At 35.0% G+C, this 64,580-nt stretch overlaps 4 protein-coding genes and 2 long non-coding RNA genes across 31 annotated transcripts; 4 read left to right on the forward strand and 2 right to left on the reverse strand.

Moving 5' to 3' along the window:
* Positions 1 to 1,334: 1,334 nt before the first annotated feature.
* LOC103939046 (major strawberry allergen Fra a 1-3-like) lies at positions 1,335 to 2,123 on the reverse strand. The gene has a single exon (XM_009349100.3). The coding sequence runs from the start codon at positions 2,027 to 2,029 to the stop codon at positions 1,550 to 1,552; it is 480 nt and encodes a 159-aa protein (XP_009347375.1). The 5' UTR covers positions 2,030 to 2,123; the 3' UTR covers positions 1,335 to 1,549.
* A 4,340-nt stretch (positions 2,124 to 6,463) lies between these two features.
* Positions 6,464 to 15,662, forward strand: LOC103939045. 26 transcript variants are annotated; one of them, XR_007253602.1, is made up of 13 exons: positions 6,464 to 7,129; positions 7,890 to 7,970; positions 8,240 to 8,295; positions 8,398 to 8,443; positions 9,027 to 9,122; positions 10,068 to 10,196; positions 11,314 to 11,426; positions 11,507 to 11,612; positions 12,138 to 12,249; positions 12,526 to 13,197; positions 13,929 to 14,010; positions 14,495 to 14,535; positions 14,672 to 14,885. It is a non-coding gene; the product is annotated as an uncharacterized LOC103939045 (long non-coding RNA). The 26 variants fall into 26 exon arrangements; XR_007253607.1 differs by having other exon boundaries at positions 7,920 to 7,970; XR_007253613.1 differs by having other exon boundaries at positions 6,464 to 6,831.
* Positions 15,663 to 17,066: 1,404 nt separating this feature from the next.
* On the forward strand, positions 17,067 to 17,860 carry LOC103959356 (major strawberry allergen Fra a 1-3-like). The gene has a single exon (XM_048571573.1). The coding sequence runs from the start codon at positions 17,169 to 17,171 to the stop codon at positions 17,646 to 17,648; it is 480 nt and encodes a 159-aa protein (XP_048427530.1). The 5' UTR covers positions 17,067 to 17,168; the 3' UTR covers positions 17,649 to 17,860.
* A 2,396-nt stretch (positions 17,861 to 20,256) lies between these two features.
* LOC103939048 (major strawberry allergen Fra a 1-3-like) lies at positions 20,257 to 21,098 on the reverse strand. The gene is made up of 2 exons (XM_009349102.3): positions 20,852 to 21,098; positions 20,257 to 20,750 (listed from the first exon to the last, which is right to left on the reverse strand). The coding sequence occupies exons 1-2, from the start codon at positions 21,033 to 21,035 to the stop codon at positions 20,455 to 20,457; spliced, it is 480 nt and encodes a 159-aa protein (XP_009347377.2). The 5' UTR covers positions 21,036 to 21,098; the 3' UTR covers positions 20,257 to 20,454.
* A 3,282-nt stretch (positions 21,099 to 24,380) lies between these two features.
* On the forward strand, positions 24,381 to 25,677 carry LOC125471278. The gene is made up of 2 exons (XR_007253554.1): positions 24,381 to 24,707; positions 25,455 to 25,677. It is a non-coding gene; the product is annotated as an uncharacterized LOC125471278 (long non-coding RNA).
* Positions 25,678 to 39,747: 14,070 nt separating this feature from the next.
* Positions 39,748 to 40,711, forward strand: LOC103959359 (major allergen Mal d 1). Its single transcript, XM_009371709.3, has 2 exons — positions 39,748 to 39,996; positions 40,161 to 40,711. Exons 1-2 carry the CDS (start codon positions 39,813 to 39,815, stop codon positions 40,454 to 40,456), a joined length of 480 nt encoding a protein of 159 aa, XP_009369984.2. The 5' UTR covers positions 39,748 to 39,812; the 3' UTR covers positions 40,457 to 40,711.
* Positions 40,712 to 64,580: the final 23,869 nt, after the last annotated feature.

Raw genomic sequence — 64,580 nt, forward strand, 5'->3', positions numbered from 1 at the left:
AAAGCCCATATTTTACATATTGTAAATAGTAGTAAAATCATCTCATTTAATCCTTATCTCTAAAAGACCCTATTTTACATATTGTATATTGCATATACTATTCAATATATATAGCATGTGCATGCACACACAATTTATATGTCCAAATTTCGAATATGCAAGTTATGTTATAATATGCTACATTGTTATGTTGAATTGTGTGAGTCAAAGGAAAAAAAAAAAATAGAAACACAAACTAGGGTTTTATAAACCTAAATAAAAAAAAATAAAGAAGAGAAAATCACAGTTGTGCCGCCGCCTGAAGCTACATCGTGCCAATGTGCCGAGCCGAGCCTGCGCTGTGGCCTATGCCGCAAAATGGCACCCTGCAGCTCCATGTGCTTGCTACGCACACTGAGCTCAAGTCCAGTTTTTTGGGCTCCTTCTCCTTGCCAGGCCTGATGGTTGACACCTCGCTCGGGTCAACCCAGCTTTGCTGGGCTCCTGCTGCTGTTAGGCTGCCTTCTTCTCAGCTCAAGCTCCAAACTGATAACATTCGAGATTATACAAAATTATACACAAAGGATCATTTTGTGGCTCTCTTTAGCCCTATGTCTCTTATAGTATAAGTGAGTTACCAAACTCATCTCATGTTACATGTTGTGGGGTTAGCTCCACACCCCATGTTGTTGTAGATAACATCTGCTTTTCAAAATCTTATTGAAAGACTGGATTTGCTATCTCATGTTTGCTTTTTGTAAAAAAAAAAAAAACCTTCAAACAACAAGGAGCTGGGTCAACTATTCAATCAAATGAAATTGACCATGTTTCCCATCTCTTCTCGAGAAAAAAAGTGGGCTATGAAAAATTATGCTCAATTTCATATGCGGCAATTCCGCCAAGATCTCTTCTTTAGTTGGGGGAAGAATCTGCATGAATCAGATTTTTTGAGGAACACATGAAGAGAGAATTGGTTAGATAATATGATCATATCTTCTTAGGGTTATTCTGAATGTATAATACAATTTCATTAGTAATATTCCATTTTAACTGGAAATGCAGTCAGACATTCGGGGTAGAATCAGCGATCAAGGAGTGGTAACTTAGGAGCCCCTTTTTTCACTGCAAAGCCGACAGCATGGGTGCTCCATTTCTCGGGCCAAGCCAAATTTTCGGCATGTTCTGCTTCCAGCCCGGAACCAATTGTTGGGGTGCCCACTGCTAAGCCCATTTTTGGGCTCCATTTCTCACTTGTTTAGCCCGCAACCATTCAAACCCAATATAACCCGAACATCTATGAATTATGATATTCAATCATAAATTACCTAAAAAGAATTAGATCATTGTTCTCTGTATAAAAGTAATCGAATGTTGTTTCATTTATTGACATTAAAATCAAATACAATATTACACTTGAATCATAACTCCAAATTGCAAACAAAAACTGCTTCCGTATGAGCAAAGAAAAAATGGAAAGCCACACCGCTGAATAAACAGAAAAAAAAGGAGAGGATACAAAATTTGTTTCCCCTACTCCATAGCGTGCAGAATCATATTTAGATCGATGGTTTTAGTTATATGCATCAGGGTTGGCGACAAGGTAGTTCTCAATAAGCTTGAACAAACCATGGGCTCTTTCTTTCCCGGCCTTAACATGCTCTTCCTTAATCTCAACATCTCCCTTTGTGTGGTAATGGCTGGTGCTTTTGATGACAGAACCGCTACCGGAAGCCACCAATTTAGTCTCATAAGAGATCTTCTCAATCTTGTCAGAAATGACATCTCCTTCAATCAAACTGTAATTGTAGACAAAGTTATCTTTGTCAATTCCATCAACCTTGTGCTTCACATAGCTGTATTCACTTCCTTCACCAAAGCTAATCTTCTTGATGGTTCCAACACCTCCATCTCCCTCAAGAATTTCAGCAGTTTTAACTGCTTGTGGAGCAATCTTTGGGATGAGGTTGTCAGCATCAAGAACAAGAGCATTGTACAACCTAGCAGGAGCGCAGACTGAGGCAAATTCAGTTTCATATGTGAAGACACCCATGGTAATGATTGAGAGCTTAGAAAATGATCGAAGTAAGAATGAAATGTGAAGGAAGATCAAAAGAGAAATTGATAATGAAGGTATTTGATGGTGGAAGATATCGAGGTGGTATTTATAGGTTATTGCTGAGGGGCTGTCATGTAATGTGGACCCCCACTGATAGAGAAATTTGGACGGTTTTTAATTTCCCATTGGCTGTTTCCAATTTGAATAGTCAAAGAAAGGCACCTCTAGAAGTTGATTTTGTAAATTCCAACTTAGGGTAAAGTACAAAAAACTACCTCAACTATTGGGGTCATGACAGTTTCATACCTCATCTTTTAAAATTGACAATGTCATACCGCATCTTACGAATTTGTGACAATGTCATATCTCCGTCAATTTTTCTGTTAGTTTTTCTGTTAAATGCTGACGTGGCAATAGACGAGGACCACTTTCTATTAAAAAATTAATAAAATATTATTAAAAACTAAAAAAAATATTTAATATTTTTTAAATATTAAAATAATAAATAAAAGTAAAATTAAAAAAAAAAGTTTAAAGTACAAAAAACTACCTCAACTATTGGGATCACGAAAGTTTCATACCTCATCTTTTAAAATTGACAATTTCATACCGCATCTTATTAATTTTTGACAATGTTATACTTCTGTCAATTTTTCTGTTAGTTTTTCTGTTAAGTGCTAACATGGCTTGATTCGTGACCTACTTTCTATTAATAAATTATTAAAAACTAAAAAATAATTATTTAATATTTTTTAAATATTTAAATAATAATAAAAGGCCAAAACAAAAAAACCCTCATTTCGTCCCTCCCCTCCTCCCTTCTCCCTCCTCCCTCCTCCCTCCTCTCCCTTTCTTCATCTTCTTCCCTCACCCACACCCACACTCAATTTCCCCACACCCACACCCACACCCACACTCTTCTCCTTCCTGCAACCCAGAAAAAAAAAAAAAAAAAAAAAAAAACCCAGATCTCGTCGGTGGGAAGATAGGTGCACAAAGAAGGTGGAGGATGGGTGCGGAAGAGGATGTGGAGAATGAATGAAAGTGGTGGATTTGGGGTTTGATGGGTTTTCAAAAAAAATAATTTTTTTTTCCTTCTTCTTCTTCTTCCTTCTTCTTCCGCAGGGGGTTTGATGGTTTTTTATTTTTTAAAAAAAAAAGTTTAAAAAAAAAAAAAATTTCCTTTCTCCTTTTTTTCCTCTTCTTCTTCTTCCACCTCCTTCTCCTTCTCCTTCTCTTTCTTCTTCTTCTTCCGCAGGGGGGTGTTGATGGGTTTTCAAATTTGTTTTTTATTTTTTCTTCCTCTTCTTCTTCTTCCTCCTTCTCCTTCTCCCTTCTTCTTCTTCTTCCGCGCTGATAGGGGGAATTTTTTTTTTCCTTTCTCCTTTTTTTTCCTCTTCTTCTTCTTCTTCCTCCTCCTCCTCCTCCTCCTCCTCCTTCTTGTTCTTCTGTAGGCGGTTGTTGGGTTTTCAAAAAAAATTTTTTTTTAATTTTTTTGGGTTTGCAGGTGGGGGGAAGAAAATGAAGATAGGGAGAAGAGAGAGGAGGGGGGAGGGGGAGGGGAGGGACAAACAGATGGTTTTTTTTTCTCTGCTTTTATTATTATTTTAATATTTAAAAAATATTAAATAATTGTTTTTTAGTTTTTAATAATTTTTTAATAGAAAATATGTCCCGAATCAAGCCACGTCAAAACTTAACAGAAAAACTAGCAGAAAAATTGACAGAGGTATGACATTGTCACAAATTTGTAAGATGCGGTATAACATTGTCAATTTTAAAAGATAAGGTATGAAACTGTCCTGACCCCAATAGTTGAGGTAGTTTTTTGTACTTTACCTTTTTTTTTTTTAATTTTACTTTTATTTATTATTTTAATATTTAAAAAATATTAAATATTTTTTTTAGTTTTTAATAATATTTTATTAATTTTTTAATAGAAAGTGGTCCCCGTCTATTGCCACGTCAGCATTTAACAGAAAAACTAACAGAAAAATTGACGGAGGTATGACATTGTCACAAATTTGTAAGATGCGGTATGACATTGTCAATTTTAAAAGATGAGGTATGAAACTGTCATGACCGCAATAGTTGAGGTAGTTTTTTGTACTTTACCCTCCAACTTAATACAACTAGCTGGTGTGCTAATTAATAATGTGGAATTTTTTTAATAGAAAATGTTCTAAGACTTGATGATCGAAATATTACAGCAGAGCTGGTGTGCTAAGTTGACTACTGACTCAATAATATCTTTATGGTCTAGAATAAACCTAAGTGCCCTTTTTGATTCATTACACATTTACATATCTGAACTCTTTGACCAACATAAGGACTGCCATGAGACTACAATGTTACTTGTTCCCAAGTGTTTTATTCAAATGGGATCGCATGATCGGTTTAGAATATCGTCATATTAGTGTTTCTGAAAATTTAACATAATATGTCACATCCTGGTCCGGATCCCCATTACATTCCGGACTCGATTCCATCGTAGTACGATATTGTCTGCTTTGGGCCCCAACCATGCCCTCACGGTTTTGTTTCTGGGAACTCAGACGAAAACTTCTTAGTGGGTCACCCCTCATGGGAGTGCTCTCGCGCGCTACTCGCTTAACTTCGGAGTTCCCATGGAATCCGAAGCCAGTGAGCTCCCAAAAGGTCTCGTGCTAGGTAGAGATAAGAATATGCATATAAGGCTTACAGGATCTACTCCCCTGAACGATATGGGATGTTACATAATATTTATAGTAGGTTTGTGTTGAATGAGCCTGAATATCGATAAACAACCAGTCGAGTTAGTATTTGTACGTTATATAATCGACTCTATGCCACGAGTTTAGTTCTGTTATACTTATGCATGCTTGTTTGTTCTCATTTATCACACCAAATGATGCACTAATGTAGTTCAAATATGTCATCTTTCTAGTATTTTCCATCTACCGAGGGTAATGGTTTCACTTGACTCCAAGGTTATATCATGACTTCATATTGCAATAAAAAATAACGGTACTTTTTCAATGCATTAGAAATGATTTAGCTATATTTACAGCCAAATATAACTTTTGGCTATGAATTTTCTTATTGCTTAAATCTAAAGAAGAAGGAAAAAAAGGACATTAAATGTCTTAACCTGCACGAGCCTTTTCATAAATAGTGAAAGAACTTGAAGTTCTGATTTTTGGTAGAACTTCAAAGTCTTTCACTATTTATACTTTCAAAAGATTTACAAGTAGTTTGCTCAAAAGAATTGATGCAAATTTAAATTTGGACCAACTGTTAATTGATTATTCCTTTCGAGACATAAAAAGATAATTAAAAAAAAAAACTTGACTTTTGACTAAAATGAGTATTTGACGCCACATTAAAATTGCTCATTGAAGAACTTTCTGACCAAAATTATACATCTTTGAGCAGCTTTAGTCGGAGGTGTATAGGAAGATGTATTTTGAACGGTTTGTGCTCATCGTAATTTTAATGTGACGTCAACTAGTTCAAAGTAATTTTGAAAGGTTTGTGCAAGGTTAATTTTCATGTGACATCAAATACTTATTTTAGTCAAAGTAATTTTGAAAGGTTTGTGCTGATCGTAATTTATGCCAACATTTGCAAGTTACAGGTTAGAACCAAGACTTTCATTAATATTTCTTGAAGAGTATTACAAAAATATTAATATTTTTTAATTTTATTCCAACTAGAATGTCTTATTACTATTTTCCTATAAATCAAAACGAAGCCAAAACAAAGCACTTGAACACATACCACAAATATGAACAGGTTTTAATTTAGTTGTAACTTGTAGGCATGAGGGGTTAAGGCCATCTCCAACTGAAGGGTCCAGATGGCCAGAGGGTCGAAAATCGTCTCCAACCGAGGGCTAGGCCAGAGGGCTTTGGAATCTGAGAGGGCCTCACGGAATCCCAAAGGGCCAAAGGGCTAGAGGGCTAGCCACTTCCCGACAGGCCATTTATTTTTTTTGCTTATGTTGGATTTCCTGGCGTTTATAACCTATAGGAATACATTGTATTACTAGTATAAATGTATTACTGCCAGTTATATAATCGAAAGGAATTGTTTTAATATTTTTTTAACAGTTTTATTATTATTTTTTATTTAAAATTTTTTTCCTATAACTTCTATTTTTCATATATTTTTTTTTAAATTCTATTTTTTTTTCCTATAACTTTTATTTTACAAATTTGTTTCATATATTTTTTTTAAATTTCATTTTTTCCTATAACTTCTATTTCACAAAATTTGTTTCATTTTATTTTAAATTCTATTTTTTTTCCTATAACTTCTATTTCACAAAATTTGTTTCATTTTATTTTAAATTCTATTTTTTTTCCTATTACTTTAGTCTAAAGAAGCTGGCAAAATTGCACTGTAGAAATGAACAGTGTTTTGGACCACATTTCAGTTTATTTACAAACTTGCCACTAGATGAAGGCGGCTGGGTTAGTTCGTTTTGGGCTGTGTTTGCTGGGCTTACCTCAATTGTTGATGAGGCCGGCCCTTTGGGTGTTCAAATGATGGGAATGCCCATCTAGGGTTAAGATCGGACGGTCCGGATTAAAAGTTTGGAGGATACTTTTGTCATCTTAATTGTCGAAAATCGTTCCCTCTTTTTCTCTCCCGACTCTCTCTGTAACCATCCATCCGCTATGACGTTTGAGCGCATCTTAGGTTGGGGAGGAGGGCGAAGACGAATCCGCTCCGAGTGAACTCGGCATCCGCCGCAACCCACTCATCGTCTTCGTTTCGCTTCAAAAATCCGAGCTTATCTACATGTCGGTAAAGTACAAATTTCTTCCATAACTCTCGATTCAATCGTCGGTTGATGCATTAATTTCAATCGTCCTTTTTTTCCCCTTATTTCTTCTTCCTTTGCTTCGTTTGTGCTGCTGCTGCTGCTACTTCTTCTTCTTCTTCTTCTTCCCCCTTATGGTTCCCGCCCTCTCTTGCTTTATTTCTTTTGGTATTTTCTCTCTTTATTTCTTCAGATATTTTCTCTCTCTTCAAAATCCCACAACAGTCTTGATTTGGAGGCTTTGGCTCTGTTGGGTTTTTTTTCCAATAGCTCAAAAGGGCCGAAAGGTATTCCCTTTCATAATCTTCTCTCCCAATTTCTTTGGGGTTAATTTTGATTTTCTTATGCTATTTGCAGTGGTGCTTTTTAGGGTTTAACTATTTGATTTCACAGATTCATTATAGACACAGTAAATAGTTACATTTTAAATTCGTATTTCATAACTTGGTTGCTTGATTCTAATGTCGATTCGTTACAACAGAAGTGAATTTTTTCTACTTAAAGCATGGAATTTTTGCTTTTGTTTTTATTGTTGTTGCCTTGATTGTGGTTATCTGACTGATTAATACTCCATGATATATTGAGCAATATCGTGCGGCTCAAAGAATTTCGTTTGTGTTTACGGGTATTTTTGTGCTTTGAATAATTCTAATCAAATTCCATTAAGGTCAGAATTTGTAGCATATAAGGGAAGGTTAGCAGATACTTGCCAATTATCCAAAGCTGGATATTAAGGTCTTTAAGCTTAATATCTTTTTGTATGTGTGGCATCTACTTGGAAAAGGTTTCAACTTTAATGTCTGTATGTGTTATTACTCCTCACTGATTGACAAGAACTAGGGTTAAAGAAAAGCATCCTATCAAGTTTAAACTGGAAGGGGGCAGGGTATAAATTACTGGTGAAATGAAACTAGAAATATTGTCTTATGATTTGTGTCTAAAAACATAATAAAGGATATTACCTTCATCGATGATAATAATAAGATTGTTATTTATGTGGTTATGAGTTTCAAGTCTCTTTGATTAAACATTTTCTTTCTCACTCAGGGGTTCACCATGAACCACCTCTTTTTGCAGCTATTATACTTTGATTAGGAAGAGATTGGTGGATTTAGCCTTTGCCTACAGGTACCAAGACTTTTCATCTTTAATTTTGTTTGATTATGAATCATTAGCGTAGTTACGCACTACGATAAGCTCATTCCTATTACTGAACTATAGAATATAGATATAGAGCTGGGTGGCAGATAGGATGAATTGAAGAGTGGAGTTGGGGGCGGCTAGGAAAATGGTATAGTGGGATTTTGAGAATAGCTCTGCGACTTGGGGGATGAGGCAACTATGGTGGTTTTGGTGCCTAGGGGAATGAATATTATAGGTCTATATTTTTTGGATAGGCGCAAGAGGCTGCGGTATGGGAGATTGCTTTTCATATGAAGGTCACCAATGATTGGTGGGTTCGATTTTTTGCTAATTTCTTTACTGTTATCCCAGTTTTTTTGATAATTTAAGGGCTCTGAATTGCTAATAGATTTACCCTTTTTTTTTCCTTCAGAATTTTGGGTCGTTGGTGGAACAACTTGGTTGCTTGACATTATAAGGTATATGATTTGCTATACTTTTGTTTTAGTTTCTTCAGTTAGATGTAATGTCACCCATTTGAATCAAAATTTTCTCTTTTGTAGCGGGTTTCATTGTTGAAACTGATTCCACAATGTTTGAATAGGAGCTAAAGGTTTTTGGTTGAGATGTTAATAAGCTTTTCTAATATCTGGTTTTAGGTTTTGAATTCTGCTCGAACAAAACTGAAGTTTATTTCATCTGCTTGATTCAGTACAGTTATGCTTTAAACTACTCACGGGTGTATATTTTATGTTAGAAAATAATCTGACGATTATGCCTTCATGAAAGAAGAGGTGGTAAAAAAGAATTAGAGATAATGAAGACACTGAAACAAGCGAATCATATAGGCAGTTTGTAAACTCTTAAGACCATACCTCCAAACCGAACACAGCACCAAAATTCTTCTGTTCCTCAACTAGCTCTTCTTTTCTTCTTCTTCTCTCCCTCATCGACATCCTCAAATGAATGCTTCTTCATTTATTAGAGTTGCAATAATCTTCCCATACATGTTGTAATACCCCCATGAGCTTGCCAAAGGTACTGACTGGGTACTGATTTCAGGTTCACATACAAATGTGACTAGCAGTTAAAGTTCCATAAGGAGGTGGAAGCAGAAGAAGAATTGGCGTCACCCTTCAGTTTTTCAACCAAAAGGAGGTAACCTTTATAAATGATTCATACAAGCTTCTCTGTTTTGTATCTCTGAAATTTGAGTTCTTTGACTAAAACTGTGAATAGTGATTGGTAAGTATTTCGCATTTTTTTTCTATGGGCCATTTGTGTTCTATTTGGGTTGTATTTTGAGTCATGTAATTTAAATTGCAAAAGGTAAATCCAGTATGCAAGCTCTCACGGGAAAGTTGAAGTTGAAACTACACTATGGAATGTTAAATATTTAGTCGAAATCCGAAGACCGAAAAATAAAATAACTAAGAAGCTAAACTGAGTAGAGTTCAAATTTTTAGCCTCAAATATCCTTAGGCGGACACAAAATATTGACCCCAACATCCAGTTTAATTAATTCAATTTTGATAAGTGAGTTAAGAGCTTTTCTATGACTGTATTACTGTGTTTGATAAATGAATGACAAATTGGAAATAGTTTCTTACTTATGTTTTTCTTAGGTCTGTACTAAATTGGATGTTGGTTTGGTTATTTCCGAACTTTTCACATAACTTTCATTACCCAATAGAGACTATGAAAAGGCCAACCTTAATTTTGTAAATTGATTTTGGTACCTACAAATGAGAAAAAGGGTAAAGTTTCACATCCCTTTAGTGTTTGATCTTGAAATTAATTTTTCTGTGAGTCCTGGATCTCTGTACATTTTGGGTAAATTTCAACGACTTTCTCTTTTCGAATGCGTTTTTATTTTCTATTTTTGCCTTTGAGCTTCTGCTTTTTGGGCATTTTGGGTTGTATTTTCTATTTCGCAGTCGACTGGAAATATTGAGGGAGAGAGAGAGAGAGAGAGAGGGAGAGAGAGAGAAATTGCTCTTCAATAACTATGCTTCTATATTTCTTAGGGTCTGGAATTTGATTAATTAGAAATGACAGCTTGATTTGATTGGTGTTTTATTTTATTTTTTTTATCAATTTAAGGTACTATGAAATGGGACCCGACAATCTACCATATGCTGCCAAGTTCTATGACTTCTGTGGGGCTGAGGGTCTTGAGGCATCTAGCTGCACTACCAGTTTCCATGTTTTGTATGATGACAATTGATTCATGTAAGATCTCTCTTTTAAGTTTCATGATTTCATTCAGTCTTGCCCTTGCACTCTAACCTCTTTTATATCTTTTATAAAAGATAGTCTCATCTCTTTTATATATACATGAAGTTGATGAGTAATTGGTTTTTTTTTTTTGTTAAGGTCTGTGTTTATTTTCATTACTGTATTATTGTTTTTTGCTGTTGTTTATATAATTCTAAGAGGAGAGAGATTAATGGCATGAGGGCAAAAGAGACGGGAAGGAAAGGGAAAGATGAGGAATGCACGGGTTTGGCCTATCTTGCCCTTAGGTTTTTTTTTTTTTAATTGGTTTGGGATTTTGTTTATGTTTTGTGCCCTAATTAATATTATTTTGAATTCATATACAATTTTGTTTATGTTTGGGGTTGTCATGTTCGAGTATTTAATTTGGTATTTGGTAGTTTACGTTACAGTTGTTGTCGATTTTCTTAAAGGATAAATCCAGCCGATAATGCCTTCTCTGATATATGTGCAAATGTTGACATTTGTAGATTTTCAGTTTTTAAACAATAAGATAATGTAACCGTTCAAACTCCAGAGTGCTTTGTCATTAAGGTAAATGATTTTCGTTTTTTGCTTTGTGCCTTTTGTGATTAAGAAAGTTTAGTCATTCGTTTATTCACATATTAATTAATTGGTGAGAGGATGAAACATTTCACTGCTGGTTACTAAGAAACTAATAGAATCTAACAGAAGAGTTTTCGTTTCTTTTTCTTTGCTTGCATTAATTTTGTATTGTTTTTTTTTTAGAATTCTTTGTGCATATTTTTGGGGATTTTTATTTGGTTAGAGAAGGGGGAAGAATATAGGGAGAGGAGAATTATATCCTTCAATAGAAATGCTGCATTCGTATTTATGTAATTGGTTCCAGGGTTGAAAAAACAATTAAGTTATTATATGGAAAAGTTAGAATATAATTGCTATATATGGAAGAGTTGGAATATAATTACCAGGACAAAATGTTAAGCCTGCTCTCTTTCAACCTTAAATACATTCTCTTTTCTATTTGACAATTGTTGATTTATTATAATTTTTATGCTTTGCCTGCATGTTGATGCAACCGATATTCATGGGTAATTTCACGACCTTCCAGAGCTTTTTCGAATTGGAGGGAAGCTATCAGATCTCAAAAACCAAATCTGCAGGTGAATTGGCCCTTGCCATTACCTGGAAATGACTCCTCTCACTCCCAAAAGATAAATTCAGGTATTGCATGTTGGATTTCAGTTCATTTTAAGGTTAATCAAAGGTAATCCTAACATTTGCATTTTTCCGGTGAAATTCAGAAATTCGACGGGTAATTTTTGGTTAAACGGCAAGCAAATGTCGTCATCCTTCTTGCTACAAGGCCACAGCGCAACCACACACCACCCTTCTGCTCCTACTGGTGAGGTAACATCACTATTTAATATGGGGGAATTTGTGATGTGGCTATTAATCTGCTTTTCGATTTGTTTACTATTAAAATGTGTATGTTGCTTAGATTTATGTTGGTTTCGATACGAAAACTAATTTGTTCTGGTAAGTAGTAATGGCCTATTAAATTGGGAACACATTTTTGTCAAATGAAACTATGCTTGCACAAATTTTGTCAAAAAAACTTTGATTTAGATATCTATATTTGTTGTTTTATTCTATTGACAATTCGTTGTTTGATTGGTTTTGTTGCTTTCCTCCACTTTTTAACTCATATTCGTTAATCTACCTATTTTATTTGGGTGATAAGTTAACTCTTTTAATCTTAAGCTAAAGGAAGATATAGGGTGTGGTTTTGTTAATGGCGGTGGATGATTTGGATGAAAGTATGTATCTTGGGGATTTTTTTGCTTGCAGTTGTTTAGGCCAACACTGAAGAAGTTTTGTGGAATGAGATTCTTATCAGATTCTTATACCAAATTGTTTCTCTGTTTATGGCAGGTAATAAACGTGGTCCAACCAGTATCTGATAAAATGTCATTGTATATATGCTTTTGTCGATTTCTGCTACGATGATGAGGGAATAGAGAGGATTGAGGCCAGTCGATCTGAGGTTTGTACTACTCTATCCCTTTCTTTTTCTCTTTCTGTGAATTTCTTGAAATTGACGACGCATGTTCTGATTCTTGCTGTGTTTGGGAGCGGTGAAAGCTCTAGATTAGCTTTGATCACTTGAATTTTTTTCTTATTTGGTTCAGCACAGTTGGACTACATAATCCTACCATTAGGCTATTTCTAGGGATGTTTATGTTTACTTTTGTTAGTTTGTTGACAGTTTGGTATGTCTATCATATTGATGGAACTAAATTGTGAGTTAATTATGGTTTAGGTTGATCAATCTTGAATTCGGAATTCCCTTGGAAACTGTCACAAGTGATGTGTCTGTTGTGGCTACATGAATCATTTCTCTCTACGATGTTCTATCCCAATTTCTCTCAGACAGTAAGGGTTTTGGTTTGCTTTCTTGGATTAGATTTGTATATATTCCATTGCATCTCAGTTTTCTTTGATTTAATAGCATAATCTGGCTCTTGGTATTCTAACTTTGCTTGCTTTGCATCAAAATTGTATCTGGCTCTTGGTTTTCTTGATCTAATTTTTTATTTATTTCGATAATTAGATAAATTAAGGAAAGAATTTCTATTAGTATGAGTATTCGATTCTGATATATCATTTTCCTCCATTTGACGTGATTTTGGATTATTAGGACTAATACAAGGATATATTAGACTTTTAGTGTTTTCAGGCATTCGCGCGTTTGCTTATTATAGATGATATATTTCTGTAGTGCACTAATATTTGTTTTAAAAAAATTAATTAGTTTTTCCTCCCTGGTGTTTGCTAAAGGTGCTTCTCGAGACGGTGTTGGAATGTGCAGGTGATAAGGATTCAGGGGATGAGGAGGAAATGGCAAAGGAGGAGGACCAAAACACATTCTCTGTTAGGATAATTGGTGCCCTGAATGCCATAAAGTCTGCACTCACCACTCATTAATTATATGGTTTGTTTTTGATAAATTGTTGAATATATTGTTAGTTTAGTTATTGATTGTATTGAGTGTGGTTTATGCTTTTGGTATTAAGTATTTTTTTCATATCCCTGAACTCCTTTTCAGGTAGAGAAACGTGAGTTCTTCTAACGTGTTTAAGTGAGTGTCGGTCAGAGAGTATTTTGTTCGAATATCTGTCCGAACAAAAAATTTCTTTGGAATGAAATAAATGAAACAACTTTTGAGACTCCCACATTTGAGATTTGTATTGGTTATGAAAGTATAAGACCAAAAGTTACATTTTCATTCCCATTTACAGAAATACAACTTGCAGAATTAGTTAAATGTATCAAATGACTAGCATGTGAATTTGTGTATAGTTAAAAAATAATCTTATCCTTAAGGATTATTGATTGGGCAAATTTGGTTAAGTAAAGTTAGGGTTATTGATTGGGCTAATTTGGTTGATTAGTTGATCTGATTTGGATGGGTTTGAGGGTTAGTTTCTAGGAATGTTCCATTGGTGTTCTTTTTCTTCTACACAGTTACCAAAATCTCAAGTTTCCATTTGATCCTCGAGTACAACCCAATCATATTTGCTGTAATACAATCATATTCTTTTAGAAAATACATGCATGTTCTCTAAACTAAAATACACTTCTCCGATTGTTCTGATTATTGGATTGGATTGGATTAGATTTTCCTTATTTACCTTCATATAATGGTGGGTTTTAACTTTTCAGGTGAAAGTTTTTATGCAACCTCATTACTTGCAAAATTTTGTTCAATCAACATTCAATGCCCTGCCATCAGATCAAGTTAAAGGTATGAATCACTATCATACTATTTTCGTCACTTTGTATTCCCTTGCTGAACACAATGGAGTGAATTGTCTTCATTTGCATTCTTGCATTTGAACTTACGTATGTTCTTACTTGACATTTGTAAGCTTTTGATTAGTCATGAAATATGATACATTTTCTTTGTGTTTACAAACTTATCACATACAATCAGTTTCTTTTTGGTTGGGTTGAAATGATATTGATTGTGCTGTTATAAAGCTCCTTTTTATAGTTGGGTTGAAAATCATGTTAGTATAATATTTTTTTGGTTGGTCCAATCTGTAACAGATGAGATTGTTTTGTTTGAATCAAAATTTGATCTTTTTTTGTGTGAAATTATAATGGAATTGCAAATTTGTCAGGTATATCTTAAGATTCTTTGTTGCATATTTACCTTTTCACAACTTTTACATTGTCTTTTGATTGGATGAATTTTTATAATTTCCATGATCAACGGATGCATGAAGTAAGGAGAAAGCTACTACTCTTATGGAGCTTCTTTGGCATGGTAAGTTGAAGTTGCGAATCATTTTTTTCGTTCCTTTTCTGCTTAATTTATCTTGAGAATATTTGCATCTTAATACTTATTTCAAATATGTTAATTTGTCCCCATTTTCATAGAATTTTGTGCAATGTGAATGCAGGTTATTCTCAATCCACAGATAGTGATTATTTAACGACTTCTCCAAACTTCGCTACTCAGCTTTTCAAGTACTTGCAATTTATTCTTAATCATTCTAAATTATTCTTAATCATTTACAACTTGCAGAATTAGTTAAATGTATCAAATGACTAGCGTGTGAATTTGTGTGTGTGGCTAAAAATAATCTTATCCTTAAGGATTATTGATTGGGCAAATTTGGTTGAGTAAATTTAGGGTTATTCATTGGCCTAATTTGGTTGATTAGTTGATCCGAATTGGATGGGTTTGAGGGTTAGTTTCTAGGAATGTTCCATTGTTGTTCTTTTTCTTCTACACAGTTACCAAAATCTCAAGTCCCCATTTGATCCTCGAGTACGACACAATCATATTTGCTATAGTACAATCATATTCTTGAGGTTTGGATTTTTTACTCTCATGTTTCTACCCATTATATGTTTTTGCCCAATCATATTTGCTCATGTTTTCGCTGTTAGAAAATACATGCATGTTCTCTAAACTAAAATACACTTCTCAGACTTCTGTTTCTTATGGAAACAGGCGCCCTACGTGTTTTTGGCTTTGCACGTTTGAGCTTGAAAACTTAGATGCCAGAATAAGAACAAAACAGGGTTTTTTTTTTTTTTTTTTTTTTTTTTTTTTTTGACAACTGCTAAAACATGTGCCTAGCCTACAGGATGTATATTTTGCCACCTTGACTGCAAGGGCAAGTTTTGTGTGAACTAGATGTTGCTTCTGTTTCTTCTGTTTATTAGGGAAACAGAATGTTCAGTTTCTTCCTGTTAATTGTACAATGTCTTTTCATGTCAGTTAAGTTGAATGTATATAAAAACGAAGTTGCATATCTTACCGATCCCATTCCCTCATCTATCCCTCTGTTCATTCATGATTATGTTGAATTTATTCAGGTAAAATGTGTCTTATTCATGCAGTTAAAGGTGATGCATTCAAGTCCCGCAGCAACGCGCGGGCATATTTTCTAGTAACTTCTATTTCACAAAATTTGTTTCATGTTTCTTTTAATTCTATTTTTTCTATAACTTCCTAAGCCATTAGACAACATTAAATTAAATTAAGTAACATGAAACAACATTAAACAATATGAAACAATATTAATAACATTAACCAACATAAAAATTATGCAACATAAAAAAAAACATTTAACAACGTAAAACTTAAACAACATTTAAGTTGTAGTTTTTAAATAATAAATTATGTTTGGCGCTATTGTCTTTTGGCCCTCGGTTGGAGACGGTTTTTTGTGATAGGGCTAAAACGAGCCCTCTGGCCCTTTGGCCCTCGGTTGGAGACGGAGGCAAATATGAACTTGTACTGTTTATTAAAATATTAATATCTTGGAAAATCTTGGAAGGCCAGAGGGCTAAAACAAGCCCTCTGGTCAGCCATCGGTTGAAGATGGCCTAACCATTATGAAAACGATCAAAGAGTTCTAAGGAAATATGAAGAAAATTGTTGATCTACAATATTCAGGTTTTGACTTGGAGTGAAGGGGAATGCTGTAGGTGCTATATATAGACCGCAACAATTGAGAGCCTGACCTGATGTGAACAGCTATGCCTGTAGATCATCAACCAGTATATGCAAGTTGGTACTGTACAATTCTATTGTTGTCCCTACTGCCTCACGACTAGTATATGCACTTCCAGAAGTTCAATTTAGGAATGACTTGACCTGCAATTCAACATTGGCTGCAATGCGTCGACTTTTGATTGGCCGTCATTTGGCTTTTCACATCTCCAAACTGGAATATTCAATTGTAACAAATATTATCCAAATACAGAGTCCTATTGTATTATCTTTTTCAGATGCCCTTATGTCCGCAGCCCGTGACTATGCCCGTTGTGAATGTCCAAAAATTATTAATAGAGAATATGATTAGAGATACTCCAATAATACGTCAACAAAAATTGAATTATTGAAAAGTCCTATAAATATAACAGCGAAAGACAAAAAAGTGTTAAGTTATGAGAGAATATGACCCTTAAAATATTAATAACTTAGTGTTACGGTGTAGTGTTATTTCTATTTATTTGTACATAAATGATCTTAGATTCGAACATGTGGATGCAAGTTCAACACAAATTTAGTGTAAAAATATATCTTTAAAAAATGATGTGTGATCTCTAGAGCACTAATTGGTAAGCAAAAGAAAAAATTGAGGATAGTCCACCCCGTGAGTAATTGGCCATTTCTTATTCAATTTCCTGATGGTCCTTTCCTTGATTACATTACAAAATTTCCTTGTACAAAAGTAATGGTTCCCACGTCCACGATGAATAAAACCCATTAAACAATTAGGAGCTTGCGTAAACCTTTTGATCCACCTTCTACCTCAAGCCTATAAATACCAATATCCTCCTCACTTCTTCACAACTCAAAATCCCCCAATACATCATCTTTCTTTCTTAGTCTTCCTCTTCGTCGGTTATTTTCCCACTTCATAAACACATCTCATAATCATGGGTGTTTTCACATACGAATCCGAGTTCACCTCCGTCATCCCCCCCGCTAGATTGTACAATGCCTTTGTTCTTGATGCTGACAACCTCATCCCCAAGATTGCACCACAGGCAGTGAAGAGCACTGAGATCCTTGAAGGAGATGGTGGAGTTGGAACCATTAAGAAGATCAACTTCGGTGAAGGTAGCACATATAGCTATGTGAAGCACAGAATCGATGGAGTTGACAAGGACAACTTTGTGTATAAGTATAGTGTGATTGAGGGAGATGCTATCTCCGAAACAATTGAGAAAATCTGTTACGAGACTAAGTTGGTGGCTTCCGGCAGCGGTTGCATCATCAAGAGCACCAGCCACTACCACACCAAGGGAGATGTTGAGATCAAGGAAGAGCATGTTAAGGCTGGCAAAGAGAAGGCCTCCCACCTCTTCAAGCTGATTGAGAACTACCTCTTGGAGCACCAGGATGCCTACAACTAAACATTGTCTGCTGCTGCATTTATGTGTTATTCAGTCTCGTGTCATCTTTGCCGTCAAATATTGGTGTGATTTTAATCCGTTTTATATATTTTCTTCCCTTCCAAAACAGTGTTTGGCTTGTACGTAATTGAAGGTTTTGATTGAAGAGTGAATGTTGTTTTTCCTTTCATTTGCAATAAACTCAAAATTAATGGATCTGATTATTCCTGCAAGTCTTTCTTAATGCAAGTTTGTATTTGCCAATGTTATGTTCCACCTTCCTAACTCCTTTAGTTTACTGAACGCATGAGAAGCGACATTTCAATTACCCGCAAATCATAATAATTGAATAACATTTGAATCTCTACCACATATGGCATAAAGTGATGAAGGGATAACTCTGATTTCGTTTTCCTTGTAAACCATTTGGTAATTCATACCATAAATAAGCCCATGAGTTAATACACCCAGGATGTGTTGGAGAACAATTTAGAACCAATAAATAATAGAAATACAGCACCGAAATACTTATACTTTATTATTCAAAAATACTTGCAATACAGAATGCAATTACACAATAAATACAAAAAATTAAAATGATACTAACTTGAATGAATTGAAGGTAGAGGCTAGCCTAAACTCTATGTCCTTCAAACAGTATTTCCGTCCCGCTCGTGTGCTTGTGGTTCTACACCTAATTCTACAACCCGCACTGGATTATAGAACTCTAGCGAATTGCTTTGTGTGTTTACTCTCTGGAAATTTTGTACAGAAGACAAGGAGGGACCCTTTCAAATACATATTCAGTGTAATATACAACTCTTTCTAATAGATGTGTCTTTTAATCAAAACGTTTTTAATTAATGAATCTGATTAATTTTAAATTTCAAGGCCCCAAGTGCCACAAGGCCCTTGTCTTGATTAATTAATATTAATTGTATTTAGGCTATATTATATTCAAGCTTAATCTACACAACCATAAGGCCCAAGCCTTCAATCCATTTCCAAATGGTCCAAGTTCCAATTACTAAGAAAAGGGAATAAGCCTATATAAAGGTTAGTGAAAAAATACTGTTGATCAATGTGGGACAAGGGGGTCTCAAACTCCAACAAGATGACGATTCAAGAGCTTGTTTTTCCTCATCCGTATATGGCATGACTCACCTCCATCCGCAGTTCTTGCTTCTTGCATTCGAATTTTCTTAGCTTATTTGATTTCCGATTTTTAAATTAGTGTACCTCACGCCATATATGTTAGGATCGTACAAGTTCATCAAACTAATTTGCCAATTTTATCAAATAGGGATCGTACAAGTTCAACTCACAATTTCATCAAATATATGCACATGACTTACACGAGTCTATAGACCATTTCCCTGTAATTCATATAAAGTCACTATGAAGTATATGTTGGAAGTCACTGAGCAAGGGGGTGTTTTCCGACACAAATTGTTACCACCATGAGAGGACCTTAGTCACCATTAAATCTGGAGAATCACAGCGGTCATTCCAAAGCTTGTTGTTGCGAGAGTTCCAAACAGCCCAGCAAATCATCATGAAGACTTCCAACATATTTAAAGGGGTAGGTTATAAAGAAGGTCCAACACCCAAGCTTTGAAGGACGGTGAATCCTGGAGGATTGGTAAGGCCCCAGAGGGGAGAACAACCAAGCACACCGAGCATATTGACAATCCCTAATAAGGTGGGATACCGACTCCGTGGGGGAGTTGCATAGTACGCACAATAGATCCGTCGTAATATGTTTCAAGCCCAAATTTTTCCTTGTCAGGAGTGATTCAGTGCACAAACGCCAAAAGGAGACACGGACCTTTGGGGGAACATTTGCGTGCCAAACTTTCGACCACAATTCGGAAAAAGGATTTGGGGATGAAGAAGATGAACCATGTTGAGCAGTCGGCCGAACCCATTCCCTCGCGACGTGGTACGCCGTTTTCACCGAAAAATGCCCTTTTTCTCATGGTGCCAAATAAACTGATCAGCCACATCACGTAGACTGAGAGGAATAGGGCGAATAGGATCAACCTTCACCGGGGGAAGGAAAGAATTGAGAAGATCCACCCTCCAGGCTTTGGACATGGGCTCAATCCAATCTGCTACAAATTCCAAACTACAATTTGCCGGCCTTGGGGAGAAAATCCGAAACATGGATGGGAGGGGAATCCAGGGGTCTTCCCAGAATTCTACCGATTTTCCATTCCCAATTAGCCATTGCAAACCCCGAGATAACACATCTCTCGCATTGCAAATGCTCCTCCAGCAGAAGGATGAGTTAGCTACTCCCCGTATCAACTTCCTTCACGGTCAACGTCCTAGTAAACTAATTCGTACTGGTCAATGCATAACGGTGGAAATGTCGAAGGCTATCAGTCCTTTTTTCTTTTACTTATGTAGATTTTTTAAAATTACTTGTTTTCCCATTTTATATTAATTATCGCTTTCTGTAATTTTTCTTGATTTTATTAATTATCAATTCACGTAAATTCAGATACTATCGCCTTGTTAAAAAAAAATTCCCATAAATCCGGCATTATTATCTACATGAAGTCGCACACCTTTTACTTGATCAAAAGACTAATCGCACAGAGTCTGGCAGCTCTGGCTACTCCAAAGGCTAAATATCATCGAATAACTTACATATAAGTAGTATATATATTATTTATTTAGATTAAAATTAAATACAGCATTGCTCTGTAATCATATCCAAAGTGCAAGTCAGAGAATTGCTTTGGTATGCTGAAAATTTGAAAACCACACACTTGAATAAACGGAGAAAGCAAGACACAAGTTTGTTGCCAAATAGATGGTTTTAGTTGTAGGCATCAGGATTTGCCAGAAGGTGGTTCTCAATAAGCTTGAACAGACCAAGGGCCTTGTCTTTTCCAGCCTTAACATGTTCTTCTTTGATCTCAACATCTCCCTTGGTGTGGTAGTGGCTGATGCTCTTGATATTGGAACCAGTGCCAAATGCCACCAACTTAATCTCATAAGAGATTTTCTCAAGTTTGTCAGAAATGACATCTCCTTCAATCAGACTGTAGCTATACACAAAGCTATCTTTGTCAAGTCCCTCAACCTTGTGCTTTATATAGTTGTATTCACTCCCTGTCAAATGGAAAAATAAATTAGAAATTAAGATACTAGCCAGTATTTTCGATCAATATATATATTAGATAGATAAAATTAACAAGTCAACAGAAACAAACCTTTGCCAAAACTAACTTTCTTGATGGTTCCAACACCGCCATCCCCCTCAAGAATTTCAACAGTTTTGATTGCTTGTGGAGCAATCTTTGGGATGAGGTTGTCAATATCAAGAAAAAGGGCATTGAACAACCTAGCAGGGGGGATGGCTGAGGTGTATTCGGTTTCGTATGTGAAGACACCCATGATGATGATTTTTAAGAGCTTAGAAAATGAGCAAGGAAATTAAGAATGAAAGGAGGAAGCAAAGAGGATGATTGATGTTGATGTGAGAAAATTTTATCACCAGAGAGAGTGGTATTTATAGATTTGGGACGGAGGGTACGTGTACAGTAACCCCCTATATGAAAAGGATTTAGGACAAAATTTGAAGTTTACAATGGATGTTTTCCATGTGAAATGAAAATTAAATATTTTTTCAATTGCATGCATAAGATATGCCACTTAATACTATGATCCAGTGATATTATTTTTCACTTGTAAGTGAGAGATTTTAGGTTTAACTCTTGCCAAAAACGAATTTGAATGATATTATTGCTAGCCCATTGTGAGGCTAAACTCACCTCCTTCCTTTAGTGTGGATAATATTGTTTGTTGAAGAAAAAAAAAAGATGTGCTATCCACACACCCCATTTTACTTCTTACACACCCCATTTTACTTCTTACACACCCCTTGTTAATTTCTATCCGTTAAACGAATTTTAACGATATTATTGTTACCTCATTGTGAGGCTAAACTCACATCCTTCCCTTAGTGTGAATAATAGTGTTTGTTGAAGGAAAAAAAAAAAGGGTGTGCTATCCACATACTTCATTTTACTTCTTACACATCCCTTGTTAATTTCTATCCGTTGATTTTTTTCAATTCATCAGATCTGACGGCTGAAAATTAGAAGGATGTGTGAAAAGTAAAATAAGGTGTGTGAATATCACATCCCAAGAAAAATTACATGCATAAAATATAAAATAAAAATGCATAAATGTATTAAGTCAAAGAAGGCCACAAATAGAATTTATAGAATCAATGCATAATTGTCCAAAATCAAACTCAATATTATCGTCATTTCCAACAGGTAGAATAATAGTGAATACACTTGGATTTTCTTGATGATCATACAATCGATATCAACTATATATTAACTAACAACACCAATTAATTCATGGTTAATCATACAAGAAAAGGAAGAAGATGCAAGTATTTAACTTCGACATAAAAGACGACCTTAAATGTCGGGTGGGCTGTTTGATCATGACATGCTTACAAATCATAATTTGGATAATGGCATAATAAGTGGGGAGAAAGGCAGTACAAGTGGGAAGAAAGACAGTACACAAATCTCATGATCAGTTGGTATTATATACGGTATAGCATACAAAAACGCCTGTCTTGAAAGAATAAGATTTATGTCCTCGTAATCCTAAGGGTATTTCCGTAAAAAGAAAATAAGCATTTTATTTTAGGAAAGGGATCCTCTCCAGATCCCTTCTTCCTAATCCACCAAATTAGGGAATCTATGCCATTGAAATTTGATCAAACGGCTGCAAACAGGGATCCACTTTAAAAGTTATAATAACTTCAGTCGTTGGATTAATTTTCAATGACAAATATTCCCTGATTTGGCGGATTAGGAGGAAGGGATCCGAAGATCCCTTTCCTTTATTTTAGATACTAATAGAAAAAAAATCTAAATAAGAATAAAAAAATGTGTTCCTTAGTATTACGGTCTAATGATATTCCTCTTTATTTATGAGAGGTGTTAAGTTCGATTCTCGCCAAAGATAAATTTAAACCACATTATTAATATGATTAACTCATTGTGAGATGTTTAAGTTCGATTCACTTCTCCTTGTTCGAAGAAGAAGAAGCAGAAAAAAGAAAACTGAAGCCACATTGCGCTTGCGCGACACAAAAAATGCCAGATAAAACTGAATCCTACAGCGTGAGGAAAGAGAATGAAAACGCACGATGTGATCGTTCCATATAGAAAAAAAAATGATCGTGCTGCTTCACTGGGACCTTGCATATAACTGTATTGTTCTTCCTCCTTATGTAGTAATTCTGAAAAAAAAACTTCAACTGGAGGAGAACGGCAAGAAAATGTTGTTGACCGCATTATCAATTTGAATAACGGGTACTTCTCCCTTCACTTTAACTTTGTCGTTAATTTCTATTTTGAGTTGAATGAGTTGCATTTCAAAATGACTGAATTTCTGTATTATTACAGTTGCCGAGTTGCAAACTAAGTATATGACAGAATGCCATATATGGATTGGATCACCTATATGCAAATTGCAATATGACATGACCTCAAGTTGTAATTTACAGCATATATCCCTCCTATGCCCTTTCTCTTTCACTGACGCCCACACTCTCTTGGAGCTTTGAAAGCCGGTAATCTCCTCTGCACTTCTCATTTCTTTGATTTCTAAGGCCACAACAATTTTTTTGGGGGAGCAGGTAAATTATTTCTTCGAATTTTTTTCCTCTTCAATAATTATGATATTTTGTTGGATTAAATTGGACTCATATTTTTAGTGTTACTTCAAATTGGACTCAACATTTTTAAACATTTCATACAAGTACTCAACCTATTGAAAATATCAAATCTGTTACCCCAGTTAATTTTTCAAATATAGATTATATTCAAAATCCACTAACTGGGTATATCATGGTCAACATTAATAGTAGTTGCCTCTAATTCTAAATTTCAAGCATAGTTTATACGATATGGAACCTAACGATCAAACAAGCATTGAATTGAATCGAAAATAGACACAAATTGAAATTACATCAGAGGGTAATCTCCTAACAAAGAAGAGGGTTAAGAATTCAGATAGGGTTTCAAGGAGCTTGTTTCTGCTTATGTGATTTCCTCATTTGCTGATTCTCGATTCGTAAAGCTTCCAGTTCTTCTTTTGTGGGTGATGAAGATGTTTGTGGCAACATCATGATAACCCATAGCGTTTCAGCGACTTCCATGAGCTTCTTCTCGATGTTGACGGCTTGAGTTGTAGGTTGGAGTTGTTGGTTTTGTGTTGGATTTGAAAGTGATGGCCTGATGGGGGTGGTGGTAATCGTTAGCTGGTGGAGGCTGTACGTTCATGACCTTCTATTGATTTTGGAGACAAAGTAACCTAGTTAATTTAATAGATGTTTTAACTAGAGTTTAATGGATGTTACATTTTCAATAAATTGAGTACTAGTTTGAAATGTTTAAAAATATTGAGGCTAATTTGAAATAACACTAAAAGGTTGTGGAGGTTTCGATATTTAATCCTATTTTGTTTTCCCCCCAGTTATTTGATTGTTTTTTCATCTTTGATTTTCTTTATTAGGCATTGACGAAGTAGATGGTATTGCATTATAGTGTTCTGAAATTGATAACATGTGCTGAAATTATCCCGATACCATGTTCAATCTGACATGCGATGAAATTGATACCATGTGCTGCAATAACTATTGACGACTAGGAATATTTTGTACTTTGCAATCTGACATGACCTCATGGTTCTTCAAATGTACCAGGACAAGCATTGTAGGGTTGTTACTACTATGGACTGCGATCCAGGAAACAATTGTCAAATCAAACTTACATTCTTCTTTTTACATGAGGCATTCTTTCTGTTTATTCATTCTTCTCTCAATGAGTAACTTATGGTTTTAAATCCAAATGGTGGAATGGAGAGTGATAAAATGGATTTGTTGTGGATTCCTTGGGGGTTGCAAACCGAAGTTCAGGTATTTAAAATGATCATACTGCTCCAGACCTACAATACATGCCCAGTTTTGAAGATTGAAACGATGACGGCCGAATCTTTTGGCTCACACACTTATCTGAATATCGAAATCTCAACTGGGTAAGTAATTCATTCGATTCAATTTTCTTTGTATTTCTTCATTCATCCCTATACTCTATACTCTGTTAAAGTTAGTTTAATGAAATTTTAGGAGCTTGCTGTGAGAATCTGATGACAAGTTATTGTCTGGATTACCTAAATAAATCATCCTTAACTGTTAACTGACCAATAATCTTAAGATTTCGTGCTGTTCTACTATCTAGGGCCCATCTCAAATTTTTCTATTTCGTATCGTCTTGGTTACGAACTAACTCCTGTCTGGAAAAAAAAATGAGGTGGGGTGAGAATGTTAATAGAGAATTAGACGGAAATGTTAATTTTGGGCTTAAATTCTAACAAATATCATTACGAGGGTTTAAATTCTAATTTTTTTCACGACGAGTTATCTTCCGATTATCCTATCACCACAGGACTGTTAATCTAATTTAGCTTTTAAATTTAGTGAGCATTATTTTTAAAACGGTTTTCTTTGTTTAGATTATCATAGAAAATCTCGCTGCAAAAAAAGATGGTTTTCGAGTTGGGTGGTTGAGAATATAGACTGATCATTTTATTGCAGATTTTGAACCATTAGTGTCAAGGTGAAAAAATGACCAAGAAGAGGTGTTGGCATTCAATTTTAAAATTTTCGTCAACCTGACAGCATTAGATAATTCCCATTACTTAAAAATATTGTGATGTTTTTGACTGAAAGCTTGCAAGTATCTCTAAAATTGATTTAGTTGGTTTCTCCTGACCACAATGCAGGACTTCTCATGACCTTAAGTTCTCATCAAACCAACTTTTGATTTAATAGCAGGTGAGATCTTAGATAGGATAAATGTCAAAGCAACATAGAAGGAGATGAAAAATTAGTTCAAAAGTCGTTTGTATTTCTTTGAACTACTAAGACATGAGCCTTATTATGTAAATGTGCTACTGTCGTTGCACCGAAACACAATAGTCAGTTTAGTAAATTTCATTTTTTATATTTATAAAAACATGTATCAAATCACAATACGTTCCACATAGATGAATGCAGTAAATCTCTATAACTCGCATGTAGAGTCATGTGATTAAAAAAAAGTCTTTTAGATGTGTGTGAGTGCGTGCAGAAATGCTAGTATGGTCTAAAAAGATAGCCTATTTAACTAGCATTTTCCTTATTCAGCTCATATTGTAACTATTTCCTACTTGGACTGTTTTATAGATGCTTATTATGTGTGAGATATTATTATTTATAAATCGTATATAAAGTTAGATAATATTGGAGTGCTGCTAGATTCACCTCAATGTCTTATTTTCTCACTCACATACTCTCACCCACCACAAAAAGTTAAAAAACTGAAATGTGTTGTAGCCTATTTTATCTGACAAGGAGAAGGGGCCGACAGCAAGGGTAGAGAGAGAAGAGAGATGCATTTCTAGAATTGTAGGGGAATTGTGTATTGAGGATATGTTATCCCCCCTACGTAGTGCCTTTATTTATAGTAGTAAAAGGAGAGAAGAAATCCTTCATCCCCAAGGAATACAAGTCCATTTAGGAAAGAATAACTAGAATCAAATCTAATCTAGGATTTACACAATCACACTTAAACTAGGAAAGTTCACAACACTCCCCCTTGAGTGTGTAAATACTCAAGGTAGATCCAGCATCATGCAAAAGTTGAGGAAGTCGACTCGTTGACACTGATTCTAAGGAACAATGCTCATACTCATTAAGGTAGGAACTTGCATAAAGTAGTAAGTCTCACTAAAAAACTCTAAGGCTATGGCAAAAACCCGAGTAGGGACAAAATCCATAGTCTAAAGAAAAATGAGTGGGAAATGCAAAAGTCAAATGAAACATCTATGAGACGTCATTAGGGATATGATCAACTCAAGGTGGTTGTCTCGTTAAAACCTAATTAGGTAGCAAAAATCCAGTGGGAAAAATGCTCTTAATCGTATAGGGAAAAAAGAGTACATTAAGATCAAACAAGTATCCTCAAGATACTCCCCCTGAGTTTGACACAATTCAAAAGAGAAATAGCAATGTTACAACCCATAAAGTTTACGCATACCAATTCCTTGAACAAGCTTCTGAAACGTCGTCTTCGGTAATGATTTGGTGAAAAGGTCGACCATATTGTCCTGTGAAAGGATTTGCATGACTTCAATCTTCTAATACTCTTGTTGTTGATGTGAAAAAAAGAAATTCGGCTCAATGTGTTTGGTATTGTCTTCTTTGATATAACCCTTCTTGAGCTGTTCGATGCATGTCGGTCTTCAAAGATTGTCGTAGGGACATCTACGACAGGGTAGAGATCGAATATGGCCCACAACTGCTCTCAACCAAAAGCATTCCCGAGTTGCTTCATGTAAGGCGATAATTTCAGCATGGTTAGATGAAGTGGCAACTAAGGTCTGTTTAGTTGACCTCTAAGAGATTTCGGTGCCTCTAACTGTAAAGACATAACCCGTTTGAGAACGCGCCTTGTGCGGATCAGATAAGTATCATGCGTCGGCATAACCAACAAGGCAAGAATCGACTCGAGAAGCAAAATGTGCAGCATCACTCGAGGATCTGTAGGGATAGAACAAGCTCAAATCCATAGTACCCTTAAGGTACCAGAATATGTCTTTCATACCAGTCCAGTGTCTGCGTGTTGGTGCATTACTGTATCTTGCCAAAAGATTAACGAAGGAAATGTCGAGTCTAGTGTATTGAGCTAAGTAGAATAAAGTGCCTATCGCACTTAGATAAAGAACTTTAGGCTCTAAAATCTCTTCATCATCCTCCTTCGGACGGAAGAAATCTTGTTTTGCATCTAGCGATCGAACGACCACAAGAGTACTCGAAGGCTTTGTTTTATCCTTGTTAAAGTAGCGCAACACCTTTTGGGTGTAGTTTGTTTGATGTACTGGGATTACAATCGAACAATGTTTTATCTCGATACCGAGAAGTATCGAGTCTTATCTAGATCTTTCATCTTAAATTCCGACTTCAGGTGCGTGGCAGTTCTCGCAAGCTCTTTAGGAGTTTCGATATGGTTCATGTTATCGACATATACTGATTTGATCGGATAATCAAGGTAGTGAGCCCTGAGCTTGATAATCTAAGCCAACAGTTTGGAGATTGCAGCGTTCCTTGTGGACAACAAGCACAGGTGTGACCAACGTGTGGAAACGTCAACCAAAACCATAAAATATCTAAATGGTCCACATAGAGGGTGAATCAGTCCACAAATGTCCCTCTAAATCCATTGTAGAAAAATGGGAGGATTCGAACGAATCTTGTCATAAGAAGGTTTAGTAATAAGTTTTCCCATATAACATGTTTGACATGCAATTCCTTGAATCGAACCTAAACTTCGGATTAGTGGATGCCCGTGTGATGATCTGAGGATATGGCGCATTGTTATTCATCCAGGATGTCCTAAACGATCATACAAAATTGTAATTTGGTGCACGATCCCAGAGGTAGGGCCAGCCACATAGTGGCATTATATAGGGCGTATAGTCGTAGTATACAGACCACTTGGGATACGCTTCATCTTCTCTAGAATACGCTTCTAGCCATATTCGTAGGAAGTTATGCACAGAAATTCAGCTCTGTTTTCTATGAGGGGTTCAGCGTGGCAACTATTATCTCTAATATCCTTAAAACTTAACAAAATTCTTCCGGAATATGGAGAATAAAAAGCCTCATCAATGGTCAAGATTGAACCATTGGACAACATTATACGTGCCTTACCGTATCCTTCAATTAGGTTAGATGAGCTTGAGAGGGTTGTCAAAGGTGCATTCTTAGGTACGAAGTTAGTGAAATAGATGTGTTCACGCAAAATAATGTGTGTGGTTGCACTATCGGCTAGACAACTAACTTACCAACTAGTCATTCCAATAATGAAAAATTAATTTAAATCAATCACATGCATAAAAATTCTAAAAAACAAATATCCATTCAAAATAATTTTTAAGTATTCAAAGATGGAAATTAATTAAAACTTAATATCCAAAAAACAAATCACCAACAAATAATCCAAACATAAAGGAAAATTGTTCAAAATTTAACCAAAAAACAAGAGAGGGTTCAGCCATTACTGTGGAATTTGGCCCATGGTCTTATTTAACTAAAAAATAAGTCTATGTCTAAGATTTTGATCTTCTATAGGTGTGATAGCCTCTTGAAAGTCAGAAACCTCCATCTTTATACTTTCCAGATCGTCCACTTGTACAAAGTTTAATTCAAACTTCCTACGACGAGAATGATATTCAGCTACAACCTTCTGGGGAGCTCGGCAAACACGGGACCAATGGTCATTTGAACCACAACGATATCACATATCTGCATCCATGGTTTCATGTGTTTTGCCCTTATTCTTGAAGTTTAGGGCCTTAGGAGAGAGGTTTGGACGCTTCTGAGCTTTGTTTCCTACCTTGGATGGGCCTTGACTCTGTTAATCTTGGTGGGATGGCTTCTGGCCGCCCCTACCATGCCTCTTTTGGTGTTTTGGGCGTTGGCTTGTGCTATAGTGTGCTTTAGAGCAATTCTACCCCTAAAGACTTTGTGCCAGCACCCAGCGCATTTATCCACTCAAGTGAATAGTAATATACCCCAGTGAACAATAATAGGCCAAAGCATCTCCACCCCTACAAAATGCGCTAGCACTCGGCCCATTTAAAATTTTTAAAATTTTTTTATAAAAGAATAAATAAATAAAATAGTTTTAATTTTGAATAAGATTTTTAACCAATCTTGTAACGCCACATGTCATTATCTGAACGTACTATGTTGTGAATAGATTTCCACTAAGATTTGCAACCAATCTCGATACGCCACGTGGCCAACGGTTATAATTCTGACCGTTGGGCCTTTTTATTTTTATTTTTGGGAAAAAAATGTGGACTGCTAATCTGTGATCGGACAGTCTATTTTAAAAGTAAAATTTAAATTTTTTTTACCGTTGGAAATCCAACGGTCTAGAAAAACTAGCCGTTGGAAATCCAACGACACTGAGAAGGCCATGTCGCCTACTTCCGGGTGAAGAACAAGTGGGCTGACAGCAGGTCCCGTCGCCTGCACCCATGTCCCCTACTCCCGCCTACTCGCGAGTGAACTACACGTGCCAGCCAAATAAGCCGGTCTCTGGGTTTGTCAAAAATAGGCTGATCTGTTGCTTGGCTTGGGCTAGGTGCCAGGCAAGTTTATGGGCTAGAGTGAATGCACTAACCCCCCAGCTTGGTTTTTTGACTGGGTGCTGGCACATTTGCACCCCAGTGGAAGTGCTCTTAGGCACATCAGTCGCCCTAGTAGGTTGAGCTTGATGATTCTTCATCAACAGCTGGTTTTGCTTTTCAGCGAGAAGTAAAACAGAGATCAAATCCGAGAACTTAGTGAACTTCTGAGCTCTATATTGTTGCGGCATGACAATATTAGTAGCAAATAATGTCGACTAGGTCTTCTCCAGGAGATCCTCTTTGGTCAAAGTTTCATTACAAAATTTAAGAAGTGATCGGATTCGACATACTTTAGCATATTATTCATTCACAGACTTAAAGTCTTGGAAGGGCAAATGATGCCAGTTATGTCTTGTATCAGGCAAAAAGATGTTCTTTTGGTGATCAAAACGATCAGCCAAAGCGACCCAGAGTGCTCGTGGATCCTCATCAGCAAGATATTCAATTTACAAGGGGTCGTGGATATGTTTTCGAATGAATATCATAGCAGTGGCTTTCTTAGCTTTGCCAACAGGGTTGTCCGTCTCATCTTCAATGGCGGGACACAAATTCTTTGCAGTGAGGTGGAGTTTCACATCTTGGACCCACTTGAGGTAGTTCCCTCCAAAGACCTCCAAAGCGGTGAAGTCGAGCTTGTTCAAATTCGACATGTTCCTTTCACAAAATAAAGGACAAGATGTGATTAGTGCAATGGAGAAAAAGAAATCAATCCATTCACATGGGAGTAGAACATTCATGTTCTAATAGACATGTATTGGTTAATATTCGCATGAAAAAAACTTCAGGCTTTCATGGGCAAGAAGAAGGGGGCAGGCGGCAAGGGTTGAGAAAAAGGATAGATGTGTTTGTAGAATCGTAGGGGAATTGTGTATTGAGGATATGTTATCCCCCCTACGTAGTGCCTTTATTTTATAGTAGTAAAAGAAGAGAAGAAATGTTTCATCTCCAAGGAATACAAGTCCATATAGGAAAGAATAACTAGAATCAAATCTAATCTAGGATTGACACAATCACACTTAAACTAGGAAAGTTCACAACAAAATGTTATTTTTTTCACCCACTATTATTTCTAAAGTAACCTCTAATAAGCTTAGCCGGACCTTCACTCACCGACAAGGCCTCCCTTCTCGATGTTTATTCCAAGGTTCTAAAAAAACGTTAGGCACTAGTCGGGCGGTGAGCTAGCCCCTAGCGCCTAGTGCCTAGGCACCTAGGAGCCAGGCACCTACGCACCTAGGCAGCCTAGGCGGATCTAGGTAAACTTCTTGTATATCTTGTAAATAAGTGCATATTGACACATAAAAAATTATACTTGTATGAAATTCCTGGATAAGATAATAAAAGAATGATAAAATATAAAAAGAATATCCAACAAGTTCAAAATTTAAAAACATTTTAAGCATATATACCATATAACTTAAGACATTTTGAATGATTAGTAAGTTTAAATAAATTAAATTTAGAGAGATAAAATATAATTCAAGACGTTTTATAGTATTAATTTAAACTAAAATATAACACTTAAATTTAGGAATGAGAGGATTAAGTGGTGGAGGAGAAAACATATTAGAATTGATAAAGTGGACTGTACAACAAAGCAACCCACGTGATTTTTAGTTTTTTAATAAAAATGGCGAGGCTCAAAAGCCTCCCACGTGGCTGAGGAGAGTGTTTTCAAACCAATAGCAAAAACACTCCATTTTACTAAATGGTTAGTCATCTTCTTCAGTTCTTCTCCACCTTCTGGTTTGCAGAAGGCCATGGTAGAGCAGTCGTTGCCGCTGTTTTCTCCTCCACCATAGACCTATATTTGGGTAGTTCGCGGAGGTCTCACAGCCACTAGTCCGGGCTTCTGGGTGGTCCCGGGACCACCCAGGTCCCTTAATAGATCCGTCCCTACGTCTGCACAAACCTTGCTGATTTAAGAAACGATTTTAAGTTAATCGCGGCGGAGCACCGCCGCCTGGCGGTCGCCTCAACCATTTTTTAGAACACTAGTTTATTCTGGTTCGATTTTCAGAATCTGATCCTTTCCCAATTTGCAACTCTCCTTCCTTCCCTCTATTCAGACCCTACGCAACCCCATTTCCTCCCCCCTTTCAATATTTTCTTCATTTACCATTGCTTGTTTGCTTATTAACAAGCTGGAATTTATTTTAAAAGTAGTTTGTTTTTTTATTTGAACTCATATAACCTAACTTTACACCCACTTTACATTCTACACTCATTTTATTTTTAATTAAACTATTAATATCTCTTTAACCCTAATTTACTACCTAAACTAAACTACACTCACAAACCCAATTTAAGATGCAACTTAGCTTTACACCCATTTCAAAAAAAACTTAAAATCAAAGCATATGTTCTCTCCTCTGACATTCTTTCCCACGTCCATGGTCTTTCCTTTTAATTCTTCATCATTTAATAGAAATCGAAATTGAAATTAATAAAAGTTGGTGAGAATTGATTTATGTTTAGGTTTTCAGGAGAACGGCATACAACCATCCTTTATGTGATTACCATGTTGGAAAAGCTTGATCTTTTGAGGCTAAGTTTCATAAAGGAGTGCGTGATCGCTGTATGAGTTGGAAAAACTTGATAACACCCTTTTTGCCACTTTCTGATGCTTTTATGAGCAATTTGAGGCGCAAGAAATTCAAGGTTATAAAACTGGAAGATTGAGCAGCCCAACTTGACCATCTCTCGAACTTTGAAACAAAAAACTACCAAAAAAATTGCATAAATTGATCCATACTGAGGCCCTTATTTCTTTTTTTTTTTTTTTTTTTTTTTTTTGCTTGGGTTCTTAGGTGTCAATTTACAAGAGGGTAAAATTGGTATCAAATATTTTATAAAAAAAGTGGTTGGGCACATAAGAGAGTGAGACGGATTTATTAGCACTCTAATTTATATAAGATTAAGTACATAAAACTTCCCCAACGTCATAAAAAAATAATAATAAAAAAAATCACCTGCCTTTTAGTATCATTCTAAATTAATTCTACTATTTTCAAACATTCCAAATAAGTATCCAATCTTTTTGAAAAGTCAAATTCTTAACCGCTATTTAAATTTTCCATCTTAGGCAAATTTAAAGAAAAAAATAGAATGAAAGAAAAAACCCATTGAACCCTAGCCAGCCGCAACTTCTTCTCACCACTAAGGCACTAACGCCCTCCATCCACCCACAGTCACCACCACCCACATCACTTCTAAACCCAACGCACCACTATCGACTCCATCCTATAACTCAAGCTTCCAACATGGAGAAGAATGTCCTAAACATGGTATGAACTGCCATGAAATGCATCCACCATCATCCTCACTGCAACCATAATGAAGATGAGCATGAGGGAACCAAGTGCTTAATGTCGGATAAAGAATTGGAGGCTCTACTAGCTGAAAATTGGCAGATGAGGAACTCGCTCGAGCAGAATATCAAGCTCCTCGAAAACCTATCTGAATTATGAACGACTTTCTTTATTAGGCGACTACCTTCTTGAATTAATTTGGGATTAACTTTTGCTCCAATTCAATACCTTTTTATGGCTTCTTCATTATATAATTTATGTTTAGATTTTAGTTTGGAGGCAACTGATATTCTAATCATTCTTGGTCACTACCCATTTGATGGGTTCTGACCGTGGCAGGTTCAGCTTGAAGGTGGAGGTGACATGATTTTTCTTTATTTTGTATTTCATATTATTTGTTATTTTAATCTTCATTTTATGACGTTATTTTATTTTTAATTTTGTTGTCCAAATAAGCTTATTAGTGGGGACTATTGTTACCGCACATACAATTTTAACGAAAAATATTAACTGGAACTTTACAGATGTGACTTTTAATATGTTGATTACTTATTTGAAATATTTAATTAAAAATATTAAAACTAAATTGAAATGACATTAAAAGAACAAGAGTTTTATGTACTTATATTTTTCTTTTTATCGGGTGTCTTTGTTATGACAGACCGAGAAAAAAACATGTTTGGATGATTATGTATGTTAAACATAGACGCATTTTGAGGACAATTAGCGTGTTGGATGTATCAAGACAAATTTTGCGTTTGGATGTACCAAGACAAATTTTGCGTATTGGATGTATCAAGACAAATTTTGCGTATTGGATGTATCAAGACAAATTTTGATACCAATTGCAAGTTGGACGAATATGATTTGAAATGAGGACAATTGGCGTGTTGGACGTATTATTACTTGTTACCATTATTATCGATTGACCTTTTAAAATGATGAAATGAATATGATTTGAAAAATTAATTCTTACTTGAATTCCAAGTTTCTATATTTAACTTTATCATATTTTGCTTCACCTTACACAGTAGGTCGGAAAAAGTGAGTATGATTATATATCAATATATTTAACTTATATAAGAATCACATTTCTATAGTAAACTGGAAAATTTGAATGAAATACTAATTTATTGAATTTATGAGTTCCATGTATTGGACACATGACTTCAATATATAAAACTCATGAGTATGGTACAAATATACATGGAGTATACTCCAGGAACCATAAATTTTTTGTTGCTAGCATAGATTCATAGGTCTTATAAGTTGCTAGTCATTTCCATCCTCTATAAATGTTTGTTAAGCTAATTGTGCAGTACAGAAGTAGATATTTCGGGTCACTATGGGCAATAAAAAGGCAGCGCAGCGCATCAAGGCAACAGGCAAAGTTTTGAAGCATAGAAAAATCAAAGGTATCAATAGCCAATGTTGACTGCCAGTTGCCATTGCTGAAACCAAACCCAGTAAGTCCGAAAAAGGGAGAACAAAAAAATTCCCTCAGCTACATAGATTTCCTGCATTACCAACAAAAGAACAATTTTAAGATAAATAAAATAAAATAAAATAAAAGATGTGATCGTAATTCTTTAGATTGAAAATAATATTATGAGGAGCAGTTGCCGGTCTAGTATGCTGAAACAGCTTCTTACACTCGAAATTAGAAAGACCCTTATCAACTAGTGACTAAACTATGGAAAATATACCTAGTTTGGTATATACGTTATATTGTCATACTATAAATTTGTATTAGTAATTATCACGTTATTTTTTGTATAAATGTGATACAAACTACATTATTAGTCAAGTACTGAAAATTGTACGGTACTTTTTTTCTTTCTAAATAAATAAAAAAAGAGTATCGGTGCAAGTGATGAATTGTTCTATAATAAGGTATTCATCTTCAATCTACTATGTTTCGAATTCAAACATCCTCATCTCTAGTGTAAATTAAAGTAGTAATATTATTTTAGTATAAAAAGAAAAGATAACATTACTCTTTTTATAATAAATTATTAGTGGCTTCATGAAATTATTATGCATTGTAATTTATATTTGTCAGCCATTTACCTTCACATTTAATGGTGTTACAACATGACGTTACAATTCAACTTTAAATTACAAAAAATGTAAATCATACTATATTCGTCAAAGTTTATAGTTCAATGTTACGTAATAATACCAATAAGGTTATGCCTAACAACGTAGAATGATAATGTTATTATTGCAACTAGATTAGTGCTACTTTGCCGACACCTTTTTATACTGTTAAGGTATACTACTTACATTATAAGATCATCGACAGTATTGAAATGCAATCAAAGAGTTTTTTTTTCTGCAAAATAATATACTTACACTAAAGGGACGGGGTAAAATAATTGGGTAAAACGAAGTTCATGGCCCAACACTTGCAAATGGTGAGGGCTTTTCGTTATGGGATTTGCATAAAATTGGGAATATCCCGGGCAATGAGGATATCCGAGTTTAAGACAAACTACGTTAATCTTTATGTCGATGTGGTGGGACATGTGAAAAATACAGCTTTTTCTTATTTTCCAAAAGTCTTATGAAGAAAAAAGATCATGAAAACATGGAACTTGATTTAGATCGGTAAGGATGATAGCATATATGTATTTTGATTCAGTAACAGAGGCGAACATGCATGCAATTACTTTTATTGCACTGTAGAATTGCATATACTTTCTAACAAATAAATGTATACCGGTATACGCCCACACATAAAGTGCATGTGAAACGTTTTATTTTTATTTTTAAAATTGAATGAGTGAAGAAGAGAGTGAGAAAGAACGTGTGGTGAGGAAAGAAGGAGAGAAGGTTTTTTTTTTTTTTTTTAAAGTTTGAAATGTTAAAGTCACATGTTGTACACAAAAAACAGTAAAATTTTATTTTGTGAAATGATATTACTCCCCTTAATTTTTGTTGTTGTGATAAAAAGATAAATAGTCTTTTTCACCATTTTTAATTGACAAAGACAATTATATTAATATGTAATTTAGATAACTAACTATTTGACTCTTACCAATTTTTTTTAGCCAATTTGAAAAATAAACACTCGAATAATGAACTGACCTAGGCGATGTTGATTGGAAGATGATTATCTCCGGATCTACTTTGTGTGAATCCTAGATATTTTCATATTCTAACCGTTTATTGTATATCATATGGTTAATTTTTATCAATTACTATTTGTATTTAATTTTAAATAAAAAAAGTGAAATAATTTCTGAACGTACGATACCTAATAAATAACTAAGATATGAGAATTCTTAAAATCCTTACAATTTGAATTCGGATGAGATCCAATTCCATGTTAATTATCTCCTCAAATTCCCCTCAAGTTTTCAAGCTGTCTAAAAAAAGGAGGAGGATTCTCTTCTCTCATAATCTTACTCCCCTTCTCTCCCATACTATTTAAACGATCACGGTTAAATTACGTTAATATTCTATATTGATATTTTTTTTATAAAGATAATGAGATAAAAAATAATATGTAAGAGAAGAAGAGAAAAAAGAATCATACTTCCTAAAAAAAAGGGTCAAGTCTGTAAAATTTGACTAGTTTTCGAATGTCCCATCAAGACTGCCGACCGGATTATATTCGTGCCTAACCTGCAATAATTGTTTACAGGGGCTTTATCTATAAAAAATGGTATTCTTATCAAATATTAATATTTTTTTTAATAAAGATGGGACGTTAGTGGTCCGTATTTTTATATCATTACTCGATCTATAATGTTAAGTCAGTTCAAACTTATTGTGCCAATAAAACTAGAGAGTTTCAACGTAAGATTCGTTTTTAATGAAAAATTATATTTTTATATTTTTTTTATAATATTCATTATATTTTTATTTCTTATTTTTTATTAAAATTAAATTTTTTTTTAAACTTTTTGTTAATTTTCCTATAAAATTATTTAATCAACTATGATTAGTTGATAGAGCAACAAAAAAATTACTAATTGGTTGTACGAAATACAAAAATTAGTAATGGGTTGTACAAATCTATTGAATTCGTGATTATATAAAGGTCATAAAAATAGTTTAATAAAACAAAAATAATAATTGATTATTGGTAAGGAATCAACCATATTCGATATATTTATTCTTTAGAGATTAATTGATTCCAGCAGATCCTTAGGGAACTCATTACATAAGCAATACTTTGGGGATTTTATTATTGAAAGAAGCAAAAACGTTATCGTGCATGTTTTAAGCACGTTGAATCCTGTTTGTATGACGACCTTCCTCCAGCTTTCGGCAGAATTATTGCCCAAATTTTTTTATTTATTTATTTTCTTCTGGTAAGGTAAAGTTAATTGGTCACATGCATGGGATAAAAATTTGAATCTACATGGTCAGCTGTAATTGTGAGACACGTTGTTGCTATCCATATGTGGTATTTGGTAATGCAAACTACTCCATTAATCCAATCAATTGCTTCATGCATGAATGAAGCGATTGAATTTTGGTTTCTCTGCATTATTATATCAATCTCATTTTTCTCTAAATTAGCCTATAACTTTGGATTAATCTGTTTTTGATTAACATCGGGGCTGCCAACAAAGAGAAACTATAATAAAATATCACTTGATCTAAAGATCCCTACAACGTTTACCATTAAGAGATGTCGACAAGTGATAAATCACTTGATCGAAATAAATTGGACTAAGTAAACACGATATACTCAAGTTAGATAGTTTATCAGTCACAAAATTTATCTCATGAACTTGGGATTTTTTTTTTTTTTCTCTTTGTACAAATCTATCCCAAGTATAACTAATAAGATGTACCATTAGTTATTCAACATTTGTGACGACTATTTGATTCCAAGTAAGTTAATAAGGAGTTTACTTCTATTCTCAAACGCAAGATAAAAAATTTACCCCATAATAAGAAATTGTTCAGAAAGCAACTGGAAATTGATAGGCAATGTTGACTGCCAGTTGCCATTTTTGAAATAAAAAGAAGTCTTCAGCACCCCTCGCTCATCCTCTCCCAAATTAAACAAGAGAAAAAAAAAAAATTACCCCGATGATAATTAACCAAACCAAACTAAAAACGTTTTAACATTTATAAATTATAATTATTGGTCAATTTTGTCACAACTTGTGAATGTGTGTACTTTTTTATCCTTCGGTTTCTTTTTTCCCATGAACTATGTCTGATGATTTATAAAGCTCCAAACATGTTATTTTGAAAAAGCATCATCTCCATCTTGCATTCCTACTTTTTGCCATCGAATTAAAATGAGATCTGCCAACTGTTGTTAGAATCTGCAAAAGCAGCCTAGAAACTAGGGTATCGTTTGGTACGCAGACGGGATGAGACGGGACAGGACGGGACAGGACGGAACGGAACGGAGTGGGAGCAAATATGCCCTCGGATGGAAACAAGGAGGAAGAAGAAGAAGGAGACAGAGAGGTTATAATTTTGTGTTCCACAGATGTGGAACGAGTTGTTCCAAGGGGTGAGGTGGAACGAAAATTCACCTAAAACTCGTCCCGTGGAACAGCTCGTTCCACCCGTTTTAGGCGCACCAAACGTGGGACGGAACGCCTTGTCCCACTCTGTTCCGTCCCGTCCCACGTACCAAACGGTACCTATATGCACGCACAGCCAGAACTGGGGCCTATCGGGAGTAACTGAAGCTAATAATAAGAGCATCTTCGACCGGTGGCTGGTTAAAAGACTTATTTTAGTCATTGGATTATTCAAAATATTAATATTTTAATAAATAATACAATATCATATTTGTTTTTATCTTCAACATATGGCCAAAAGGACATAGGGCTCGTTCTAATCCTGTTACAAAAAATTGTCTCCAACTGAGGGCCAAACATAATTTATTATTTAAATTTAAAAATTACAACAACTTAAATTCAAATCCAACAACTTAAATTTAAAAACTACAACAGTAACTAGCCCAAAAAACCAAAAAAATTATAACTTAAATTTAATGAATGGTTTAGGTATTCAATTTTTTTTAAAACAATTCTATCAATTATAAGCGACAGAAATATATTTAATTTTTAACATAAATATATTCATGTCAATTATAAGTGAAAGGATTGCTCTATTTTCTGGCCAGTCCTGGGCTGGCATCCCTTTGGCCCTTTCAGATTCCTCGGGGCTCTTCAAATTCCACGAGCCTTCTGACCTAGTCTTAAATTGGAAATGATTTTCGGGTTATTTTCGACACTCTAAACCCTTTGATTGGAAATAACTTAACCATACATCTAGAAGCCTTTAGTTTCTTTGCTCCACTCTCACCGTCTCACAAAAAAGAAAAACCAGTTGTATTTTTTTATTAATCAATTCAAAGGTGCTTTATTTGACCAAGTCAAATTTCTATTAAATATTGTCACTTGGAGTTATCCAACACACCAGTGACACAAATTTTTAATAAACATTTTAAATTCCTTGTAAATTTGGAGACATCGAATGACAATATGCCCCAAACTGTAATCCTATAAATACCACCTCCTAGTACTCATCTCCAACACAATACTCTCAACCTTCAAAAAAACCATCATCCTTCCTTTGCTCATTTTCCAACCTTTTTTCAATCATCATGGGAGTTTACACATTTGAGAACGAGTTCACCTCTGAGATTCCACCATCAAGATTGTTCAAGGCCTTTGTCCTCGATGCTGACAACCTCATCCCCAAAATTGCACCCCAGGCAGTCAAACAAGCTGAGATTCTTGAAGGAAACGGTGGCCCCGGAACCATCAAGAAGATCACTTTTGGTGAAGGTCAGTTAATTAGCACGGTTAATGATTTCGATGGTTTCGTTTAACAAATTTTATCAACACGTATACATGTTGATGTCAGACTATTTCAGTGCTAGTGGATTTGTAGATTGATTACGGTCTGTATCCACAATTTAATAATATTATATGTTTTATTTGTCTCGTAGGCAGCCAGTACGGCTACGTGAAGCACAGGATTGACTCGATTGACGAAGCAAGCTACTCATACGCCTATACTTTGATCGAAGGTGATGCTTTGACAGACACCATCGAGAAAATATCTTACGAGACCAAGTTGGTGGCATCTGGAAGTGGTTCAACCATCAAAAGCATTAGTCATTACCATACTAAAGGAGATATTGAAATTAAAGAAGAGCACGTCAAGGCTGGAAAAGAGAAGGCCCATGGTTTGTTCAAGCTTATTGAGAGCTACCTTAAGGACCACCCCGACGCATACAACTAAATTAATCACATGTATCTATGGTGTTTTGGCTGTTACCGTTACTAGATGGTCAGTCGAAGGTTGTGTGGCTTTTCTTTGTATGTTTTTTTTCTCATCAGTCAAAAGTGATAACCATGGTTTGGGCAGTTTGGGCTTGAAAAATAAGTGTTATGGTTGTGATGATCTTCTTGTATTGATTTCTTTGTTTGGAAAAAAGTTGCAGAGTGAACAGAGTGTATTATCTTCTATAAATATAATTAAATTACTTTTTAATCAGTTGATGTCTCACTTGCAAACATTGTCTGCAGTAATAATTTTTTGAGTTAATATTAGTTTACTACAATAAATTTTCTTGATTTTCAACATTTGATAGATTTTTTTCATCTTATAGTGGTACATAAAATTATAACTTTATATGACACTTAATCTTATAGTGGTACATAAAATTATAACTTTATATGACACTTTCACACATTCGTTAAGGTTACTGTTAAATTTACCGTTAACTGATGATGTGATATTCATTTCGACAATGATTGGACGTCACATAGATATAAAAATAATTAAAAAAAAATTAATTTGCTTTTGTTTTTGGAGTTTTTTTCTTTAATAATTTGGTCAAACCAAAGATTTAATTTTTCTGAATTGATTTGCAGTTTCCGTGCACACAAGGTTATATACAGGAGATTTGCAGCTTCGTGATCGGCTACGAGGTGCTGCTGCTTTCCGATGGGAACGGCGATTTCATGAGGGCGATCGGCAACTTTATGGCGGGCTGCTGTGGGGTTTCGAAAGGTATCTGGGATTGGGGTTTTTTTTGATGTGGAGTCCTTGGAGGGTGAGACTGTGAGGGAGATAGGAGAGAGAATAGATTTGGTAGCGGCTGAGGCTGGAAGTCGGGGCTTGGGTGGAGTCGAAGAGGGAGGGGGAAGGGTGAGTGCAGAGGAGAGAAGGGAGGCGCGTCGGAAGGGGCGAGGGAGAAGACCAAATTTTTTTTTTAAATTTTAATTAATTTTAAATTTTTATTATTATTATTATTATTATTATTATTATTATTATTATTATTTATAATATCTCCGTATCATCCAATCATTATCTACGTGAATACCACGTCATCAGTTAACAGCATATATAACAGCAATCTTAACGGATATATGAAAGTGTTCCAAAATTATAACTTTATGTACCGCTCTGAGATGAAAAAAATTTCATTTACCAAATATTAAAAACTAAAAAAATTTATGATAGTAAACTAAGATTAACCTTAATTTTTTCTTCTATTGTTATTCTTTTTGAGTAACTACTTGGAAACCTTAAAATTCCTTTAGCTCTATTGACATAAAAATTTTGAATTTTACTAATCTAAATAATTACATATTTATTTTTCTCATACCGTAACAAATAATAATGAGACAAGTTCTCAACCATTCATAATTCTCTTTTAAGAGCATCCCAAATGAAATATTCAAATTAATAATAACGGTAATAAAAGACAACATTAATGTTTTCCAACCAATAAGCCAAATCTGATGTGGCATGATATGGATTGACATTTCCCTCCTTTGCTACCAAATTTGACAGTACCTTCAGACTTTTTTTGTCACATCCCCGCCTGGGGCGGATCACTTCTTGGGCCCATCGTAGCATGATATTTTCCGCTTTGGGCTTACCATTCCCTCACGGTTTTGTTTTTGGGAACTCACGAGCAACTTTCCAGTGGGTCACCCATCATGGGATTGCTCAAGCCCCCTTCTCGCTTAACTTCGAAGTTCCTACGGAACCCGAAGCCAGTGAGCTTCCAAAAGGCCTCATGCTAGGTAGGGATGGGAATATACATATAAGGATCAGTCCCCTGGACGATGTGGGATGTCACATTTTGAATTAATTATTAAATGCTTTCTATTAATTTTTTATTGATTTAAACCATTATCTTTTTGTTTCTTTTCATTTCCAATGCAAAAAAAAATATATGAATTATTATTTTATGTTTAAAAATTAACATATCGGTTGGAGATCAAAAATTTAAAAGATGTCAAAATGTCACATAAACCTTCAAATTTAAATTTTAAATTTTAAATTTGACATCTTCTTTAGAGATGGTGTAGGTCTTCAAAATATTATCTAACAAAACCAGATTTTGTCCCAAATTCTGCAGCATAACCAGAGCCCACAAATATCCAACTTCCCGCAGCCCCAAGAGCCACGAAGAAATTTTCAATGATCGCTCCCTATATTAAAACTAAAAGCAAATGACTCGGAAAAGTTGATATTTTGCTTCAGTCCGTTTGGACAACTATGCCACAAACAAACCGATCACATCCGCTCAAGAGTTGGACATGATAAGGCACTATGAATGTAGTATTATTATAAATTAGTAGTCACAACATTTGAGGTGACACTTACTTTAGTTGGAAAAATATGATAACCTAAATTAATTTTAAGGAAAGCTAATGAAAAATTTTTGTATAATTTTGAATTTTAACGATAATGATAAAATAAAGGATAAAGTGAATAATATCAAGTTTGACTTTTTAGTGTAAAAATGTGATTTTTGGTTAAAGTAAACAGTACATCGGACTTTTCGTTAAAACTCTCGTAATTTTAACCTACTGCTGCTGTCTATCCCAAAAGAAAATTTTAAACTTGAATTTTAAATTTAACAGTTATGTGACATACTTTAATATCTTTTAAAATTTTACTTTAATAATTAATTAAAATTAATTTGAATCTGCTATCAAATTTGACAATAACTGTTTTTGTTGTCAATCTACATCATGCTAAATAAGAATTGGTATTCCGATTGAAAAAAAAAAAAAACACTAATATTGTGTTTGTTTGACTATTCTTGTTAATATGTACTATTTAACATCATATTTGGAGATACTCTTGGTAATTATCATAAACTTTCGTTATAACTTAAAGTAGTTAAAGATCTACAGTAATTTTGCCTTTAAACCGGATATTTTTATCTTTCGAAGTAGACGAACATGAACCGACTAGTTTAGGAATAAAATACTTCAAACAGATATTACAACCAAAATTAAAAACTTCAAACAGATAAGAAGGAGCTGGGTCCTGCTAGTTTGGTGAGCTATGACCTGGTGCATCCAATGATCCATCCACAACTGTGACCAAATGCAAATTCTAACAAATTTGAGAATGATTATTTTATTTAAAAGTTTAAACGACCTTCTGGCCGGTAGATCGGGTGACTTGAGCCCGTGGTTCAGTCTTCGTCAACCAATAAATTTTTGGGTTTGCATAAATGAAGGAGACCTATTTGTCGATTTCTTTTCCCGAAATTGTATTGAGCTACCAAATTTTTCCTTTTAAATTTTATTTTTAAATGATTATCTATCTGAACTTTTATAATTAATATTTTCATTGACAATAAATTTTGAATTTTTTATCCAATTTTCAATTCATCTAGGTCAGATAGACATCACATGATAACTGTACGAAGGCAAAAAGGTTGTTTTGTTTTGCTAATTTGGGCACAAAACCAATACTTTGCAGTTGCTAATTGGACTACCATGGCCAATTCAAACATAAATTGTACGGAATCAACTAGCGGAAGAGAAGTTCGACCAAAAAAAATAGTGGAAGAGAATATGTTGTCAACATCAAAAAATAAAATTACTTTATTGCCCTCAAGCATTTTCCAAGTGACCAAAATGAATAGAAAATTGGATATTTTTTTTTAAAATTAAATGTTAGAGGAAATTAGCTAATTCTAAAAGTCCATCGAAATAATCGGTTAAAATTAAAGTTCAGGGCATGAATCGAAAAATACCTAATAAAGAATAATGGACAAGATCATACAAAAGGCAAGTCGACATTAGGGGTAATTTTTGGTCGAATCGGATTGGAAGTAAGCATTCCAATGCGAATTCAAAAATGTTTCGGAATCAAATATTATTTCCAATGTTGAAATTTTGGATTGCCGAAATTATCAAAAATTTTGGAATCAGTTTTATATTGAAATTTTCGGAATATAATGCGGATCTTCTAAATTTTGTAAGACTTCGAAACTTTTCAAACTTTTATGTAACCACCATTCAATATATTTGTCTGAATTTTTACTATATTTGTAAGCCATTATGTGTGTATATGACATAAAATCATATTAGACAAGATAAAATAAGGGAAGTGTTATTAGCACTTCAAAAATCTCATTCTACACTCCTCACAAGTGTATTTCTCTTTTCAAATATAGAAAGTTTGAAGTGTAGAATAAAATAAAAAGCATATACAAAAGTCGTTGGTTGCTAGACTTTTCCCTTGGAGTACATTTGGGTTTTTTTTTTTTTTTTTTTTTTTTTAACAAATGATATTATCTGCAGGGAGGGGAGTGGGTTTAGCCTCACAATAAGCTAGCAATAATGTGATTAAAATTCGTCTTTGGCGAGAATCGAATCTAAGACTTCTCACTTACAGGTGAAAAGGAATACCACTAGACTGTTTTATTAAGTGGCACGTTTGGATTATTAAGGGCTCATTTGTAAGTGCTTTTAAAATGATTGAAAATGCTTTTGATGAAATATTTTTGAAACTAATCCTTAGTAAAAATCCAAGTCGATCTTGGAAAAGCATATAGCTGGTGCTTCTTCCAAAAGGCACTTATAAGTGCTTTTGAAATCTAAAATCAATTTCACTAAAAATATTTTCACTCATTGTAAAAATACACTTCCAAATGAGCCCTGAGTCATTTAAATGTCATGCCAAAGGACCTACACATTCAGAATTCAAAGAGCAAGACACACACACACATATACATATGTGATAAATAACCTTGCTTAACCAATTTAGAATGTACATGACTATCGCAGGGTTAAAATCCTACGTTTTCAGTGAAGATAGGATTATAAAATAATACCATCGTGATGTTGGCATGACTTACTTTTAACTTTAGATACTGTAATTTTAAAATACGTCAAACTATTAATTTTATAATTAAAACCTAAAGGGAGTTGGACGTTGGAAGCAACTTGGAAGTATATAATGCAAGTTGATCTGGAGCAATCTGATCTACATAAATTTCTTCTATATATATATATATATATATGGGTAGAGAATATATATTTTTAATGTGATCAAATGTCTAGCCTATTTTTTTGAAAGGAAATAAGAAATCGTCCAAATTAGTGGAAGCCCAACTAGGATTAAAGGCTTTTGTTTTATTTTTCAATGAGAAATTTAAGATAAAAGTTGTTGGGAGTACTAAATACATATTCCATCTCTGTCACATACACATAGTACACAGTACTACACAAGGTTTCTAAAAATCTTAATATTGATTTTTTTTTATTTGCATTAATATACTCCTAAATTTAATAAAATAAAATAAAATATAGACCAACGATGCAACACATTGTTAAGTTTGAGAATTAAAAAAACTAATATGAGGATTCGAAAACTAAAATTAAACTAAAAATAAAGTTCATGAGACCATTACTACAATTAAGTCTGTTAGAACTTTAGACTATCAATTTCATTACAAGTTGGAAGTACTTGTACCTCATCCATATTCAATATTGATGCAAATTAAAGCAAAAGTGCAAACAACTTTACATTTGCCTTAATTTTTGTCCCAAATACTGCAGACCCAAGAGCCACGAAGAAATTTTCAATGATCTTAAAACTAAAACCAAATGACTTGGAAAAGTTGATATTTTGCTTCAGTCCATTTGGACAACTATGCCAAAAACAAACCGATCACATCCGCTCAAGAGTTGGACATGATAAGGCATTCTGAATGTAGTATTATTATAAATTAGTACTCACAAAATTTGAGGTGATACTTACTTTAGTTGTAAAAATATGATAACCTAAATTAATTTTAACCTACTGCTGCTGTGTATCCCAAAAGAAAATTTTAAACTTGAATTTTAAATTTAACAGTTATGTGACATATTTTAATATCTTTAAAAATTTTACTCGTAAAATTTTATACACAAATTTTAAATTATAAAAAATGTTGTGAACCAATAAAAAGTAGGGACATTAAGATATGGGTCCAAAAAATTGACGTATTATTGGTTTTAATCCAATTTTTTGAAATTTCTGATATAGGTCCACTTAACTATCTTTTAAACCTATTTTACCCCTTGTTTTCAAAATTTGAATATTTAAAAATCTGCAATCTACTAAACATTTAAAAAAACGTTTCAATTCTTTACCCTTTAATAAAATAAAATATTTTTATCATAGATTAAGTTGCAAAAGTACACAACCTAATTAAAAGGTACTAATACATAAATGTACATATACCTACAAGTAAGATATCAAACGAAGAAAATATATTTAATCAATAGGTAGATAAATGAACTGAAAGGTACAAATACACAATTTGCCTACCTATAAGCAAGATAAATTACTATGTAATATAGGAAAACATATAGATATAATCCACCTATAATTGAGGTAGGTTATATAACAAAATCTTGTGATACAGGTAGATTAATATCGGCCATGAAATCAATTAATATGAGTAAAAATACAACTCAAATGAACATCCAATTTTGACCATGAAATTAACTAATTTGAACACAACAAGCAATTTGATGAAAGAAGCCAACCGACCTCCATTCTTTGATCAAACAGAATCAAATTTCATATATAGTGGAAGCCTGAGAAGAGAAGAGGAAAACTGAACAATGATAAAGAAGAAGAAGATTTGCAAGGCAAACGATAAATCCTGACTAAGAAATTTTTTTTTGATAACAAACTAAAAAGAAATAATAGATAAATGAAGAAGAAATGAAGAGGTGTTATATAGGAATTAATTTTATTCCAACAATTATCCTATCATTAAGGGAATTTTATTCTTTAAACCTCAAATAGGTAAAACTTGTCACAAATACTAATCCTAAAATCAAGGGATAATATTGATTACTTATAAGTAATTTTAGGAGTAAATTCGTATGAAAATGAAAAAAAAACTGACATGGAATAGAATTAGACTTATCTCAAAAATGGCTCACAAAATTGGATTCATATCAAGTTTCCCCTAAAAAGTATGGTCGGTCAACACGTTTTAAACCAATAAAAAAACTAATAAACAAACTTTAATAATTAATTAAAATTAATTTGAAGCTCCCTGTCAAATTTGATAATAATTGTTTTTGCTGTCAATCTACCTCATGCTAAATAAGAATTGGTATTCCGAATTGAAAAAAATACTAATATTGTGTTGGTTTTACTTTTCTTGCTAATATGTACTATTTATCATATTTGGAGATACTCTTGGTAATTATCATAAACTTTCGTTATAACTTAAAGTAGTTAATGATCTACAGTAATTTTGCCTTTAAACCGAATATTTTTATCTTTCGAAGTAGACGAACATGAACCGACTAGTTTAGGAATAAAATACTTCAAACAGATATTACAACCAAAATTAAAAACTTCAAACAGATAATAAGGAGCTGGGTCCTGCTAGTTTGGTGAGCTATGACCTGGTGCATCCAATGATCCATCCACAACTGTGACCAAATGCAAATTCTAACAAATTTGAGAATGATTATTTTATTTAAAAGTTTAAACGACTTTCTGGCCGGTAGATCGGATGACTTGTGCCCGTGGTTCAGTCTTCGTCAACCAATAAATTTTTGGGTTTAATGAATGAAGGAGACCTACTTGTCGCTTTCTTCTCCCGAAATTGTATTGAACTACGAAATTTTTCCTTTTAAATTTTATTTTTAAATGATTATCTATCTGAACTTTTATAATTAATATTTTCATTGACAATAAATTTTGAATTTTTTATCCAATTTTCAATTCATCTAGGTCAGGTAGACATCACATGGTAACTGTATAAAGGCAAAAAGGTTGTTTTGTTTTGATAATTTGGGCACAAAACCAATAATTTGCAGTTGCTAATTGGACTACCATGGCCAATTCAAACATAAATTGTACGGAGTCAACTAGCGGAGGAGAAGTTCAACAAAAAAAAAAAAAAATTAGTGGAAGAGAATATGTTATCAACATTAGAAATAAAATTACTTTATTGCCCTTAAGCATTTTCCATGTGACCAAAATAAATAGAAAATTGGATAAATTTTTTTTCAAAATTAAATGTTAAAGGAAATTAGCTAATTATAAAAGTCCATAGGAATAATCGGTTAAAATTAAAGTTCAGAGCATGAATCGAAAAATACCTAATAAAGAATAATGGACAAGATCATACAAAAGGCAAGTCCACATTAAGGGTAAATTTTGGTCGAATCGGATTGGAAATAAGCATTCCAATGCAAATTAAAAAATGATTGGAAATCAAATATTATTTCCAATTTCGAAATTTTGGATTGTCGAAATTATCAAAAATTTTGGAATCAGTTTTATATTGAAATTTTCGGAATATAATGCGGATCTCCTAAATTTTGCAAGACTTTGAAAGTTTTCAAACTTTTATGTACCCACCATTCAATATATTTTTCTGAATTTTTGCTATATTTGTAAGCCATTACGTGTATATAAGACATAAAATCATATTAGATGTAACATCCCACATCGCCCAGGGGAGTGATCCTTAAATGTATATTCACATCTCTACCTAGCACGAGGCCTTTTGGGAGCTCACTGGCTTCGGGTTCCATGGGAACTCCGAAGTTAAGCGAGTAGCGCACGAAAGCACTCCCAGGATAGGTGACCCATCGGGAAGTTCTCGTGTGAGTTCCCAAAAACAAAACCGTGAGGGCGTGGTCGGGGCCCAAAGCGGACAATATCGTGCTACGGTGGTGGAGCGGGCCCGGGAAGTGGTCCCATCCGGGCCGGGATGTGACATTGGTATCAGAGCCAATCCCTGGCCGGAAGTGTGCCGACGAGGACGTCGGGCCCCTAAGGGGGGTGGATTGTAACATCCCACATCGCCCAAGGGAGTGATCCTTAAATGTATATTCACATCTCTACCTAGCACGAGGCCTTTTGGGAGCTCACTGGCTTCGGGTTCCATGGGAACTCCGAAGTTAAGCGAGTAGCGCACGAGAGCACTCCCAGGATGGGTGACCCATCGGGAAGTTCTCGTGTGAGTTCCCAGAAACAAAACCGTGAGGGCGTGGTCGGGGCCCAAAGCGGACAATATCGTGCTACGGTGGTGGAGCGGGCCCGGGAAGTGGTCCCACCCGGGCCGGGATGTGACATTAGAAGCCATTACGTGTGTATATAACATAAAATCATATTAAACAAGACAAAATAATACCAATTACCATCCAAATTTTTTGAAAATTTTCAGAATCAGAAATGTAGAGACTCGGAACGAAAATCGTTGGTTCATATTAGAAGTTCCAATCCAATTAAGTTGCACCCGTAGTCTACACTAATAAATACGAAGATATATATACTTATATATTGCACATGAGAAGAAATAATATCGAAAAGTTAAAATTTAGGGTAAAGTACAAAAAACTACGTTAACTATGGTGTCACGACACTTTTATACCTTATCTTTTAAAATTGATAATGTCATGCCTCATCTTTAGAATTTGGTCCAATGTTATACCTTCCGTTACTTGGCAGTTTACTTTTCAGTTAAATGCTGACGTGGCTTGATCCGGGTCCCACTTTCTATTAAAAAATTAATAAATATTACTAAAAAATCATTTAATAATTTTTTAAATATTAAAATAATAAAGAAAAGTTGAAAAAAAAAAAAGAACCTTTTGTTTGTACCCAGAAAAAAAGGAGGAAAAAGAAGAAGAAGGGGGAAGAAGAAGAAGAAGGAGGAAGAAGAAGAAGGAGAAGGAGGAAGAAGGAGGAGGAGGAAGAAGAAGAAAGAGGAGGAAGAAGGAGGAGGAGGAAGAAGAAGAAGAAGAAGGAAAAAAAAAAAACTCAAATTTGCAAAAAAAGGAGGAGGAAGAAGAAGAAGAAAAAAAAAAAACCCAAATCTGCAAAAAAGAAGGAGGAAGAAGGAGGAGGAGGAAGAAGAAGAAGAAGAATAAATAAATAACCCGAATCTGCAAAAGAAAAAGAAGGAAGGAGGAGGAGGGAAAAAAAAAAAAACCCAAATCCTATTGAGGTGGAATCGGGAAACTTTCGTGATCTCCTTCTTCTTCTTCTTCCTCCTTCTTCCTCTTCTTCTCTGGGGGGTTACTAAGGGGCTTTTTTTTTTTTTTTTGTACTTTTCTTTTAATATTTAAAAATTATTAAATAATTTTTTTTAGTTTTATTAATTTTTTAATAGAAAGTGGGATCTGGATCAAGCCACATCAGCATTTAACTGAATAGTAAACGGCCAAACCAAATTCTAAAGATGAGGTATGAAAGTGTCGTAACACTAATAGTTGAGGTAGTTTTTTGTACTTTATCCTAAAATTTACGTAGCTTACTTACCCAAACAAAATGGTGATAAAGATAGTGGTTGCTTGCTTCAAAGTTCAAACAAAGTCTTCTGGTTTTAGGGGATATATCCAAATTAAAAAGCATATGGAAAAGTCGTTGGTTGCTAGACTTTTCCCTTGGAGTACATTTGGGTTTTTTTTTTTTTTTTAAACTTTGCTGGAAGGGGAATGAGTTTAACCTCATAATAGGTTAGCAATAATGTGATTCAAATTCGTTTTTGGCGAGAATCAAATCTAAGACTTCTCACTTACAAGTAAAAAGGAATAACGCTAGATTGTTTTATTAAGTGGTACGTTTGGATTATTAAGGGCTCGCTTGAAAGTGCTTTTAAAATGATTGAAAATACTTTTGGTGAAATATTTTTGAAACTAATCCTTAGTAAAAATATAAGTGGATCATGGAAAAGCACATAGTTAGTACTTCTTCCAAAAGGCACTTAAATGTGCTTTTGAAATCCAAAATCAATTTCACCAAAAATATTTTCAATCATTGTAAAAGTACACTTTCAAACAAGCCCTGAGTCATTTAGATGTTGTGCCAAAGGACCTACATATTCAGAATTTGAAGAGCAAGACTAACACACACACATATATATATATATATATATATATATATATATAAATAACCTTACTTCACCAATTTAGAATGTACATGACTATTGCAGGGTTAAAATCCTACGTTTTCAGTGAAGATAGGATGATAAACTAAAACCATCGTGATGTTGACATGACTTACTTATAACTATAGATACTGTCGTTTGTTAAGAAAAGAAAAAGACAAAAAAAAAAAAAAAACAGAGTATGTGTATTGAGTATGGGCCACTCAACCTTCCTTAATTGCAACTTCAGTCATCTATGTAACTATTGAGTATTCATATTTGACAGGCTAATCTGTAATTTTAAAATACATCAAACTATTAATTTTAAGCACAGTCATCATGTTTGTATATTGAGTATTGACCACTCAACCTTCCTCAATTGCAACTTCAGTCATCTAAATAACTCTTGAGTATTCATATTTGACAGGCTAATCTGTAATTTTAAAATACGTCAAACTATTAATTTTATAATTAAAACCTAAAGGGAGTTGGACGTTAGAAGCTACTTGGAAATGTATAATGCAAGTTGATCTGGAGCAATCTGATCTACATAAATTTCTTTTATATATATTTGGGTAGAGAATATATTTTTTTAATGTGATCAAATGTCTAGCCTATTTTTTTAAAGGAAATAAGAAATCGTCCAAATTTGTGGAAGCCCAACTAGGATTGAGGCTTTTGTTTTATTTTTCAGTGAGAAATTTAAGATAAAAGTTGTTGGGAGTACTAAATACATATTCCATCACTATCACATACACATAGTACACAGTACCACACAAGATTTCTAAAAGTCTTAATATTGAATTTTTTTTGTTTTATTTGCATTCATATACTCCTAAATTTAATGAAAAAAATAAACTATAGACCAACGATGCAACACATTGTTAAGTTTGAGAGTTAAAAAAATTAATATGAGGGTTCAACAACTAAAATTAAACTAAAAGTAAAGTTCATGAGACCATTACTACAATTAAGTATGTTAGAACTTTAGACTGTCAATTTCATTACAAGTTGGAAATACTCGTACCTCATCCATATTCAATATTGATGCAAATTAAAGCGAAGTGCAAACAACTTCACATTTGCCTTTATTTTTTCCCCTAGGATTCTCCCATACCGAAACCCTCTTTCAAAAAAAAGTCGCAATGAGAAGGGAAGAAGGAGAAGCACCTCTGCGGTTCCTCCTCTCCTCCACTCTCTCATTTCCTTTGTCTCATTTGTGGTAAATAATAATTTGGAAACTTTGGATACAGTCTCTAATCACTAATACTCATTGATTAAAATTTTAATGGTTTTCAAATTTTTATTAGAGTTTTTTGACTTTGTACACCTCAACATATTAATATTAATGTATTTCCATGTCAACAATAAGACTTGAGATTTTATGGTATTTAAAATCTCACATCTAATGAGCTATTAAAAAAAAGGGCCAACATAAAATATGGAAATTTTTTCAAAATTTTGATTGAATAAAAAATAAATATAACAATATAATTCCTTTTGAAAATGTATATTAATAGATGTTAAGTACATGTACGCATATATATATATATATATATATATATATATATTATGTATCAATCAATTGGAAATAGTGCTTAAAAAAAAGTGCCAAATGAATGTATCCAACATTGTTATGAATTCAACCAAAAGAAAACATTGTTATGAATGATATAATAGTTGTCACATGTCAAAAGAATGTATCCGTACATTAATAGATGTTAAGTACATGTACACATATATATATATATATTATATGTATCAATCAATTGGAAATAGTGCTAAAAAAAGTGCCAAAAGAATGTATCCAACATTGTTATGAATTCAACCAAAAGAAAACATTGTTATGAATGATAAAATAGTTGTCACATGTCAAAAGAATGTACCCGTACATTCGCCATATATAATTATCTATGGGGTACCATTCAACATTGTTCCAAAAGTAAAATGTTTTAATATGTAACCCAAAAAAATGTTTAAAAAGAATGTACCGATATAATTATATGAGTACAATGGTGCACGTAATTATAAATTTAAAAAATGTGGGTTCATTTTATACAAAAAATGGGGAAGTTTTATATTAAAAAAATGGGTACATTTTATATAGAAAACAATGCGTACATTTTATATAAACAATAATGTATACATTTTAGATATAAAAAAATAAATAGATTTACATTAAAAATTGGTAAATTTTACATATAACAAGTGGTAATTTATATAAAAGAATATGCTAGCTAGCGCGCTAGAACTAGCATCGCCTCAAACAACCACCCCTTCCTCCTTTGGTGGCTCTGCAGCCTGTGCCTGCCTCCCTGAGCTCCAATTGCTTACAAAGCAACACCGATTCATGAGTTTGGAGCCCGCCCTTCTCCTTGACTTGTATTACCCTCCTCAACCACTGTCAACCTGTAAGGTCGCTCTCAAAGAAGTCTCGCCTCACGTACGCAATTATGCTATGCCTTGAGCTGACCTGGTACGACCGGATTGAATGTAGGAAGTGCAAACGGTGTATCGGGTGTGAACATTCAACCAAAGGCGTCTTGGGTATCGGCAATAGCTAAGCATTGTGGCCATCACAGTTCAAGCTACATATGGCTGACGTACAACCTACGGGCTTCTTAGCCAAAAGAAAAACAACAAAAAAGGATGCCCGGTTTGGTACCTTTAGTCTAAGATTAGACAAAGAGCAAGGAGGATATGAAGCACTGCCGGGTAGACCATGGCTCCAACATGGGTACATTGTAAATAAATTATGGGTACAAATAAAATGAGAAAAATTTATGAGTACAAATAAAAAATTTTAAAATATGGGAACAAAAAAAATAATATATGGGTACAAATTAAAACTGGAAAGAAAATTAGTACAAATTAAAAAAAGAGTTGCAAATTAAAAATAGGTACAAACTAAAAATAGAAATATATGATACAAAGTTTAGTAATAATATAAATATACCAAATGTAATGTTTCTAATACTAAATGAATATATTACTACATGAATATATTTAGTAATAAAATTTAATTATCTTGACATGTAAATATTTTATTATTGAAATAATGACATTCATTAAAACCTAAGGACCTTGATCAAAGGTTGAAAATGAATAAGGTTTTAATCAATGAAATAAGGAAGAAAAGGATGGAAACCTAATTTCTCCATAATATTTCTTTTGTGATGCCTTAGCCATTGTCCAGCCAAGCCTCCTTCGGAAGATCCACTCATCAATATATGAATCACACTGATGTATCATTTCATGTGAAGTGAATACAACTAATTGGCATGATATGCACACATCATTTGCCACATAAATTAAACTATACACCAATATGGTACACAAATGTGGTCTCAAGAACATTTGAATATGAAATTAGCCATTATAGTTTCACTCATGTTATTTAGTCAATTGATAACCATTTCCTTTTCATTTTTTAAAACTAAAAACTTGTTTAATAACTTTGCTTTCAAAAAAAAAAATTAACCCAAATCTAAAAGCTACATTTATCATATTTCAAAGTACAGCTTTTTAATGCCAGTTAGTATCATGATATAACAATATTCTTCATTATTAGTAAATGAGAAGTCTTAGAGTCAAATCTCGTGGATGACGAATTCGAAACCAATTTATTCCACCACTAAGTAGGTTAATTACACTAACATCCACTGACGTTTTTCATGTTCCACAAAAACCCCTCACGTTTGATAAATATCACTAATACCCCTGAGGTTTTAATTCACTTTCACTTAACCCCTCTAAACACGTATATACCCTTGTAGTTAATTCCTTAAAATAAAAAATCTTTAAAAATAAATTGAAAAAGAAACCAAATTAAAAAGAATCACATTAAACATTACAAATGGCCAAATTGTAGAATTCTTCTTGGCTTTGAATTCTGGGGTGCGTGTGTGTTGGCGTTTTGGTTCTAGTATTTGACTATTGGAGGCTTCCTTCAATATTTTCAAGTTTCATAATTATTCTCCTTATATTTTTTGGGTCTAATCTAATTCATACTCACTTGAGAGAATAGAAGTAGAAGGAAGAAGAACATATACTACGACAATGAAAAATTCTCCTAATATTGTTTATAATTTACCGGAAACAAAGATTTCATTTGATCATTTTTAATTTCTAGAAATAAAAAATCCACCAAAATACATAACAAAAAAAAAAGGGGAATTGCAAAGACAAGTGTTTTCCACTTTGATATGACGACAGTGGCCAAAGTGGTGGTGTTGAAGAAGCAGTTGCAGAGGCTGGCGAGGGAAATCTTCCACAATAAAGAACAACGAGTTGAATGGTGTATTTATATAAAAATGGTCTGTGCATTGGGTCTGCGGGTTTTCTTCACTAAACGAGGGTGATTCTGATTGAATCGTGGGTAAGAAACAATGGATAATTTGGCTGACCGCCTTACAAATGTGTCAGACTGCCAATGGTTTGTGCGGCATCGTTGTAGTTAAATATCAGTGTGCGGAACAAACAAGATTACAAAATAATAAGAATATTATTAAACAAACTAGAATGCCAAAACGGCTACAAAATCCCAAGAAGCTATATCGTGACTAACTTGTTCTTGACTGAATAACAAGCATGCTATTTATAATAAACTAACCCTAATCCTAAAAAGGTAAGAAATCAAAATCCTAATGCTAACGGGCTAAGCCCAAAAAACTAAACATTCAATTAAACCAAAATACTAATATTTTCCAACAATTGTTGGGTTTTTGGATCCATTTGCGGTGATGACTTAATGACGGGGACTAGATCCTTTGAAAAGAATGCCAATCCTGAAGCATCTCATAAGAAGATGACTTCCTAGGGTTTCTTTTGTTTTATTTAATGGTGTTTCATGTAATTTTATTTAATTTAACATTTTTCTAGACTTATTTCATTTGTTTATAAAGATTTTTTATTTTAAGTAATTAATTACAAGCGTATATTTGTCTTTAAAGGGGATTATGTGAGAGTGAATTAAAACCTCAGGGGGTGTTAGTCATATTTCTCAAACGTAAGGGGTTCTTGTGAAAACACAAAAAATCTCAGAGGGTGCTGGTGTAATTAACCGTATAAATATATCATTGTTTCAAAAAAAAAAAAAAAAAAAAAAAAACGCTTTCAGTATTCAAAGTAGTAACTAAATAGGTTTTCAATTTCATAAAAAATAAAAAATAAAAACAGAACTGATTATTAAATGGACTCATAAAAGACACTCTATAAAGACGAAAACTGGCTGCACAATATACGATGAACAGACACGATTTGAAAATTCCCGGAATAAGGATCCTCATTCAATCCAAACACCTCCTTCCTGCTTTTTTTTTTTTTCCTTCCTTTAAGTCCTTTGTGGAGCCAAAAATAATCAAGAGACGACACGTGGATTCTAGGATAAAAATGACAAAATTACCATCGAGGAACACTGGAATTCCTATGCGCGAGCAGTAGACAATCATCCCACAATCAAGTCAAAAGTTCCCAAAATAGGTATTTATTCACAACCTATTTCATCCATCCTCATCAAATCTTCTCCACAAGGTAACCCCCAAAATATTCCTTTCAAATTATATTACTTAGCTAATTAATTGATTTATTACCTAATTAATCTATTAATTGGCTAATTAACTACCAATTACACCCAAAAATGCCACCAGAGGGCTAGTTACCATCTCTCCAAAGGGGGCCGGCCATGCTCTATATATACTGCCCATTTTTCTCTAAAAATTTAAGTCCAAGTCTCTTGTAAAATTCTCTAAATTCTTCAAACACTTTTCCCTCAAAATTCTAACTTTGGCATTGAAGGTTCTTCTACCAAAACCCCCCTTCATCGTGGGCACGTGAGGCTTTTGACCTTGACCTAAGGTGTTATTTGTTTTGTAGGTACAATTTTGAACAAGAACAAGGAGGAAGAAATTTGCATCCACAAATTGGTGCTTTCATTGAGAGTTGAGTCACACGCTCATAGAAGACTCTCGCATCTAAAGTTTCTTATTTCTTTGCCTATTTGTAGATTTTTCGTACGTTCTTATTCTAGGAATTTTTATTTCTAAAAATCCTTTGATAAAATGTAAAAGAAAAGTACAATGGCAAGAGATTTGAAAATCTCGATGAACGGAAATTCTAACATTCAAGGATTAGGATCGCAGCAATCTACAAGGCTTAACATAGCGGTGAGTAGAGCAGCAACTCCACGAGGCATCATCGTGGCAACCACCATGATGACCACCACAATAGCCATATTTGGCAAATCCCATGGCTCTAAAGCCATGGCCCAAGCCGTGCCATTTCAATTTTCAAGGGCCCAAGCCCAAGTCGAGCCTGTTCGTGCCGTCCAAACCCAACGTAAGCCAAATGTGTTACCAAGCTGAGCCCTAGCCTCGCACCCACGTGCGCCATAAGCTGAGCAACCAACTTCCATGGTCCAGCTTGCTCCTAACGAGCAGCCCACTCCAGTGGCCCAGCCTGCTCCCGTGGATTTCCAAGCAGTCCAAATCGATCTAAAATTAGTTCTACTATCCCAGTTTTAAGTTTCTGGGCCTACGATTGAACCAGGGGCATTTTCATCATACTTATCCGTGGATTTGACATTCCCCAATTCAAATCTCGCACCCGGAGTCTACCACACTTCCACTGCTCAAGGAGATGCATTCCTTCCAAGCTATTCCAATCCAAATGACAAACAATACTTGTCCCGACAAGTCATAGAGTTGACGAGCACCCTCATATAACAAACGACTTTGGTGAATCAGCTCTTGCAACGTATTGAGATGCAACGTGCCCCAGACGAGGTGTCCTAAAGTAGGACAAGGGCAGACGAAGAACCTCTCTAGCAGTGTCCCGACAAGCAGTTACTCGACTAGTCACGAACTGAGCGTTCCGGAAGAGTACACTCCCGACTGGGCCACCAAGATAACGTATACTCTCGTTTTAGCATGTGGATGAGTGTGTACTATCTGTTAGGCCCACGGACGAGCATACACTCATGGTTGAGACCACACTCTGATGAACAACATGGACAACCTTCCAGGTAAAGTGTTCATTCGCGGTTAGGCCAGCAAGGAGCATCCTCCACCTCACATTGAAGTAAGCAGAACGACGGATAAAGAGAAGCAGTCACTTAATCCGACTCAAGTTCAACCAGTAGCCTGCGAAGAATTATCTCGCCTATTAGGAACGAACCACATGCACTGCAGCCACGGTATAAACGAGCCGAGCATGTAGAAGAGTAGCCTAGACCAACATGTCATGATTAGGGGCAGCCGAGAACTCCATTACCCCCAACAAAGGCAAATTTAGGAAGAAGTAGAAAGACTATTGACCGAGCGATTGTGCGATTTCTAACGCAACAAGGTCACCGACGAGGCACTATGACAAAACATAACCCACATACGCAGGTCATCTTTCACGGATAAGATCGAGCAGGCAGAGCCTCTACACAAGTTTAGCATGCCACATTTCACATCCTTCAAAGGAGATAGAGACCTGGAGAGACTCTTGAACCACTACCGAAGCGCAATGATTCTCTATCAAAACAATGACGATCTCATGTGCAAGATATTCGCCACCACTCTACAAGGCAAGGCGCAAGATTGGTTCTACACCCTGCTACCATAATACATCTGGACTTTTGACGAACTTTCTTTGGTTTTCACCAAATAATATTCATCCTATCACTTGATTAAGAAGAAGTTTGACCACTTGTTCAACGTCAGGAAGAACCCAAAGGAGTCGCTTCGCGACAATGTGAAGAGGTTCAATGTAGAGAAAGCAAGGATAGTCGGATGCAATGACTCGATAGCTAGATTAGCCTTCTAAAAAGGACTTCCAGCAGACCACCCGCTGTTCAAAAAATTGATCATGAAAAAAGATCTAACTCTGGCAGACTTTTTAGCTCTGGCAGAGAATCGTGCACTTTGGGATGAGGCTTGCTGATGCACATTCAAAAACTTGAAGAAGTACCTGACATCACCTCCTTACTATCCAAACAAGAAGCAACGGAAGACTTATTCGCATGTTTGATGGTATTTTAAGCAACAATACCATCATACGAAAAGAGCTGGGGGCCTGACTACCTATATTTCACAGTTCAAAAGCTCTCTTTGATGCTGCCAGAAATTCAAAAGCTAACTTTGGTGACAGTTGTTGCAACTCGGAAGCTTAAGTTTTAACTTCAGATGCACACAATCATCTTCATGACGCACTATTCCGCCCAATCCAGAAGCGCAACGATAAAAGCATAGACACTGGCGGATGCAAATTTTTTTGACGAACGCAACAAACTCAGCCCAAAATGCGTGCCAAGGGAAGATGAACACTAGAATGACATACTCGGAAGCAAGTTTTGTCCTCGTCGCCCCAAAATCTACATAGGAGCAACATTTACCAGCAGTTGAGCATCTCTTGCTGCGTGTAACAGGGCGACCCAATGACGGCTCCACGGCTCCCTACAACACCTTTACGCCTAGCCTAGGCGACCTAACAAAGTAACCCAACAACACCCCAGAGGTAGCTGAACACGCCCTAGCCATACATGATGGAGATTTCTGGCATTTGCATGTCGACAGCGCATCCAACTACAAAGGTTTGGGAGCAGACGTGGTCTTTGTCACCCTAAACGGTTTGATGCCTGAGCAGTCAATCACTCTAGGCTTCAAAGCATCCAACAAGACGATTCTCAACTGCCTCAAGAAATCCCTCACCTACAAGAAGGGAAAATGGCCAAACGATTTCCCTAGATGTGTATAGGCATATCACACCACTAAAAGACAATCAACTGATGAGATTCATTTCTCTTTGGCATTTGATTCAGAAACAATCATTCATCCCAAATGTCACCGTGCCAAGTATCAACACTCTACTGCCAAGCATTAAGCAGAACAATAAGTAGTTGGCCACAAGCTTAAATCTGGCAAAAGCGCGAATAGACCATCGCAGCCTACTAATAGCAGCTCATCTCCAGCTACAACAAAAGGGCCAAGATCTGATAGTTCCAACATGAAGATTTAGTTCTAAGAAAAGCCTTCATCACTACCTGTAGAAAAGGCTCTAAAAGACGGATCCTATATGGGAATGTCCGTACGAGATCAGCAGAATAAGGGGCAAGAGTAACTACACCTATGCCACCATGAATGACAAAGAGATCGAAAAGCATTGGAACACCTACAATCTGAGGAAGTGCCATGTGTGACCTCTCGCAACACCAAAGCCCGAAGACTCAAGTAGCTCGACGGGCACCACTTTACCAGCCAAGGACTATCTAGTTGTTATGCAATTCCTACCTTGCAGCTAAGTTCTCGTTCGTTTCACTAGTTTTTTCGATGAGGAATTCAGAAATCTACAACTTGGCTCAGCTGCATGCTTACAACAATTAATCACTCGTGCACTTCAAAAGAAAATCATGCCTTTTTTAGGGACACATCGTAGGAATTGCGCCCCTCAATGAACCAACCATGCTCTCCAGTACGAGAAGGTAAACCAATTCCCCAACACCCACATGGGTCTGCTCTCTAGTGTGAGAGGACAAACTAATTGCTCTCCAGTGTGAGAGGGTAAACCAATTCCCTAGCACCCACATGGGTCTGCTCTCCAAGATTCTAAGATAAACTTACACTTTGAATATCCAGACGTGGATGAGCCGGGCTACCCTAGTATAACTAAGTGCACGATGGCTTGCGCCAGGATTCCTAGAAATAGCCACAATAGTCTTTTTTCAAGGCTTAGCTAACGGAAGAATTTTGGGTCTCTTAGCCTAATCCGCAGGGAACCGGGCCTTAGAGACTGAAGAGGCACATTATGCAATACACCCCATGAATGGCTGCCCTGGAACCCTAAAGCTGCCACCGAGTGCACTAAGTTAGCCTACGGTTTCCGGAAGACTGCCTGTGGCATGCCCTTCGAGTAGTAAAGTCATACTAGACTTATACAACCGCACATTCTTGTGAAAGGTTTTAAGCAAAAGAAAAACACTTTACATCAACTTTAGTGGCAACGAAGTCGCCTGAGAGGAATGTTTGAATAGCATAATTATAAAGGCAAAAAGATGATGATCGACATGCCACCTCGGATCCCCAATATCGTGAATGAAACAAGACTTCATCGCTTTGATGATTTCCTTTACTCTTGAACGTTGTTGTTGGCAGAATTCAGCATGCAAATGTTTAAGGCACAACAACTATAGGTGCCACACTAACCTGCGTATATACTACGGTCCATTTATTATTATTATTATTAGGATGCTTGCTTATGAATTGCATGATTTATTATGAACTGATGTTCATTAATTTGAGACCAAACATTGAAAATATAAAATTAAGCTAGGTTTATGAATTAAGATCGAGAACCCAAGATCACATGGGTTAAGACCGAATTAAGATCAAAAGCCCCAGATCGAATGGGTTAAGACCGAATTAAGATCGAGAACCCAAGATCAATCAAATGGGTTAAGACCGAATTAAGATTGAAAGCCCCAAATCGAATAGGTTAAGACCAAATTAAGATCGAGAACCCATGATCCAATGAGTTAAGACCAAATTAAGATTGAAAACCCAAGATCGAATGGGTTAAGACTGAGTTAAGATCGAGAACCCAAGATCAAATGAGTTAAGACCAAATTAAGATCGAGAACCCAAGATCAAATGGGCTAAGACCAAATTAAGATTGAAAGACCCAGATCAAATAGGTTAAAACCAAATTAAGATCGATAAACCAAGATCAAATGGGTTAAGACCGAATTTAAATCGAAATCCAAGAACGAACGGGGTCAAAAGGCTGAAGACATAACATAAATATAGGTTGCAAAACCCAAAGATTAAAAAGGCTAAAGACGAGGGTTCAAGTCCCTAGATCGAATTATGGCCGAAGCCCAGGATTGACTACAAAGACCATATGATCGTAGCCGAAAGCTAAACTAATGATGAAATCTTAAGTCGAATGAATTTTTACAAAGAATTATTTTTCCTTTACAAACCCTAAACGATATATGTTTGCAAAGAAAAAAGGGGGGCATTGTGGGAGCCAAAAATGATTCCTCCACTACATAAGCTCTAACATCCCACATCGCCTAGGGGAGTGGATCCTGTAAGCTTTATATGTATATTCTCATGTTTACCTAGCATGGGGCCTTTTGGGAGCTCACTGGCTTCGGGTTCCATCGAAACTCCGAAGTTAAGTGAGTTCGCGCGAGAGCAATCCCATGATGGGTGACCCACTGGGAAGTTTTAATGTGAGTTCCCATAAACAAAACCGTGAGGGCATGGTCGAGGCCCAAAGCAGACAATATCATACTACGGTGGAATCGAGCCCGGGATGTGGTGGGGGCCCGGGCCTGGATATGACATAAGCCACCAGCACACCAAACATGAGGAATGGAGCTACAATGAAGCAACATAATACCCACTACATGGAACATGGAGAAATAGAAGGAGAGTGAAACTTGGAGCCCAAGACTTGAATGCCTATAAAAGGGCAATAATCCTATCAGTATGAGGGGAGAAAAGAGAGGTATAAGATCGTTTTATATTTTATAAGCATTTTGAACAAATACTGACTTGAGCATCGAAGTGTTTTTTTTTTAAGTCCCCTCCTTCATCATTGATGGCGAGCGAAGATGGTGTTGTGGGCTTCTCAACATGGTTATAAGGTTTACTACTCGGAGGATTGGAGGAACCAAAATTTTCCGTTCCAACAGAGCCAAATGAAAAAAAATGATGGAAGGGAATGATAAAATGAGGATGGAGGACACGGATGATTGGGGATTAGGGCTCAAAATGGTGAGATCACAAGCAAGGAGAGGGAGATAGAGAGAGAGAGAAGAGGAAATCGTGATGATCAGTGATGGTGAAAAGTGTAGGCAATAGGAAAAGAAGAAAAAGGGAAAAACCAAAGGAAAAACATGGTGAAAAGTGATAGAGCTGCCACCGAGTCTGGCCATAACTAGAGCTGGCGGTGATACGAATCAATGGAAATGAAAACCAGTCAACCAGAGATGAGTCTCTCACAGAATGAGAGAAAACTTTTTTTGTTTGAAACCTTAATTTTCTCACTCCATTGTGTTTGAACAAACAGTCCCTGCTTTTCTATTAGAGGATATCATTGTAAGTTATGGGGTTTTTGAAAGTAATTAGTTGTCTAGTACAAGGTAGATTATTAAGGGCCACACATATATTTTGCATGAAGTTTGAATAGTATATTGCCCTCAATTTTAAAGTTCATTGTTAGATATATATTTTTTTCTCTGTTTTTAAATGTTAATAATGTGTGAAATGTGATTGATATTATTGTAGTTTCCACCTTCTAATCAAAACCACCATTGAGTTTTTTTTTTTTTTTTTTTTTAACAAAAAACAAAAAAAATCTCTAGCCTACATGGTGATGCGATCCGGTCTGTGTATCAGAAAGCCCAATCGTCACAAATGGGTCTGATTTGGGCTTGAATCTGACCGATCTAGACCCACATCGTCACTTCGCGTTTCAAGCTTCGAAGCTCAAAAGTTTGAAACAAGGAAAAGGGAGCAAACCACCAACAAGAACACACACTCTGTATACACAAACGTCCTTGGCTTTAGCAAGGTGTCGGAAACAACTGGACCGCCGGGGTCATAGCTACTTTTCAGAAACTTCGGCGGCGGTGTTATATGATTTTTGGCTTTGTTATCAGTCCCAATACGATCACAAAATTATGCATAATATCATGCAAGTTCTATATTAACGATGCAAACGCATGCTTCATAGAATTCCGTTCTCTTGCTCTCGTTAGTGTCATAAGATAATCCAAACAAGGTAATCGTCATTTCGACATGCATATACATATAGGGGAAACTCGGATTATTCTTATTCATGTACCGAAAAACCTAAAACCCTAATCTAATCAAAACTGACTTTGATGTAAATTGAACATTAAAATCGTTATAAGGTTGCCATCAAAAATCAAGAAACTTCATAAATTAACATGTCATATGCAGATTCGGCAATACTTTATTGTTGAATCAAAACTCAAATACTGATAAAGTAGCCAACATCATGATATAGCTGATATGCATATTTGATTCCATCAAAATTCATAGTCTTAAAATGGAAAATTTTGAGAGTTCTCAATCTTGCTCTGATACCACATGTAAATTTAAAATTGAGTAAACTTACAAGACCCAATTCATAAACCAAAATCTTGAACTTCATGATCTTCGCAAACAATAATTGCGGAATGCGTAATTCACATAC

This window comes from the organism of the source record quoted next, unplaced genomic scaffold, assembly GCF_019419815.1.
Source record: "Pyrus x bretschneideri cultivar Hongxiangsu unplaced genomic scaffold, Pyrus_bretschneideri_v1 Contig6, whole genome shotgun sequence".
Classification (NCBI taxonomy): domain Eukaryota; kingdom Viridiplantae; phylum Streptophyta; class Magnoliopsida; order Rosales; family Rosaceae; genus Pyrus; species Pyrus x bretschneideri.

Bases quoted from the DNA above. Each gene is read 5' to 3' on its own strand.
- LOC103939046 (XM_009349100.3), bottom strand. From the start codon at position 2,029: ATGGGTGTCTTCACATATGAAACTGAATTTGCCTCAGTCTGCGCTCCT.
- LOC103959356 (XM_048571573.1), top strand. From the start codon at position 17,169: ATGGGTGTTTTCACATACGAATCCGAGTTCACCTCCGTCATCCCCCCC.
- LOC103939048 (XM_009349102.3), bottom strand. From the start codon at position 21,035: ATGGGTGTCTTCACATACGAAACCGAATACACCTCAGCCATCCCCCCT. The intron at 20,751-20,851 runs GTTTGTTTCTGT...TCCATTTGACAG, and splicing joins GAAAGTTAGTTTTGGCAAAG to GGAGTGAATACAACTATATA.
- LOC103959359 (XM_009371709.3), top strand. From the start codon at position 39,813: ATGGGAGTTTACACATTTGAGAACGAGTTCACCTCTGAGATTCCACCA. The intron at 39,997-40,160 runs GTCAGTTAATTA...TTTGTCTCGTAG, and splicing joins GAAGATCACTTTTGGTGAAG to GCAGCCAGTACGGCTACGTG.